The sequence below is a fragment of the Myxocyprinus asiaticus genome, chromosome 24, assembly GCF_019703515.2.
Source record: "Myxocyprinus asiaticus isolate MX2 ecotype Aquarium Trade chromosome 24, UBuf_Myxa_2, whole genome shotgun sequence".
Taxonomy (NCBI): Eukaryota; Metazoa; Chordata; class Actinopteri; order Cypriniformes; family Catostomidae; genus Myxocyprinus; species Myxocyprinus asiaticus.
The window spans coordinates 42,167,009-42,239,097 of record NC_059367.1 but is presented as its reverse complement, the minus strand read 5'-3'; the positions used below and the strand labels follow the sequence as shown (position 1 = coordinate 42,239,097).

General features: G+C 37.3%; 2 protein-coding genes across 3 annotated transcripts in view; one reads left to right on the top strand and one right to left on the bottom strand.

The window, feature by feature from the left end:
* Positions 1 to 43,508: 43,508 nt before the first annotated feature.
* LOC127414684 (transcription factor HES-3-like) lies at positions 43,509 to 54,968 on the top strand. Its single transcript, XM_051652870.1, has 5 exons — positions 43,509 to 43,559; positions 43,666 to 43,761; positions 43,917 to 43,998; positions 44,117 to 44,320; positions 54,916 to 54,968. The coding sequence occupies exons 1-5, from the start codon at positions 43,509 to 43,511 to the stop codon at positions 54,966 to 54,968; spliced, it is 486 nt and encodes a 161-aa protein (XP_051508830.1).
* Positions 54,969 to 71,184: 16,216 nt separating this feature from the next.
* Positions 71,185 to 72,089, bottom strand: part of LOC127415179 (probable G-protein coupled receptor 153) — a 121,846-nt gene continuing 120,941 nt past the window's right edge. For both annotated transcript variants that reach the window (XM_051653802.1, XM_051653803.1), the window contains one exon: positions 71,185 to 72,089. This exon is cut by the window's right edge and continues 1,136 nt beyond it. The gene's annotated coding sequence lies outside the window, so the exon portion shown is untranslated.

The following is a 72,089-nucleotide window of genomic DNA, read 5'->3' as shown; positions in this document are numbered from 1 at the left end:
AATGAAAATGAAAAACATCTTTCATCATTCACCAGTAACATACAAAATACAAAATATATACTTACAAAAATAAACTGTACATGCAACATGCACATTTATAATTCAACAAAGCTGATGTTTTTTCAATGTTTGTACACAAATGTTTTTCAGTAAGCACAAACTGAATAGTGAAAAGTTTGCAGTTGACTATTTATGCTTTCATTTAAATTATATAAAAATAAAAATAAACATTTGGAACACAATGAAGGGTTTGTAAACCTAACTGTTAAACACTAAAGACATTTAATTGCCTTAAACATTCCATTCCCTTTAACAAGAATATAGCTATATTTTCAGAAATAGCTCAATTGTATTCTGAATAAACAGATCTGAAGCTAAAGTTATTGCATTTCAAAAGTTTTGGGTTAAAGTCTCTGAAAAAAAGGACAAAAAAATGCAACACAGGGTCATATCATCGACTTTATTCATACATATTACAATTATATTGCAATTTCTTTAATTGTACCAAAAAGTACATATGAGTAAAATTATATATAAAACATGTACAGTATATATTATGTATAGTTAAGAATAACAACTTAAAAAATAAAACAAACAAAACAAAAACAAAAACAAAAAAACTCTCCTTTGCAGCTCAGACAGCCTTGACATGACTGGACAGCTGAAAAAGAGATACATAACATTAGTTTAGTGTTAATAATGTCCATAATAATATTCTTCCCCTTACAGTTGCACATTCTATTAAAGCTTAAGACATTTAAATAAACATTTCAGGTAAATAATTATGTACCTTTTATTTAATTTTAGGCCTTTGATGAGACAGGGGGTGATAGGGAGAAGAGTGGTAACACAACAAGCTGGATTTGAGCTCCGGTCGCCCACACACAAGCGGTACCATGACAGAGCAGGCTACGTCTCACTTACTTTTATTTATAATGAGAAGAGGACAAATAAACAATCCTTTACATGTGGAATAGCTGGTCACTGTAATATGTAATATGTCAAACTAAGTGTTGTATCTAAACCAGCAGTACAGTACACTAAAACAATACAGGAACACCCCCACTGATTCATTTACAGCTGATCAGTATAACAGTACATTATACAACAGCTAATTACAGTCCTTGAATCTGATTGTGATCCAGTTGAAAGAAACCCCTTAAATTAAGAAAACATTTAGCTATAATTGTAAGGCTTGTCAATAAGTTTTTTCAAGCAACCTGCAAGACTGCTGATATTTAATAAATGAGACACTTCACTGATGGCATCACTTCCCTTGTCTGTGTTTGTGGCATTCCAAATCAGAGTTTGATAGCACTGCAGAGAGTTTGTGGTGGGGATTTTGATTCATCCCATTGACTTAAGTCTATGGATGCAAGATTTGTTAGTATTCATACACTGATACATTTAATGAACATTTCTGTTGATTACATTTATATGCCAGTAGGGGGCAACAAATGACCATATTTTACGAGGACATGGGTCGCCAAATTGGCCTTATTTTAATACAATGTAACACAAAAGTTCTTATATTAAAAATAATGTAATATACCACTTTGGTGTTGATCAGCACTTGAACTATGTTCTTGACTCCACACTTGAATTCTTAGTGCTACAAAAGAAACACTCTGTTATGATCATCTCCCATATAACCATTTAACTTATGTAAGTGATAAAGTACAGTCAGAAAAAGTCAAGTCAAATTTATAGAGCACATTTTAAAAAGTTGAAAGTGCTGTACAATCTAGAAGCAAAGTGATTTTTTTTTTCTCTTTTTTTTTTCAGTTTAGTAAAACATTAGACAATTACAAAAGCTAACGAATAAAACCAGGTCTTTAAACAGTTGGTCATTATTGCTAAATTATGAAAGCCCTGAACCATACAGTGAAAAAAAAATTCAGTAGGTGATTTTTTTTTTTTTAGGTGTCTAATGCCTTCCTGAGCCTACAAGTTTTTTTTTCTCTCTCAAAATGTCTTTTTCTCTCTCTGATTGATTTTCTCTTTCTCTAAAAAATTTTTCTCCCTCTCAATATTTTTTCTCTCTCAATTTTTTTTCTCTACAATTTTTTTCTCTCTCTCTCTCTCTCTCTCTCTCTCTCTCTCCCCAAGAGGCAACACATGAGAAAATTATTTTTTTGCTTGCAAGCTAACAATTTGCATATGGTACCAACCTCGGCCACCAGGTGCCACTATCAGTTAGCATGAAATCTTAGGGGCCGTTTACACGACAACGTTTTCAACTAAAAACGGAAAACTTTTTATAGGTTTTGGCTGTTCGTTTACACGACAACAGCGTTTAGCGGTCTGAAAACACAAACTTTTGAAAACGGGTTTCAAAGTGCAAGTTTTTGAAAACGATGCCGTTATCGTTTCCGTGTAAACATACAAAAACGCGAATTTGTGAAAACGATGACGTCATGCGCACGCGTATTATGTGTTATATAAAGAATGATGGATTGATAGGCATCAATTTGAGATGTATAATTATCAATATGAATACTGGTGTCTGTGCAAATAACAATAATCAACAATCTATTCATTTGGAGTGTTTTGTATGGAGTGTGAACATTGTACAGTAGGCAGAACCTGCAATTTGAAAATCTTGAAATTAATGTATGGATTCAGATGGGAAAAATGTATTTGTATTTTAAAAGTTATTTAAATATTTACTTAATTTTATTTGATGTACCTTTACCCTGCAATTCATTCACCCACCGCTTATGTATATAGCCTATAGACAGAGATGTGATGCCATGTACAGTAATCAATAATATGCTTAGAATATGAAAATGTGAGGCAATGCATGTTAGATCCAGTGTACACAAGACCTCTCTCTCCGTCAGAAGATATCCATATATCAGAGTTCTGTCTGATATCCAAAACCAGTCAACATCAACAGCTTATGTTAACATATTCTCCTGTTAAGTATGTCAGCAGGGGGAATACAGAAGAAGGCAGGAGACGAAGTGATGATACAAATGAGCAGAGTTTATTGAATAATCTTGAGAGTTCAGTCTATAGTCATTCGCGCGAGACATTCAAAACTACAATGGCGGACTACAGGACTGTGTTTGTGCTGCTCAAGATTTTGAGTTTATTGACGCTTCTCCAGCAAAGTAATTGTAGTAATAATAAAGCAACCTCATCGTCCGTCCAGACAAAATTGCTCGATGCTTTCGCCATCTTCATTGTTTGTATTCTGTGGAAGAATGCTTATGTGCGCAGGCGCGTAGTGTTTCTTTACAAAGTGACATCGCCAACTACTGGCCTGACATGCATAATACAGCGTTATTAGTTGTTTTCGCGGATCGTTCTGACAACGTTGTCGTCTGTACGCGAAACTTTTCAAAAACGCAAAGGAAAAACTTTTCCGTTTTTAGTACATCGTTGTCGTGTAAACGTACCCTTTGACCGTTGCGGTTGGTCTCTGTGTTTTCAGTGCTCTGATTAAAGGGATGACTCGTGTTAGCGTTGCCCAAATCAATGAACACTTTGGAGCGACGTGTCACTTTCAACGGTACCACAGCACACTGTTGAGTTCAAGGAAAATGCAAGAGCTGCTTGAGGAAATGGTTTTGGTTTTAGTTTTCAAACAACGTCTGGCTGTCTGATGTATTCTTTTAATTGTAGTATTCCATGTATTAGAAGACTCTCAAACAGTATATATGTTTTTTCATTGATTAAGATTGGCAAAACATTCTAAAAAACATTTGAGAGAGAGAGAGAGAGAGAGAGAGAGAGAGAGAGAGAGAACATTTTTTAGAGAGATTTTTTTTTGTTTGTTTTTGTTTTTTAGAGAGAGAGAAAACAAAGTTTTTGAGAAAGAGAAAACACATTTTAGAAAGAAACAAATTTAGAGAGAGAAATAAATGCAGAAAGAGAAAATAAAATAGTAGTATGATGGCGTTTTAGTGCCATGAGGAAAATTAATTAATTCTAAGATTTTGAGAATAAAGTCGTATCACTATTAGATTAAAGTGGTAATATTTTGAGAATAAAGTCATAGCATTATGAGATTAAAGTCGTAATATTTTGAGAATAAAGTCAAAATGACCAGAAACAGCACGTCATTATCACAATGATAGAATGCAGAGCCAGCAGCTTCATCAATGCAAGAAATGGATGTAGATGATTTAGTTAAATCATACTTTAGTTTAGGATTTAATAACAAATAAATCCTTTGTCATCTTTTGGCACATCAGCATGAAGTTATTATTGGGATCCGGACACGCAGCAGTTATGAACTGAATTTATTCTGGAGAAAGAACCAGAAAGATGTTCGCGCAGCCCTGCTGGACGTGGGTGATGCTTGGGCTGGGTTTCCCGAAGCTCTAAGTTGAACGTTAGTAGCACTTAAATTTTACTTACTACAGCACGTTTCCCAAAAGCATTGTTATCTATTCTAAGCAAGTAAAAACGCTTGTAAATTAACTTGAGCTATGAACTGCTCTTAAGTCCATATATCAGATACAAAGGGACATTTAATAAATTATATTAATATATTTTGATTGGAAATCCACTGTACACGGTTTCAGAGGATAAAAAAGTGTTGAAAAAAATCGCATTGAAATAAATAGGCAGTCTCCGCAGTCTCTGCTCACCACGTGATAGGTGTAAATTAGGACTAAAGATAGATCTAAATTTACATGACACATAATACAGTATAACGTTTTATTGGCCTTCTTTGATAAGTTTAATTGTAATGGCAACAGAAAGATATGTTCTTACAGAACAGATTTGCTTAGAAGACATATGTGAGTAATGTGACCCTGCAGTTTAAAACTTAAATAGGCCAAAATAAATAATTAAAATATGGTTAACAAAGGAGATTAGGATGAGAGTGTGCAATGAGCGATTCATTCTCTCTCTTCCTCCTCTTCTTCCTCCCTCCAGTGGATTATTCAAATAGTCCTAGGCCTTGTTTCCCAATAATGATAGATCTTAGCGGTTAAGCGCGCTTTCTACGAGCGATTTTACGAATGTTCGTTATTTATTACATGCGTTTCCCAAAACTGCACTTAACATGAACGTGCAAGAATGGGCTTTAAGTGCTACTTAAGAGAGACTGTCCATAAACGTGAAGTGCTGAAATGTGACCATATAGTGCTGCTCATCATTGCAACATCAAAATGTTTGTAATTTACCTCCCTGGAAATATATTTAAAAAAAACATTTCTTAAATGTACAACTTAATTCACCACATAATTGCATTTTGTTTTGCAAACATTTTGTGCAGAACGATGTATTTATTTTACATAATCACTGCTTCTTTCATCAGATGTGCATTTTAATATTTCGTTTTTAAAAAATTGCTCTGTGGGTTGAGATTAAAGCTTCCAGGATCAGTGAAGTCAGCGGAGGCCCTGTGTATGGTCCTGCTAATGACAACAAGCATTAATTGAATATAACGAGGTTCACAGTGTTATCACGCAGCGCAAAATAAGGAGATGCATGGAAGCTGCACTTTAGGGACATTTACCTATCAAAGACTGTTCTTTACTCCCAAAAGTGATAACGGTAACAGCAATACTACACAATATGTGCTGTACTATTCAACGTGGGCGAGAGCGCCCTTAGGTGTCAGAGAGGAAGAGCAGACAATGATGAGGAGCCAATATACTGTGCAGAGCAAGTTATTTACTTTTTTCCTTCTCTCTCTGATTGTAATTTTTACAATTACTGTTTTAATTTGCAACAATTATGCCACTTTATTTTTATCAACTTGTCCACTAATAACTTTTATTTGTATACTTATTAATTTATCTGTTCATCCAATATTGACTAAACACTTTATGCATTCATTATTATTATTATTATTATTATTATTATTATTATTATTATCCTTTTCGGTTAAAAAATAAATAAAATAAAACCTATGTATAGCCTACTGATGTTAAATGAGCATAAAGTATAGCTGTAGGGGTTTAAATTGTATCAGGTGTAATTATGCGTTTGTCCTGCAGGTGTCTGCGTAAGTCTGTGTCCTTACGATGTTCTGTACTCCAGAGCACTGGTCAATCTACGAGCCTTTTCAAGTACTACTTAAGTTAAGATGCTTTTGGGAAACGGCTGCAAAACTAAGATGAATCATAAGATGATTTCTACGATCTACTTAGGCTTACGATGCTTTTGGGAAACGAGGCCCTAGGCTGTTTAAATGGCTGTCACAAATTGCATGTTGCATGATGGCAGGAAGGCTACAAGTGCACAGTAGAGCTGGGCGATATGAAAGAAATAAATTCATGATATTTTTTCGAAAAAATATTGCCATATTCGATTACATCGTCAACTCCCCGGCCAGATCGGTGAATCTTATTGGTTGTGTTTACAAATTAAATTTATGTATTGAAACACAAAAAACTTCAACCAAAGATATGTCTAAATTCAAATTACACTTCAAATGAAACGAAAAAGCTTTAAGAATAATGAAGTGGTCAAAAAATCGAATATAAGCACCCTTCATTTTGCCATCACGCAAGTTACTACAACAGGTGGAAAATTACTAATACAAATTAAGATCTGAAGACAATTATAAATGTAAACATAATAATAATAATGAAAATATAAATACATTTTAGGTTCAAGGTGAACTCGTTTAGGTTGTAAACACATCTGCTATATAAAGTGAACCTGCCACTTTACGTGTGTTCCAGGAGATACGCTCCCGCTGCACTCCTCTGAACAAACAGCACTCCAGAGACGCACATCGACGGCTTTTCTGTCGTCTGTTCTTCAAAATATAATAAAGTGTGTTTCTTCAAGCTTGTGTCTTTGTGTCTGTAGTTCAGCCTACTGATGTCCGTCATTTTAATACTGTTTTTTGTGCATCTGTTCAGGTCCCTGCCAAAGAAACAAAACTTTAGGCTACATGAGAGCCCCTTATCAGGTGCATTCATGTTACATGCATTTTTTTTTCCGTCACTTTCATTGATCTCTATGAAGTTGAGAATTACTACATTTGAAACCCTGTCTTACTTAAGCCATCGTTATTTCTGTAATTAAATTCCGTAATAGTTAATACATTTCGGCACCTGACAAGTTTACAAACAACTTCCATATTTGTCAGTATTTCAAAGTTATTTTCATTTTGAGAAGACAAACTCCTGGACATATTTTGACCAAAGTTTTAGCACCTTTGGACTGGACAGTTCCCATAACAAAGGACTTAAGTTCTACTTCACGATGAGGGATCTACGTGCTGGTTTGGGAGAAGATGTTACTTCATCTTAAAATAACAAGCAACATTCGATAAGATGATCGTAAATGCTTAAGTTGCAACGTTACCGGGAAACCCAGCCATTGTCATTCCTTTCTGTTGCAAAATCGCGTTGGGGGGAGGGGGGCGGGGTGTTGACGATTGAGTCCACACAGAATCGGACCGTCTTGTCACTCTGAGGTACCAGAACCACAGCCCAATCGCTGTGTGACTCTTCTATTATGCCCATCTTGAGCATTGCCTCTAATTCTTCCTGAATAACATTTTTGTGTTCAGGAAGACGATATGGGCGGCTACGAACCACCACCCCCGGGGTGGTCTCGATGTGGTGCTCTATGAGGTTTTGCGACCGGGGAGAGGCGAGAACATGTCTGTGAATTCCGCTTACAACTTGGCCACCTCTGTGAGCTGTGACGGTGAGAAGTGTTCTTCACACGGGACCGGGGTGAGCTGATTAGGTTTGAGAGCTCCACCCTCTCTGGGACTAGCGTCGCCAAGGTCACAGGGACTGCCTCCCTCCAAGCTTTTAGGAAATCGAGGTGGTAAACTTGATGTGCCCCACCCCTATCTGTTTGCTTAACCTCATAATCGCCGTGTGACCTCAAAGGGCCCTTTCCACTTGGCGAGTAATTTAGAGCTTGAGGTGGGCAGTAATACTTTATCTCCTGGTGTGAATTCCCACAGTCAAGTTCCCCTGTCAAACAGCCGGCTTTGACGTTCCTGAGCTTCGAGCAAGTTCCCCTGTGTTAATTGACCCAAAGTGTGGAGTTTTGCTCTAAGATCAAGAACATACTGAATTTCATTTTTGTTATTTGAAGGTCCCTCCTCCCAAGCTTCCCATTTGACATCGAGCACGCCGCATGGCCGATGCCCATACAGCAGCTTGAATGGGGAAAACTCTGTGGAGGCTTGTGGGACCTCTTGCACTGCAAATAACAGGGGTTCGAGACATTTATCCCAATTTCTAGCATCCTCATGTACAAACTTACGAATCATATTTTTCAGGGTTTTATTAAATCGTTCCACCAAGCCATCCGTTTGCGGGTTGTAAACACTTGTGCAAATCGACTTAATACCTAATAAATCGTACAGTTTGCATAGTGTTTGTGACATAAATGTAGTGCCTTGATCAGTGAGGATTTATTTTGGACTGTACTTTATACCCCTTATTACATAACTACTTAACAAATAAATATATAAATAAACATGAAATATCTGCAGTATTCGGATGACTGGTGAAATAAGTTTGATCCCAGATGTGCGGTCACCATTCAGAAACTTTTGATCAGTGAATGCCAAGATTGACCAATCAGAATGGAGTATTCCAGAAAGTTCTGTAATGAACAAGGGAATTGAACTTAATTTCAACTTGAGGTTGATGCCTTCCCTTCAAATGTGCCATAATTCTGCATTCTTCGATCTGGACATCCCAAATTGGTGTGATGCAGAAATCTAAAAAGAATATTTTGCTTATATTAATATTGTGTTAAAAAGTTGACAGTTTGAACGTTTGTTTTAACTGTAATGGCTTTCCAATCCAGCTGTTAGAAGGCAAGTAGATGGCTTTCCATCTATGACATAAAGAAACAATTTACATACTGTAAAAAAAAGCATTACTTTTCACATGTTGTGGCATGACTGAATGTTTGTTATATCATAGCTAGTAAATTTATGTTCTTAAAACATTTTCCAAATGTTACATTGTAGTTGTGGGAACATGAAAATGTCCAGTTTTTTGTCCAAGGTAAATAACTGTTACACCCGCAGCGCCTGCCATCTCCCCCGAACGCCGCCAGAGGCCGCCATCACCTGAGTTTTAACGTTTCACAAACTCATTTCCCATAATCCTCCAGTCAGACTGAATACTCTTCCACCTGTATCACATTTAACCCTGTCTATTTAAGTTCCAAATTTCCATGCATTCAACACGAAGTCTTGTTTGTCTAGTCTACAATTTTGAGCGTTATTACTATCATTGATTACCCTGTGTTTGACTCCTGCCTGTTCTCCGAATTCCCCAGCCTTCTTGTGAGTGTTTTGGATTTACTGCCTGTTTATTGGATTACCCCTCTGCCTATCGGACTTTGCTTGCCTTTCTGGACTGCCTATCTGTGTACCGATCCCTTGCCTGCCTTTGTTCTTACTATTTATTTGTCTTATTAAACTGTACATAGATTTGAACACTACTGCCCCGGCGTCTTCGCTACAATAACGTTATATTCCATTAACGTTTTATTTACAACATTTGTTCCAAACCTTTTAATGTTAGCCAAAGTTTGGAACGTTCCCTGTTAGGTGGGCTGTTTGTATAGATGCCAGTGGACAACAAAGCAGCTATGGATCAATGATATAGTAAATTATTGGCCTGCAACCATTTGTCTTTTTTTAATTTGTGTTAAAATGCTTTTCTAAATTATTATTTACACTTACCACAAAATCCTGCGAAAATTCAAGCAGACTCTTTTCTTGAAGAAAAGACCTAAATGTTGTAAAATTGGTTTTTAAATATTTGTTTTGAAAATATTTGATATTTCAGAAAATACTTAAATAATTTGACCAGCTTACCTCAACCTGAGAATTTTAGGCTGTTGAGCAAAGAAAAGATCAACTATCCCAATGATTAATTGCTTTATTGCAACACTAGTAGAATAATTGTTTTTCTTAACCCTAACCTCCTGAGACCCAGCTAATGCAAACTTGTCTTATAGATCACCTTCATTGCATGCCTTCATCAGCTTCTAATGATATAGGCTAATTATTATGCTTCTGCTCTACACCTTCCAGTGGTGTTGTAGTGTCTGAATAGGAGGGCATACTGTGACTATATGAAGGACACCAAAAAATACAAGAGAGATTAAAATAAAAATCTAAATATTCTCAAATCTCCTTGAAATACTGAATATTGGCTGTTGTAATTATAGTCCAACATGAAAATGTATATCCGGGTAAGTTTCTTAATGGCATGATGTACACTACTAAGAACAATGGTATGGTAACTTTGTTAAATATTTACTTAAATTTATAGGTGTCATTAATGTTCCTTTTGTTAGGCTACTATGAAAATTGTTAATACTTTATAATTTCTTTAATAAACTAATACATGCATAATACGCAATAAACTGTTAAGCATTGCAGTATTTTCACAAAGTTTAATTGCATACATTAATTGTATATATTTACGTTTAGCAGGGAAATTTACATTGCAAATTATGGTTACTCCAGGGATGCTTGTGCATCAGCATTAGACACTGGAAATGTCCTGCCCCTTACTGAAATGGATAATATGATTGGTTGGCAAATATCCAATAGTGTCTGAAATGAACTTTTTGATTGGTGCCTCAGCTTCGTCGGATTGTCTGTCATGCCTGTGCCATCAGTTGCGCTCGTGCCTCCCACAGCTCCATGCACGTTTAGAGAGAAGCTCTGTGATTTTATTTAAGAAAAACTCAACCATACTGCATCACACAGTTCCGGGTCAAAAGCCTACTCGTTCTGGCGGCCATACGTATCATTACTTAGTTTAGGTGGGCATACGCAAAATCCTAAGAAAGTTAGGTGGGCGCATGACTGCGTATGCCCTAGACGACACTACCTTCACCTTTTGCTGGTGTGTGTGTTGAGTGTACTGGCGCACTCTGGCTGCCGTCACATCATCCAGGTGGATGCTGCACATTGGTGGTGGGCAAGGAGAGTGCCCTGTTTCAACCCGATCTCATGAAGTCGTACATAATTTACGAGTTGGCTATTTTGTATTGAATTCATCACGCCCAAATTCCCGGATGTCTAATGCGGAAGCAAGCATGAGTTCCGCGCACAAGGTGTTAAGGACATACTTATTAATATTATGCCCTTACCCAAGCCACTTATCTAAACTTAACCAATCAGTAGAGTGTGTAAACATGATAGGAAGCTGTTGTGTGTGACAGAAGCAAGTAATTGCTTTGACCACAAATCCTCCATTAAACAAATAGACAAACTTTTCATATCCAGCGTAATAAAATGTTACAGATCACTATAGTCCAATGACAAAAAATTTGATAATTTAACCTCAAAACTGTTAGGATAGAATAAATCTCAATGTTGATATTCAGATGAAATCTCAAAATTAAGAGGAGCACGGACATTTCAATAAAGGTGTAGAAATGAGAATTTGTGCCATCTATAGTCAGAGTAAGTTGGGTGGGGGGGTAGTCAGTGGTAGTCAACACAACGTAAGCACAACCTTCATCAGTAACTCAATGGTACAATGGCAACATTGTGACAGTGTGACAACCTTCACCACAAAACATAAAATTCCTGACCTTTTGGCCACGTTGTTGCTATGTTGAAAAAAGGTTGGCAACGTAGAGACGACAGTAAACGGACCCAGTATTTTTATTTGCTGTATGGTTTACATGTAGTATAAAAGGATTGTATAGTACATCATGTAAGTGCATATGATCCAAAATATGACACATAAAAGTAACAATATAACAGAATAGTTAAAATGATCATATATATAAATGTCTAGTTGTTTGATCCATTCTAACGCAGATGGTACTGCCTCCGTAAAATCAACCCAACTTTTCTGATAGAATCGGAGGTTACATTCAGTGACGATGTGATGGATTGTTTGGTTTGGTGCGCCACAGTCGCACTGTGGGGAAGGTTTTTTTTTTCCCCCCACTTATGCAGAGATTCTGCACATTTACCATGACAGGTACAGATTCTGTTAAGGGATACCCATAACTTTCGACTGAGTTGGGTACCGGTAATATCCTGGTTGTAATTACAAACCAGTTTGCTAAATGAGGATCTACTTGCAAATTCCATAAACATGTCCACTCCTCTCTAGAATTGTAATTGCTTGCTCTCAAATGTTCACCTTCAAGTATGGGAGGCTTTCTCGATTTAAGTCTCTGGATTCTTAGAGTTGGTATATCTTCGTGAATTGGAAGTTGGGGGTTGTCATGGATTTTGTCATTCACGCAGTAAAGCCTCAGCTCTTCGATACTCGGGGGGGAAGTTGCTTAAAGGAACTAAACAGGTGTTGACTATATTGTTCCTCCTAATTATCTGCACAGAGTTAAGATGGATGTCAATCATGCTTGTATGGCTGCTTATAAGCCACACTGGAGCACGGTATTTCGCCACTGAGAAGACCAAACCGAGTTAAGGTGGGGGGTAATCTTACCGTGGGGGGCATCTTCCCCCTACAATGTCGTACGGTGGTAGAGTACTTGCATCCGCTCCCCAGGTTGTACTGCAGAACTTTTGAATTGTTATTGGGAGTTTTAATTTTGGCTTCTGTATTCTTAAGATGCTTTTTAAAACAGTGTGTCCGGTCTAGAGTAACTCCTAGGTTTTTAGGAAATTTGTTGTGGTGTAAGATGGTATTGCAAAATTGGACTCCAATCTCAGTATTGGCCAATTTATTATTGAGATGAAAAGTTGTTGATACCTCTGTTTTATTTTCACTTTGGAGTGTGATGTTGGAGTCTCCACATTTTAAAGTAGCAATTAAGAATACTAAGATTGTCAGTGAGTTTCTTTAGTTTTACTCCGTAGCTTTTGTCTGGTGGCTATAGCTATGTCGTCTGCATGGCAGAACTTTCTGGAGTTTGTTTTTGGCAGGTCAGATACATATAAATTGAAAAGAGGGGCTAGCACTGATCCTGAATCTGTTATGGTTTTCTGCTGGCTTTTTACCTCGCCCAAGAACTCCTTGAAAGTGGTGTTTAAGTCTTGTAATTGTTCAAGAAATTGTTTTAAGCAAATATATCATACCCTCTCTCCAAACTGTATCATAAGCAGCGGTTAAATCAATGAAAGCCATTGACATTTTGTTTCTCTTGATAAGCCGCTTCTATATATGTTGTAAGCACCAGGACTTGATCACAACAGCTTCTTTTTGATCTGAAGCCTGCTTGTTCCACTGGTATATTCTGCCTGATGGTGTCACTTATTCTGTTATAGACTAATCTCTCCAAGAGCTTGTAAGTGCAGCTAAGAAGAGCAACTGGCCTGTAATTCTGAGGCTGGTCAACTGCTTTGCCAGACTTTACTATGGTAATTATTTTGGTCTTTTTAAATTCTTTTGAGAGAGTACCAGTTACCAGGACATTGGAAAGGAAATGAGCCATCCACATCCTGGCACTTTTAACCATGTTTATAAGGAACTCTGGATGGGTTTGTTTCAGTCCTGGGGCTTTTCCCAGATTTGATGAATTTTAATAAGTTAATTTCGTCATGGAATGTTCTTGAGTACTTAGATTCTTGTGAGGAGTTTGCTTTTAAAGTTTTTAACTTTTATTTTGATTGTGTGACTCATCACGTGTAGATCTAGAAATTCTAATTATTTGATTGGCAATTTGGGTGGGGGAAAGGATTGGCTTCCTTGAGTTTGTTGTGGGCCCTCAAAGCCGCCTCAGCAGACCCCAGGCTTTCCTGCTTGAGTGTTTAAAGTCTACATTTTCAGGAGTCACGTGACGCCATGCAAGGATTGGACGTGTGAACGGTGAGCTCTACACACTTTGTTAGTTTTGACACTTTTAATGATATAAACTGGTGAGATTCAATACACTCTGTTCCATAACTGTTCTAGGAGGACAATGTCAAAGAATTCAAAATCCTCAGGCTCTGGAGACATTAAAAGACACTTACTTGCTCAAGCTGACACCCCCGAGAAGGCCCTGAGCCAGGGAGTCGATTTTGGTCGGAGAGATGAGGGAAATTCAGTGAGAGATGTTGAACATGTCGGCAATGCTGATGAAGGTCGTTGCTGACTTGTAGGATCTTGCTGTAATACGTTGATCGATCACTGCCATGGAGGTGGTTACAAGAGTGGGGTATGTTGAGAAATGGATTGATTACCTCGAGTCGTTGGAGAGGGAATTACCTGCTAATCTGCTAGCAATCAAGGTGGATTTGGAGCATGTCTGGGAGAAGTTGGAGGACATGGAGAACCATAGCCAGCGGAATAACATCCGTATTGTTGGAATTCCTGAGGCCGAAGAGGGTCAGGATACGGTGAAATTCATGGATGGGCTCTTTCTGAATCTGCTTGACATAACAGGCCATAAGCTGGAAATAGAGCGAGCTCACAGGGTTTCTTCTCGGCGAGCTGCGGTAGGAGACAGGCTCCAATCAATTCTGGCCAAATTTCTGAGATCATCCGATAAAGATCTTGTGTTAGGCGAGGAGTAAAGGAAGGCTTTCTTGGGAAAAACCACAGCATTTTCTTGTTACCAGACTTTGCAAAGAAACACGAGAGAAACATGATCGATTCAAGGATTGCAAGAAACTTTTATATCAACGGAAGATCACTTGCACTGATATTCCCAGCCAAATTGAGAATAGATGCTAAGGATGGCCGTGAAACATTCACATTCCCACAGCACGCGATGTCCTTCATAAAGTCAAATGGAGTAAGTTATCTTGTGGTACTCTCATTGCAGCCAAGTGGACCGACTCACTGAACATTCACTTGACTGTTCGAGGAAACTGAGCGCCTTTTTTTTTTGTTTCCTTTTGTTCTAGTTCCACCTAGCGGCTGGAGTTTGTTTTGTGGAGTAACACTCCTTCGGGACAGTTCTGTGGATGAATCTGCATGCACTTTGTGCTTATGCCTCCTATTGGCTGGAGTTTGTTTTGGAGTATTTCTTGCAAGACATTGGAGTGATTAGGTCATTTGTTGCACTCATGTAGCAGCAGAGTGGGCCGGCTCACTGAACATTTGTTTGATGGTTCGAGGAAACTGAAGGCCTTTTTTTGTGCTTGTTCCATCTATTGGCTGGAGTTTGTTTTCTTTTGTTTTGTAATTCTGTCTCAAATTTGTATAGAAACACTGGACTTGAGCAATCCTATGGCAAAGTTGTCACAGGGGCTCTTGTAGGCGTACATGGACTGAGTTTAGAGGGATGGACGCCAGTTGGCGCTGTCATGCATGGGGTTAATGCGCATGTTTATTCTTTTTTTTTTTTTTCTGTTTGTTTGGTTCTGGGGGAAGTTCGGGGTTTGATTGTTGCACTAATGTTGGAATGTGGTCTTAATTTTGTTTTTGACACCCAATATATTTCTTATGTCAAATGTTAATGAGTGGATTGTCTCTCTCCACGTGAAATGGGGTGACCCAACCCAAAAAAGGAAGGTTATTTCTCTTCTTAAAGGTGCAATATGTAACAATTTTCATGTAATTGTTTTTTGTTTGTTTTGTTTTTTTTGCCAATGTGTGAACAGCTTGTTTTGGGGATCAAAACAGACCCTGAATTGGCGTTCTTATTGTACCGGTAAGCTTACATAACTGCAAAGCATGTGAAATATAGTGCCATAAGGTTTGATCTGTGTAATTTTAGCTAACTTGATCTTGCCTGCACAGTAACTGTCATAAACCATGTTGATCTGTAATTTATTCAGCAAGGTAAACTACAATAACACATTAAATTAATGCTAGACAATGTTCAAGATAATGCAAAAAGATCCATTCATTAGTGTAACATAAATTGGTTATACAGAAAATATATACATTTCTATTATAAAACAATAGCACATTGATATATCAAAATGACAGTTGTGATGGAATCACATCAATACTAAATTGTCAACATTTATAATGTACAGTCTATTTTGTAAACAGCTACTGTCATCCACCAAATTTAGCTAACAGCTTTTGATAAAGCTGGCTAGCTAGCTAACGCAGACATAGGCTATTGTATAAATGCAGTCAATGTATTATGCAAAGAAAAGTGATTGCATCAAACTACAGTCTCACATAGACCTATATCCACACTTTGTTTTAGCCCTGTTCCAGCACTGGAGAGTCAGATATAATATACAGTCTCAAAGTTTGTCATAACTATGTAATTATAATTGCATCTGTCAGCATGATGCCGGTGGATCACGTTCAGTCTCTTTGTATGTTATGTCATTGTTTTGGATGCTTGCTCACTCGTGTCCCTATGGAGCATGTGCATGAGCAACAGGTAGCTGGCTGCAGTTCACTTAACGGCCACAGGTGTCATTAATAACAAGGGTTTCTGAATCTTACATACTGCACCTTTAACCATAAGAAATATGATATATTGTTTCTTCAAGAAACGCATCTTTCCCCGCAGGAAGCTGAAAAATTTGGGAAGATATGGGGTGGACATGTTTTCTTTAGTGCTGGCTCAAGCGCATGGGAGTCATTACACTGATAAGTAAACAGCTACAATTCAAATGTCTCAAACAGATTAAAGATCAATTAGAGTCATTGTTTTAGCAGAAATTCAGGGGGAAAGTCTTATTTTGGCTAATATTTACGCACAATGTTGTTGATCAGGGATTTTTCATAGATCTTGAAGGGATATTGCAAGCCGCTGGCACCCCTCATGATATAATATTGGGAGGAGACTTTAATCTTTTGATGGACTCAGTACTTGATCGTAGTGAAGCAAAAGTGTGCAAGCCCCCTAGAGCAATATTTGATGCTTCACAGGATGTGTAAAAATCTTGGTCTTATAGATATTTGGAGACTTTTGAACCCATCTGGCAGGGACTATTTTTTTTTTTTTCAATCAGTCCATAAGATTTACTCCTAGTTTTTTTTTATTTTTATATATATCCAAGTCCCTCATTTCATCTGTTGTTGATTGCTCAATTGGAAACATTTTAATCTTGGATCATGCCCTGGTGTGTTTAGAGGTGTTGCCACATACGGAGAAAAGGAAATCGTAGTTGGCACGTTAATGTATCCCTTTTACAAAATACTGAATTCCAACAAATGTTAAAGGCTGAAATCAGTGTTTATATGGAGACCAACTGGACCTCAGTATCCTCTGTGGGCATGACTTGGGAGCACTTAAGGTGGTTCTTAGGGGCCACATCATATGGTATGCCTCATTCACCAAAAAATCCAAAGCACAAGAACTCGTGGAATTGGAAGACAATATTAAAAGTGTCGAGGCAGAGCTGAAGCAGCGAATGTTGTCTAATGGCCTTAGAAAATTGACCCAATTGAAATTCAGATATAATACTATTTTGTCGCAGAAGGTGGAGTTTATTTTTTTTTTTTATTAACAATTTTATTGATTCCAAAGAAAACAAACACAACACAAAAAACTGAATCAATTATTCACATTATTCCCCCCCACCCCCCCAAAAAAACATGCACTACTGTGGTCACCAACAACTGGATCACCAAAATAAAATACAAAAAAATACATGAAAAGAAAATACATTCAATATACATTCCCTCTCCACAGCCACTCCCCGAGAACCCTCCAAAAAAAACAAATACCCCCACTCCCTGATGAACAAATCCCATTTCCCCAGCCTTCTAAAAAAAAAACATCTCAAAAGCCGCCACCTCGCCCATCTCCCCGGACCATTCCCGACTTCTATCCCCTGAGGATGATGTTGATTTTTTTCTTTTTAAACCAATCATGACTCTGGCTAGGACCCAATTTCCAGAGTCATCCCATCACCCAGGATACAGAGTCTGGGGCTAAATGAAGGATCAGTGTTCAACACAAAGTTCTGAACCCCCAACCAAAATTCTTGGATCATTACACATCCCCAAAATACATGTATTGTGTTCCCGTCTTCTGATTGGCACTGCCAGCAGCTGGGTTTGTCTTTAAGACCCAACCCATACAATCTAGAGGAGGTCTAGTAGAACCAATTCAAAATCTTAAATTGCATCAGATGGACCCTTGCATCTCTAGATGCAGACTTGATGCTTTTTAGGATCCTAGCCCACACTGCCTCCTCCAATACCAGGTTTAAATCCTTCTCCCATAATCTCTTGAGAGAAGACGAAGCTCCATCCCCCAGACTCTGAACTAACAGGGAGTAATACACAGATGCTTCATGACCTTTCCCAAAAGCAGTAATCACCATTTCCAGAGTATCTGCTGCTTTAAGGGGGTGTACACTACTCCCAAAAATAGTACAGAGCAAGTGGGGCAGCTGTAAATGCCTAAAGAACTGGAATCTAGGAATCTTAAAATGTTGAACCAAATTATCAAAAGATCTCAGTACTCCACTCTCATATAGTTCACAGAGTGTAGTAACCCCCCAAGTCCACTCTGACCAACGGAAAGGGGACTTATATGTAATTTAGGGTTCAGCCATATGCTTGAGGCAACATTAAATAAATGTCCGAATTAAACTCTGGACACTTTTGTCCAAACCACATGCAAATGTGAGATAACGGGGTGTGACTTCTCCGGTTAACTTGATCGAAAGGCTTTGCAATGGCGAAATAGGGGCAAGGACTTCTTGTTCAATACGAAACCAGGGAGGGGCTCTCTCAGGTGGGAGCGACCAATGGGCCAAATGTATATGACTGAACACATAATAATAAAACAAAATATTGGGTAGGCCTAGGCCGATTGACAAAGGTGGGCTATGTAACTTATTGAAATGTAATGGGACGCTTACCATTCCAAATAAAGGACTTCACTATGCTATCAAATTGCTTGAAATAAGAGAGGGGAACATCTACAGGGAGAGACTGTAGCAGGTAGTTAAATTTTGGAATACAATTCATTTTAATAACATTAACCTTCCCAATCATAGATAAATGTAATGAAGCCCACCTGACCACATCACTCGAAATGAACTAAATCACATAAATTTGCTGGGAATAAAATACCCAAATACTTGATTCCTGTTTGGGCCATTGAAAGGTTCCCGGCTGAAAAGCCGTTACTGGGCAGTATGCAGTCAGAGCCAAAGCTTCGGATTTTGACCAATTAACTCTGTATCCCGAAAATTTAGAAAAGGAATTGATAATTCTGTGGTGGCAAGGCATAGATCTAGTGGGGTCAGAGACGAATAATAAAATACCATCTGCGTAAAGCAAAAGCTTATGCGCTATACCTCACGCCACCACCCCTGGAAAATCATCTTCCCTTCTTATCGCAGCTGCTAATGGTTCCAGGGCAAGACAGAACAATAATGGGGAAAGAGGGCAACCCTGCTGGGTGCCCCCATCCAGAGTAAAATAATCTGAAATTAATCCATTTGTTTTGGATCCATCTAATAAAGTAACTTAATCCATCCAATAAAAGTATTTCCGAACCCATATATTTGCAAAATCTTAAAGGTAATCCCATTCTACCATATCATACACCTTTTCGGCATCAAGTGAGAATATTAAGAATTCTTTTAAAAGTATTATATATTGATCTCTATATTTCCATGTCTTCAACTACTGATGAGGATATTGGAAACTTTGTGGAACCATTAGAACTTCCTAAACTGACGGCTGAGCAAAATTCTGAGATAACCTTGGAGGAGCTTGATGAGGTAATTAAGGCCTTGCCTACAGGCAAGGCTCCGGGACCACATGGCTTTGCCGCTGAGTTTTTTTAGATCTTATGCTACAGAATTGGCTTTACCTTTGCTAGAAGTTTTCGGAATCATTAAAGAATGGAAAGCTTGACCATGACGCAAGCCCTGATTCTTAAAAAGGACAAAGATCCAAGCAAGTGTAAGAGTTAATCTTCCAGCTAGATGTTAAAATAGTGTCTCATTTTGGCTAACCGATTGTTATGAAATTTCTTATAGATCAGGTGGGGTTTATTAGGGGCCATAGCTCTTCAGATAACATTAGGCGTTTCATCAATATGTGGTCAGTGGCGACTGATCAGACTGCCATCTCACTTGACGCTGAAAAGGCATTTGATATGGTAGAATGGGATTATCTTTTTAAGATTTTGGAAATGTATGGGTTCGGGAATACTTTTATTGTTTGGATTAAGTTACTTTACCAGACACCTGGTAGCAGCGGTACAAATGAATGGATTAATTTCAGATTATTTTACTCTGGATGGGGGCACCCGGCAGGATTGCCCTCTTTCCTCATTGTTCTGTCTTGCCCTGGAAACTTTAGCAGCTGCGATAAGAAGGGAAGATGATTTTCCAGGGGTGGTGGCGGGAGGTGTGGCGCATAAGCTTTTGTTTTACGCAGATGATATTTTATTATTCGTCTCCGACCCTACAAGATCTATGCCTTGCCTCCACAGAATTATTAATTCCTTTTCTAAATTCTCAGGATACAGAGTTAATTGGTCTAAATCTGAAGCTTTGGCTTTGACAGCGTACTGTCCAATAACTGCTTTTCAGCCGGGTGCCATCCAGTGGCCCAAACAGAGCATTAAGTATTTTATTCCCAGAAAATGTGTGATTTAGAGTTAATTTTGTCCCTTTAAGATTTTCGAGCGACGTGGGCTTAATTAAATTTATCTATGATTGGGAAGGTTAATGTTATGAAAATGAATTGTATTCCAAAATTCAACTATCTGCTACAATCTCTCCCTATAGATGTCCCCCTCTCTTATTTTAAGAAATTTGATAGCATGGCGAAGTCCTTCATTTGGAATGGTAAACGTCCCAGATTATATTTCAGTAAACTGCATAGGCTGATTGACAAAGTTGGGCTAGGCCTACCCAAGGTTTTGTTTTATTATGCATTCGGTCTCAGACATTTGGCTCATTGGTTGCATCCACCTGAGAGAGCCCCTCCCTGGTTTTGTATTTTGAAAATACAAGTCTACATCTAGAGATGCAAGGGTGCGTCTTATGCAATTTAAGATTTTACATCGATTCTATTGGACCCCCTCTAGATTTTTAGACCAGGCCTATACAGACACAGCCACCTGCTGGCAATGCCAATCAGAAGATGGAGACACAACCCATGTTTTTTGGTGGTGTTAAGATCCAAGAATTTTGCTTGAAGGTTCAGAGTTTTATGTGTGACATATTGGGCACTGAAATTTCATTTTGCCCCAAACTCTGTATTTTAGGCATTGGGGCGGTCATTAATATAGGGGATAAACACAAAAAATTGGATCCTAACCAGTGTTATTATCGGCAGAGAGATTGTTCTAAGGGGATGGAAGTTGGCTGGAGCGCCCTCATTGCAAGAGTGGTGCACAGAGATGGGGATGGTGGTGGTATTCGAGAAAATGTCATGTAGAAGGCTGGGGAACTTGGATTCATTTGATAGGAAATGGGGTAGCTATTGGAGGGCTCTCGGGGAGGTGCAGTGGAGAAGTATTGTTTTAAATGTGTTTTTTTTTATATGTGTGTGTGTGTGTGTGTGTGTGTGTGTGTGTGGGTTTTTTTTTTTTTTTGTATACTCAATGTGTGACCACAGGGATGTTTGTTGAGGGTCAGGGTGGGGATGGGTAGTGGGGGTTAAATGTTGATTCTGTGAATGTTTTGCTTTTCTTTTGTTAATTGTATGAATCAAAAACTGTTAATCAAAGTCTACATTTTCAACAGTCTCTTCCCAGCACTGTCATCTAGCTGCATAAAGACTGAAGGAAGTCGTCAGCAATTTCTGGATCAACATTTTCAATAAACTCCTCAAAGACTCACTTTCTTGGCTCCATCCTGGTATGCAGGCTTTTCTGAAGCCCCTGGGAATATGCTTTTTAGCCATCGATTACATCCTGCATGAAGCGGGCATAATTACTATGAATCGGGGAATGAAGTGAATAATCGTGTCAAGATCAGCAGCATATTTTGCCCAATGAGCTTTTTGGAAATTCCACCTTGGTCGGGATGGATTTGACTAGTGTGACGAGGAGGAGGGTGGGACCGGGCCATGAGTGCACACGCCTGTTCCCCAATTGGGCTAATCAGCTGAGGAGAGGGATAAAGATGAACCTGATGCGGCAGTTCGGGAGCAAGAGAGCCACATGCAGCTGCCGTGTGTGTTTATATTTGTGTCCAAGTTTTCATTAAATATTACTTTGATGGTTCATCCGGTTCCTGCCGCCTCCTTGCCCATCCTTTATACTGTTATAACTAGTTGATACCAATCTCCAATATAACAGGTCTATGTTGGCTATGGGGAAAATAATCAATTACTTTTCTATGAGCTGGAAGTGGCTCATCATTGCTATTGTGAGTGACAAAACAGAGGTCTGGATTATAATCTCTTCTCCATGCAGCCGAATTAAATGTCCCTGGATCTTTAGCGTCAAATGCTAAATTAGGCTTTGTTGCCCAGTTCACAAGTGCCTCCCACATTCATTGTTTTTAGCATACTTCCACTGTACATGGTGGCTGTTAAAATCACCTGCATAAATACATGGATGGTCCGTCTCTGGTACAGGTTCTTGTGGCCATAAGGTGTTCGGTGGTTTATATATTCACAATAGTGATTTCTCAGATTTTTATCCGAACAGTATGGATATCGTTAGCCATGCAAGAGGAGAGAATTTGGGCTTGCTCGATGAAATTGCAGACATAGGTTGCTATTCCATACACATGGTGGAAAGTAGCTCCAATTATTCATACCCATAGATTTTTTTTTTTTTTTTCCTCTCTCTGTCGCTCCGCCTCTCTCTCCCCTTTTCCTTCCCTCGTCTCTCCCAGGGCTCCAGAAATGTGGAAAAGAGGCATGGCTGGAAGGGCAACTCTTTCTCCCTCCCCCCCCTCCAGGAAGGGAAGGGAGGGGAATGTGTCATGCTGGGGATTTCCCCGGCCTGAGTCCAGCAATGGAGGAGTGTGACAAGGAAGAGGGCTGAATCGGGCTAATCAGCCAGGAGGGGGATAATGATGAGCCGGAGGCACCAGTTCGAGAGAGAAAGAGAGAGACGCACGTGGCCGTGCTGCATGTTTGTCTGTGTTTGTTTTGTTTTATGTTGAGTTTAATAAAAACTTGTTGACTGTTCAGCAGTTCCCGCCGCCTCCTTGCCCATCTCTTACCCGTTACAACTACACAATTTAAAACCAGTGACTTTCTCTGGGCCAGCAAAGCCTTCTCTGGTGTAACATGGCCTAATAAATATTTTTTCATCCTTTCATTCTCATTGACCAAACAAATGGCAAAAAACAAATAAATGTATCAAATCAGAATTTATTCCTTGATGCTTACAAGCAAAGTGTGAACTGTTTCACAAATTGCATGCCCGAAGCCATGCTCCTTAGTTGAAGCAGCGCGTGAGTCTGAGCTCCACCCCGTCAGGCCTTCAGAATTTCCACAGAATCCCTCAATAATGTAAGTGAATAGGCATCTAAAGTCAGATTGTCAGATTCATCAGCCAATCGGATTAATTTTTGTTCTTGTGGGTGTGGTCTTTAGCATATGTCCTAGTCCAGGCCTTCTAGCTGGCCTTGAGTGACGCAATCACGCTTTAATGTACGTTTACGTAATTTGAAAGTGAAGAGCGCGAGATCTTGCTGACGAGTCGGCTGTCATTGCTGTTATTGCCAATGAGAAAGAGATCCTTATGGATTTAAAAACCAAAGATGTTCTACGTGATCATGCGATTAATTAAACAGGAAAGGAGGACTGATTTTCACTAAAACCAAATCGGTAAGTGCTTTTTGCGTTGTTATAGAAACATCATGACTTTTCTAAGTGTAAATTAGGCTGCTTGCGTATTCAGTGTCGGATCAAGTTTTGAAAAGTAACTGTGTACCCTGACAAAACAATTTATTGCAAGCAAAATTTAAATCGCAAATATTATTAGAGCTTTTTCTTGGTATTAGACCTCCTTGGTTCTGGCTTTCGTGCATGGACGTGTTTTTAAATTTTCAATTGGTATTAGTTGACTGCCACAATGTATTATAGGCATACGGCATCTTATTCATTGTGAAACTCTGTTTTCTTAATGGCATGAATCGCACTGAAGTCCTAGACTTAAAATGCACAGGCTGCGGCTGTGTAAACTGAACTTGAAATGTTTGTGTAATGGTAGCCAGCTGGTAGGTAGCTGTGCAGTTTGTAAACCTCACTCCCCTTGCCTCAAGAGGCTCACTAGCGACTGATGCTTGAGGCTGTAGCCGTTAGCTTCCTTGTTAGCGCATCTGCCTCCCATGCTGGAGATGTCATTTCGAATCCCGCTCTGAGTGAGTCGAGCAGGACTGGTTACAGTGGTGCCGTGACCCGGTTTGGGGGGTTGAGTGTAACGGCAGGTAGCTGTGCAGTGTGTAAACCTCACTCCTCTTGCATCAAGAGGCACACTAGTGACTGACTGTAGAGGCTGTAGGCTCGGAGTGGGTAGAGTAGGACCGGTTACCTTTTGCATGCAGCAAAAAAATATAAGGTTAAATAGCAATGGACAAAAAAATTGTCAGTCATTTACACAACATTAATAGTATTCCTATTTATGAATTATATAAACTACATAACTAATACCCAGATTGTCATGATCCTGTTCTGTCTGCCCTTCGTCTCTGTATGTTTTCTGTTTGTCATGTAATTGTCTGTTTCTTTTAGCTGTGGGCTTCCCTGTCCCCGCCTCCTCGTTACCCTTGTCACTCTCCCTCATTTAGTCCTAATGTAAATTGCCTTCACCTGTTCCTCGTGCCTTGCCTATATATTGTGCCCTCTTTCCTCTTATTTGTCAGATCATTTTGTGAGTTTTGTTACTAGTCATTCTGTTCCTGTTCCTGGTCTGTCTTAGTTATTATACTTTTTCTAATTTTGATTTGATTCTAGTTTTTTTCTCTCCCTTGTGAGTTTTGTGTTTTCAGTTGTTTTTAATAAAATTATTTTTTTCACTCATTTGGGTCCTCATTCCCTGACACAGATAGCACATGTATATCTCTGAGATGTCTGCTTTAGATCTTTTCATCTAAAACAGTATTTCATCTAAATCAGTGGGCACAATGTAGGCAATGACGTACATTGGAATCCAGGAGACTGAGTGAAGGCCCTGTCCCAGATGGCACCCTAAGCCCTTGCAGTCCTCCTCTGAGTCCAGACTTTGGTGATATAAGAGAAAGTGCAGACTGATGGGGCACTAGTCAGCAAGTCCATGATAAAAGTGTGCATTTGAAAAGCCATGGCATTGATAGAAAGGGTAAAGGAACACAAATTAAATTTGTTTTTATTAAATAACTCCAAGCAACGCACTGACAGTAAAGCATTAGATAATTTAATCAAGAACAAAGTGCACATATAACAAAGCGTAAGCAGTAGTTCTCGGGGAGGACTCGTGGTAGCATTACGTCATTAAGTTCTGGCTTGTCATCCTATCATGATCTAGCCTATGTCTCATAAGGCCACAGCAGTCTTCCTTTGCTCGTATGATGCGCTGCTTTCACCCACCTCCACACCAACACCACCAGTTTAGGTCCCGTCCTGCTCTTCCCACCGCCTTCGCCTTCCGGCAGGATCTGATGGTTCGAGCGAGAATCCTGACATAGATCCTGACAACCGTAGGACTGGGCTTACACCAAAGATACTATTATCTCTAACTCATGTTATTCCATACTATCGAGTCCTCTGAGAGACTATTAAACATGACTCAGACACCTGGATGGTTGCATGCAGGTGCTTAAAACAGTTAAAAGTATAGAAAGGAGAACATCTCACACACCAGCACAGATCACAAAAAATATTATATTTATACACACAGCCACACTTCTGTATTTATATAGCTGGTAGACCAAACGTTGCTATATCAATAAATATAAGCAATCTTAAAAGCTTCAGCTATATACAGAATACTCTCTCATGCCTTAATATTTTAGAGACTATTAAATCCTATAACCGATAACAAAGGTTTATTTGTTAGATTACTTTTAAAAACATAAAACGTCCTCAAGAAAAACTATTCAATAAAAACTGAAAAGGAGTAATTCCATCTATGGAAAACTGAATAAAACAAAGTTTTGAACCAGTTATACACATCAGACTAAGAAATTATACTTTTTACACAAGTTAAACAAGTGATCTGTCATTTACAATCAGGAAAAACGATTATTGAAATTAATATTTAATCCACAATTTACATTGCCTCGTCCGCCATGTTTTTTCTCTGGCACAGAAACTCCAGTCCACTGTGATTGTTCAAGAGGATCAGCAGTGGGGACTGTTGGGTAGTAGACTTCTGTGGAGTTGGCAATGATGCAGGCCTGAGATCTCCAAATGGGGGGGGGGGAAGAATCTCAGAAAGAGGACGTGGTTAGTCCAGAAGAAGTCTGCGCCAACTCAAAAATGGGGCGTCACTTTACACACACAGTTAGGATAAGGGAATGTATCAGGGATGTACAAAATCGCCTAAACAAACAAAACAACATAAGACTTCTTAGGAACCAAGCCTTTGTAGTTTGAAGTAGTAACGCATTTACAGTAACATAGACAGAGAAATTGTACTGAAGTATAAGGTGAAGTAATAAGCCTTGCAATGTGATTTAATGCATACTCTCACCGCTTTAGTGTAAATGGCTCCACCTTCACTTGGTCTCTCTGAACCAGTAAAAAAAAAAACTGCGTATATGCTTAATAAAGTTTGGTGAAATGTAGAACATTAACACTATTTCCCCAGCTAGCAAATGTATGTTCTTAAAACATTTTCCAAATGTTACATTGTGGATGTAGGGACATGAAAATTTCCAGTTTTCTTAATGTTAGTAGAACATTATTTAAGGTTAATAATGTTATAAAGATTTTCCATTAACTTTTTATTTACAACATTTTTTTTCCAAACCTTTAAATAATGTTAGCCAAAGTTGTTGGAACGTTCCCTGTCAGGTGGGTCATAACGAAACATTGCAAACACACATTTGATGAACAAAGCAGTGATTGTGAAAAAAAAAAGAATAAATCTTACTGCACAAAATTATTACAAAACTATATATTTAATTATGTATTTAATTTTATAATTTAAAAAAAAAACCTTTAAACATTTCCCAGCTAGACAGTTTCAAAGTGTTTATAATGTAAGGCACAAAGCTATAATAAAATTACAATGACGAGCAACAGTCACATTTCAGCACGTCACACACAGACAGCTACTCTTAAGAAAGTGCATCCTTACATGGTTGTGTTACATGCAGTTTTGGGCAATGCATTTGAAAAAGGAAAGAACGTTGGTAGGTGCAGGTAGAACGCTAGAGCTAAAATCCATCGTTATCGGAAACTAGGCCTCAAGCAGTTACTAAGGCTACTTTGAAGGAGCTAAAATATGAATTACTAAATAGTTTTATTTGTTTTAATCACGTCATAATTCACATACTTCCATTTGTGTTAGGCTGTTTTGTTTGATGACATCAAAATATGAAAAGATAATAATAAATAAATAAAAAAAATAGCCTTATTAAGAATGGTTATAGGCCAAACAAGTGTTTTTCTCATCAGAAAAGCTTTGGGAAGTTGTTATGGGAATACATTTTTCAAATTCTACTGCTTAAATTTAGCTTAGTTTCATGTTTTCAAACAACTGATTTGTCAGAGTCCCATATTATATATATATATATATATATATATATATATATATATATATATATATATATATATATATTATTGTTATTTTAGGTTGTCCCACAAAAATCTCCCTGCAATGTTCTGGGAAGGTTAGTTTATGGTTATAGGCTACATATAAAACCTAAAAAATTACCATTAGAGAACGTTCTGTAAAAGTTATCTTTAGGTTGCCCCATAAAACCTCCCAGCAACGTTCTGGGAAGGTTACCCAAATAGCACACACACACATCTACGAGCTGTCTGTTTTAGATCTTTTCATCTGGAAAGCATCACAATCTAATTGACATCTACTAAACATATTGGTCTTATTGACATCCGAGACATACTTATTGACATACGTCTTAAAATTATATTGCAGATGAGCAAATAACTTTTAAAAAAAAAAGAAAGGTCTTTCAGATGTAAACACACACATAAAAAGACGCCTGGGGGAAGTATGTGTGCTATAAAGGTAATTTATGGTTATAAAAATAAAGCTTAAAAATAACCATTAGAGAACGTTCTGTATAGGTTATTTTAAGGTTGTCACACAAAAACCTCACAGCAACGTTCTGGGAACGTTAGTTTATGGTTTTAAAAATATAACCTAAAGAGAACGTTCATAGAACGTTAGGAAACGGGAACCACGTGCTAACGTTAGGGGAATGTTCTGTGTTTGCTGGGTCATTAATGATCCCTCGAGGAAACTTCTGTGATTTCAGTGGAATACCGCCTTGAGGATATGCTCATTAGATAGGTAAATTGCCTCTTTGTTCGTCCATTGAGACCTCTGCTGTGCGAAACCGGAGGATGAACCGTGAAACCAGAGACAAATAGTTTCAATTAGGCAGCCCAGCGTGACATATGGACCTGCTAGCCCAATGCTGACACCAAAAAATTGTAAATTGCATACCAATTTTCAGGGTTATACTCAAGCCACCCACCCACCATGGCATGCGTACAACCCCAGACGTCAAACTGATGTGTTTTTTTACATCTGGAAACATTTTTGTTATGTTGTTCGCTCATCTGCAATATCTACAAGATGTATGTCTCGGATGTCAGTAAGACATTCAGCAGATTTGAGACGTTCGTGATTTTTTTAAAGATGTTTAGCAGATGTTAATTAGATTGTGATGCTTTCCAGATGAAAAGATCTAAAACAGACATTTTGGACATGTACGTTTGCTATCTGGGAAGTAACAACACAACTGTATATGCAAAGCAGCTATTTGGCAATAAAAATAACCATAATACACGTGGTACAGTAATTAGTAAATTATTTTAAATCTACCAACAATAGACTTTCCACAACAAACAAATATATCTTTCTTACTTTTTATGTTATTTTTATTTTATTTTTCTAGTAAGAAGCTGCTCTCTGTCTAAGTCAACTTTAAGCACCAGCGAACCCATTTATTCTTTTAACACGACAATACACATTTTTTTTTTTTTTTTTTTTTTTTGTGCCCCACAAATAGTCTACGAAGCGAAGAAAACCGGGGGACCGCCTACATCTTTTCTGTAACTCGTCCTGATTTTCCACATTTTGTAATTGGAAAGGAAGTACTCTGGGAAACCCACTTTGAACATATTTTAACACATAACCATGCAAATAAATGTTCTCACATTACTGTACAGTAGCCATTGTGACATTCTGAGAATTAAGTTATAAGAACGAGATGATTGAAGACAGTACAGTGGATTCCATAATCCCATATTATTCCATATTATGTTATTCATGGCAAGATTCTTTGACAATAATATCTTATAAATTGTTCCCATGGCTCATTTTGCATTTTAACGAAAGTCAGTGAATAAAAGTCGTTTATTATTATACAAATGTGTCTCAAGTTCTGAGGAGTCGATGACAGATGTTTTGCAATTCAAGGCGCATCAATAGACAGGATTACGTGTTTAACAATGAGGGAGCTCGTCTTTTGTTAAACTCTTGTGTTTCTTATTGAAAAGTTTTACAAAGGATTCATCCTTCATGGACTTTTAAAGTTACTTTCCCCTAGTTCATTTCAGCCCTTGAGAAAACCCAAAGCAATGTTAATGTGCATCTCTTCTCTTTTGAGACCGAGATCTCAGTCCACACAAACACAAGCCATTGTGCACCACAACCAAAGCAAAGCTTTCTGAACAACCTGGAGTCTAGTCCATAGAAATTCATGATAGGAGATGTTTGATCAGCCCAATACAAATAAGAACGACGCGTGACATTTTATACACTGTAAATGTATTAAATAGATCGAATTGTGGGTTGTATGGGCTACTATTTATATCTGAAATCCAGTTGAGTGTTTCGTTTAACTTTGCGGGAAGCCATTTGTTTCATTTTAGTTCGATTTTTACCTCTGAATAGTAGAGGCGGTTCTCCGATTTGTTTCGCTCTTGGTCGACCTGTTGACATTCAGAGAGAAAAAGAAAAGCAGTTCTGAGGCTTGAGAGCCCTTTGATAAACATAGCATTTAACGGGGTTCGAGGGTGTCGACAAACTTGTGCAAATTATAGGCTACCTGCCTTTATTTATTTTTTTAGCTGTTGTTACTTTTCTTTTCTTTGCCAGAAGTGCTTCGAGCGTAGGTGAGGAGAAAAGAAAATCGCTTTTCCTCAGAATGTTGGGCTAACATTGTGCAACATGTTAAATTTAAGCGTGAAAATGGCGTGATAAACTGCATAGACGAAGCACAAAGGAGTGGAGACATCCACGAAGCGCAGAACCGCTGTGCCCCAATTTCATACTGATTTCGCGCCACTTTGTACGACAGCACTGCATCGTCTTGCGCCAGTTATTCGGCGCATTACACGCAGTTTAATCTTAGATTTACATTCTGAAGTAATTGCCAATAGTTACATAAACGATAGACACAAACAAACCAGTGTAGGCTACTATAGTTTCAGTCAATTTAGGAAATGAATAAAAGTCTAGAAGTATAGAAAATAGAAATCTATAAAAAAATTAAATTAAATAAAAAACTGTTAAACTGTTTTTTATGAAACTGGGAGTCGTTCGGATTGAGTGCACAGGTGTAGGTCCCAAATCTCTGTTTCTGTCTGTGGTTTTAAAAAATGCGTTCCCAAAACGCTCTTTTTTTAATTTGAAATGTGCAGTAGTACGGTTTAATCGCTTCAGCAGACATACATAAAAGCTACAATAATTTCGATGCCTGCTAAAACCTTTTAACTGAGGGTGCTTGAAAAAGTAGTGCGTCTGGCCGTAGTCTATCCGTGTCATTTGTGCCCTGGATTAGAAATACTTCTTTTGTATGGTAAGTGTTCTAAAGCCTAAATCCTCCAATGGCCATTTTATTTGTCGCGTGTCATGCGTTTGAAGTCAACGTCAAATTCTTTCCTTATTTTCTCTCACTGCTCAAAAGCAGGACGTTATCAAATAGGCCCAGAAGCCTGTTTTTGTCCAGAGATGTTTGGGTTTGAAAACAGACACATGAATCATAAAGAAGTGCATAATTAATTACCTTCCACAATGCCTGAAGAGTTTACCGAATTTTGAGAGTCAGCTAAAGAGAAATTTAGACCAGTAACCTACATTGCGCAATTATAGGCCTGTGAGCGGCTTTGATTTCTGGTTTTGTGGAATCTCAAAAGTCATGTGTTTGCCACAGTGTATGCTACGTCAACCCAGAGAGACTTTCCCAAGGACTAGATCAATTGACATGGAAGTGTGGAAAATCAGACAGATAGGGTCCTCGGACAGGAGGCGTTCCTTTAATTCTCCTCGCTCTGCGGTTTGAATAAAGCGTCTGTGAGAATTCTACTTCAGTTTCAGACAATGATCAAACCTAAACCCACAACTTTTCTTTTAGGTATAACTTTTCGGATTCTAAGACAGATTCTAAAACCTCTAAAAAAAGCAATCATTTAGTTAGAAATGTGTGTTAACTCTTAATTGCTACCTTGAGAAGACACCTTCGTAATGTAAACTCCGCTACCTCTGAGACAATGGTGTATAAAATGCAGAGAAATTATGAATTAATTGGACCCATGCAATTTCACATGCCTCTGTATGCAATACATAGGGCTGAATACACACTCTTAAACTGTATTTTTTTTTTTTATATGAAAGGGGCCCAGACCAATATACAGTCAGGGAGCCCAGAATTCTATATGGCCCTGCAATACATCATGTAGATATTATAGTCTAATAAACTGCTCTTTAAACAATCTATGTTTGATTAATGCCCAAGGAATTGCAAAGTATTATCTTAATATTAAAGTAAAATATATATTATTACGTTTATTAGGAATTATAAATTGCTCTTGCTTGTATTGCTTGTAACATTTTAGAATTATTAATCAATAAATAAAAGAAAACCAATAAATCTTAATACACTATTCCCATAGATTGTGAACCATCAAGAGTCAGCTTTATATACATATATATAGTACTCTTAGGCACATAAGATGTTTCACAAAAACATTTGTCTTAAGATGGTTATTTATATCTTTAGCGTGTCAATAGGAAATATAAATGTTAGACTCCCAAACATTACTTTGCAAATAGAAAAGATTAGAAAAAGAAGAACAGGGAGCCCTGCAACAGATGTCATGGCCCCCACAAAGCCCCCCACTGAACATCCTGTCAGTCTGAGATTACATAAAGAGACAGAAGCAATTGAGACAGCCTAAATAGATAGAAGAACTGTGGTGAATTCTCCAAGAAGTTTGGAACATCCTATCTGCCAACAACCAAGAAGAACTGTGTCCAGGTGTACCTAGGAGAATTGGTGCTGTTTTAAGGGCAAAGGTGGTCACATCAAATATTGATTTAGCTTTTTGATGTTTACTGGACTTTGTATGACATTAAGTGATAAATGAAAACTATTTATGGCATTATTTTTAAAGACATCCTCACTATGCAACAAGTGCCTAAAACTTTAGCACAGTACTGTATGTAAAATATATATATATATATATATATATATATATATATATATATATATATATATATATATATATATATATATATATATTAGCATGAAAATTGTGAATTGATGATCTGATTTATCTGTAACAGACTATTTGCACTCAGATGTAAATAGCACCTGCCATATTGGGCTGTTATATACTCTCTCCAGTCTAAATATTTCCTTTAAAACTACTTCTGATCATTAAAAATGAACATAAAGGTAGATTTCCTCACAGTGTCGACGATCTGCGGGTTCAGAGAAGGGTTTGAGCCAGGTAAGGGTCAGTCGCATGTGTTTTTTTTTTTTGTTTTTTTTTTGTGAGTGTGGCAGAAACCATGGTTTTGATAAATGCAGTTAGCCATGGTTGTATTATAGTAATACTGTAGTATCCATATAATATAGTCATTTTACACTAGTACTACTGTAGTAACAATGACTGTAATAATTACTTTACATTTTTTGGTTGCTATGGTTTTACACTTTTCATAGGTTATGTTTAGGGGTGGGTGGGACTCCAAATACAATGGGGTCTATGAACCATTATTTGCACCAGGGTTGGGTACAAATAATATCTGCTACTATTTGCACCGGGGTCAAGTCAGGTCAAGTCAAGTAATTTTTATTTGTATAGCACTTTTCACAACACACAGAGTTTCAAAGCAGCTTTACAGAAAAGTATGCTGTAACAGAAAATTATGCTGTAAAGTCTGTAATGTCCTAAAGTCCTCATTTAGCAGTTTAAATAAAAAACGTGATTAAAAATCATGCTTTAAAAATTATTTGTCTTTAGGCCCCCAGTGAGCAAGCCATAGGCGACTGATGTGGCATGGAACCTAATGGAGAACAAAACCTTGGGAGGTTTCCCCAGTTCCCCTCTGACTATACAGCATACGTAAATAGAATGCCAGTTTTAGTGTAGTAGGATACAACAAGGATAAAGGCACACACCTTAAGGAAAATATGTTTATTTCTGTTCACAAAGGGTATTAAGATTTAAAAAATAAATTTCTTTTTATTAATTAATGATGGAGCAACATAATTTGTTTAAAAATAATGGAAGGTTGTTTTGATTATTTTATTTTTATTTTTAAGATGGCCCCACTTCTGGGGTAATGTCCCCCTCACTTGGTGTAAAAGGTCCCCAGGGGGGTTATAGTGATATTGTGTAGATATAGGGACAAAGGGTTAACATTTCTGTTAATTTCAATCACATTTGGCATTTCATAACATCAAGTATTCTATAATCAACAGTGTGATTAGATCAGTCAATCTGAGCCCACATTGAACATTCTTCATAACAAATAAAAATGAAAAAAACTATGCGTTTTATGGGGGCCTTTAGCCTTAATGCTATCCATTCATTTATTGGACAGTTATTCAATAATGTTTGATTTAATCACCTTGAGCAAAGATGAAAATGACAAATAAGTATTTTGGCTCAAAATAAATGTTGTAACTTCAGTTATTTTCATTAGCTCCTTAGTTCTGTTGTACCCTACAAATCATGTATTACCATCTACCATTATTTGCACCAGGGTGAAAATAGCATCTGCCTTATTGGTCAATTATATACACAATTTAATATATAGGTTATACATTTTCGAAATCATTGATGGAGATGGGCATGTATCAATAAATGTTTGGATCAGTTACTCTTAAAAAAAAGTTTATGAAGTTGAAATGTAAGTTGCATTACATAAAATCGCTTCATTGTGTAACGATGCTGGCACTGGCAATGATGATGAAGGCGATGACGATGACGAAGTGTAGAGAACCCAAGTGCAGTTTATTTACCAATTGCAATAATCCAAACCCCTAACTATAAACGTGAAACATGAACTTGACATAAACATGACATGGCTTGACTAGGAGCAAAAAAAAAAACATCCACATACATTCACATTCAGTACTTGACAACGGCAAACATGAGGGCTTAAATACAAGACATGGGAGAACATAAACCAATGAACAAACAGAACTGATAACAAGATAATTAAACAATAAACCAATGAAAACATGACATATGAACATGGAGGGAAGACATGAAAATCACATGATAAGGGAACAGGAACTAAACTTTTCAAAATAAAAGACATGAATCAACAAAATACACATGACATATCTCTACCCCCCCCCCCCAACTAAGGGGCGGCTCCCGACGCCCCAACACATAAACAAAACACGTAAAACACCACATAAATTCAAAGTTCTGTAGGGAGCTGGGGGGGGGGGGGGTGACCAGGACAGAGTCCGTGGGGGGTGGAGCCATGAGAGGCTCGAGGGGCGAAGCCATGGAACTTGGTGCCCGGAGAGTAGCCGAAGACTTGAAGGGCCAGGGTGGAGCCGATGGCAGGGAGGACCAAAGCGGAGCTGGGGGATTGGAAGACTGGGGTGGAGCTGGTGGGACTGAGGACCAAGGTGGAGCCGTAGGGAAGGAGGTCCCCGGTGGAGCTGACAGATCGGAGGGACGAGGCGCAGCCAGAGGATCGGAGAGCCAGAGCAGAGCCAGGTGACCGACAGACCAAGGAGGAGCCGGAGGGACGAGGGACCCCGGCAAAGCCGACAGGCTGAAGGACCGCAGTGGAGCCGAGGGAATGCAGAGCTGAGGCAATGTCGAGGGACCGACAGGCCAAGGCGAAGTCCAGGGCTCGGAGGGTCCAGGCGGGGTTGGACATGACGTGGAGCAGGCTGAGGCGTTACTGTGACATGGCATGGGGCAAAAGATGGCGCTAACTCAGCGACCATGGCGTGGAACTTCGGCTCGGCCGTGGCCATGGCGAGGAACTCTGGCTCGGCATCCGCCTCCGCCACAGTGAACGTGGAACCAATGATCTATAGGGCGAGGTTGATATATTGAGCCAGGCTGAGGGAACTGCGACCGCCAGGCATCAAGGAGGAGATCGGCTCACTCAGACCAAAGCAAAAGATTTCTTTGAGGACGACCTCATTAAAGTTCACCTGGCTGGCCAAATCGCAGAACTCCTCAACATAATCCTCCAGGGGACGATTCCCCTGACGTAGCCATATGAGTCGAACTGCTGGGTTCATAATCGGTCAAGTATTCTGTAACGATGCTGGCACTGGCAATGTTGATGAAGGCGATGACAATGTCAAAGTGTAGATAACCCAAGTGCAGTTTATTTACAAAGTGCAGTAATCCAAAACCCTAACTATAAACGTGAAACATGGTCTTGACTTGACTTGACTTGACTTGGAGCAAAACACATCCACATACATTCAATACTTGACAACTAAACAATGGCAAACATGAGGGCTTAAATACAGGACATGGGAGAACATAAACCAATGAACAAACAGAACTCTAACAAGATAATTAAACAATAAACCATGAAAACATGACAAATGAACATGGAGGGAAAACATGAAATCACATGACAAAGGAACTTTTCAAAATAAAAGACATGAATCAACAAAATACACATGACACATTGTTTCAATACTATATTTTGAATGTGACACATTTGCATTATTATGATCTGTATGCAAAAATAAAACTGAAAGGTTTGTATGATGGATAATCTAATTTAACTTGACATAAAATATGACAAATATTTTCAATAAATACAAATAACTTACAATTTATCATGTCAATTAAATAATAATCTATTATTTGCCACATTCATATTCATTCTGAAACTGCTGACTGCCAAGCAGATTATAGAAGTTGTCGTTCTGGTGTTGTTCTGTGTCTGAAAATGTCTAATAATGATCTAATAATGTGGGACACAATATGCTGACTCATCTTTCAAGAAGTCACTCTTGCTCAAAGGTACCTGCTTTCAGCACCATGGACAGTGTCAACACAAGGCATATTGTGCTGACAAGTAGGGTACAATAGGGCTAAAGGGGGTAAAAGTCACTTTTGATTTTATTTTCTCTCAAAATACTAAATAGCAACAAAAACTTCCACAGCACTTTCCTTAACAACTGTTTGTCACTATGCACTGCAAATTTTTCTGGATCCATGAGGTCATTGCATGCAATGTCTAAAGGTAGATTTTGAGGCAATAACTTTTAAAATGTTGAAAATGTATGTAGCTACTGATAATCCTGAAATTATCACTATATTATATTTATATAATATATTTATACTATATATTATATTTCACTATATTTATTTTGAGCCCAAATACCTGTTTTTCCTTTTCAGTTTTGTTCAAGGTTATTAAATCAAAAAAGTTAAATAGCTGTTCACAAAGCCCCCTTGTTGCAGGGGCCAAAGCCAAGTGTGTACTGTGCAGTGCCATTTAATCCAGGGAAGATTTTTAGGATTATTGCTAGATTTTCTTTTCCTCAGTTAATTTCAATTCAATTCCAACAGGTTGTTGTCAAACAGCAACCCCACACTTTATAATGAGGTTAAATCCTGGCTCCAGAAAAGAGTTGGAGCACCCTTGCACCCTTGTTTCATGCATGCATTAACATCTAAATACACTGGTTTTAAAGGGATAGTTCACCCAAAAATAAAAATGATCTCATCATTTACTCACCCTCATACCATCCCAGATGTGTATGACTTTCTTTCTTCTGCAGAACACAAATGAAGATTTTTAGAAGAATATCTCAGCTATATTGGTCCTTTCAATGCAAGTGAATGGTGGCCAGAAATCTGAAGGTCAAAAAGCAGATAAAAGCAGCATAAAAGTAACCCATATAAGACTTGAGTGGTTAAAGCAATATCTTCAAAAGCAAAATGTTAGGCGTGGGTAAGAAAAAGTTCAATATTTAAGTCCTTTTTTTACAATAAATCTCCACGTTCACTTTCAGATGAACAGGGTCCACATGTGACTTTAGGATGTGAAAGTAAAAGAGAAAGTGGAGATTTAAAGTGAACTATCCCTTTGTCATTACTAAATCAAACTAAATATTAGGTTACACCAAGAAATATATATATTTTGATGAATTGTATATTTATATATATATAGGGGTTAAATCAAGTAGAAATAGATCTTTAAGATAAAAATTGCAAGTTACTAATTTGTAGTTTTTATTTTTTTTTCCCTTATGGTTAAAAATTAATTAATTTAGATTATTCATAGCAACTGCTGGGTTGAAACAGAAACTATTTCGACTTTGGTTGAAATAACCTGGGTCTCATTTCCCAAAAGCATCGTAAGCCTAAATAGATCGTAGAATCCAACTTATGATTCATCTTAGTTTTGCAGCCCTTTTCCCAAAATCATCGTAAGTTAAGTAGTACTTGAAAATGCTCGTAGATTTACGAGTGCTCTGGAATAATCGTACAGCGCTAAGAGCTTCGAAAGGTCATAGACTTATGCAGACACCCGCAGGATAAGCGCAAAATTACACTTTATACAATTTAAATACCAATAGCTACACTTTATGCTGAGACTTTAATATCAGGATATATGTTTTATTTATTTTTATTTTAACAGACAATTCTAAATAATAATAATAATAATTATGATTATGAATATGATGATTATTATTATAATGAAATACACCAAATAGTTAGTCTAAATGGATGAATAGATTAATTAGTAAGCAAATAAAGTTATTTCTGTGGACAAGTTGGAAACAACAAAGCTGTGGCATGATTGATGCAGACAACTGTATAAATGAATATTAGAAAAGAAGAAAAAAGTAATGAACTTGCTGCCATGCATGAAAATCATCTGTATATATTGTCTCATCATCCTACATTTACTAATTTGCCAGACGCTTTTATCTCGCCAGCACTACAAGTTGTGTAGCACCGCACATGCAGCATTACTGTCACCGTTATCACTTTTAGGAGTAAAGAGCAGACCTCCGCTGTACTGGTGAATGTCCCTAAAGCGCATCTTCCAAACGTCTCCTAATTTTACGCTCTGCGATAACACGTAATACTCAATTAATGCTTGTAATACGCAGGATCATACACAGGGCCTCCTTTGTCTTCACTAGTCCTGGAAGATTTTATATCGAGAGAAAATTGTGAAAAAGAAATATTACAAATGTACACCTGATAATGGAAGCAGACTGTGGAAAAGAAATAGATTGTCCTGCACAAAATTATTGTAAAAACAATATGTAAATATGTTGTAAATTAGGTCGAATATTTAAGAAAATATTTTTAAGCAAATTTTAGCGAGGTAAATTACAAATAATTGTAAAGTTACGCACAAATATAATGAAGTTACAATGACGAACAGCACTATACAGTCACATTTCAGCACTGTCTCACGGACAGCGACTCTCTTAAGTAGAACTTAAAGTGCGTCCTCGCACGTTCGTGTTGAGTGCAGTTTTGGGAAACGCACGTAAAAAAATAACGAACGTTCGAACAACGAAGTTGCTTGTAGAAAACATTCTTAACCGCTAAGTTCGATCGTTATTGGGAAACGCAGTCCTGGTTGTGATAATTCCATTTCATGATTTAAAAACAAATAATAAATTAAACGATGAAGTTTGAAGTGCAGCGCTGTTTTTCATGTAGGTCATATGGAACATTTTGCAAATCATCTTACATTGTAAATGCTCATGTTTTTCTAAGAGTTGAAATATACGCATATGAGGCAGTATGAAGACGCACGAGAACAACCGCAGTGGGATACCCAACCCGATCTAAAGTCGTACCCTAAGGATACCAGCCACCTTACGGATATGGTTATTAGAGAGGTAAATTGTCACTTTGTCCACCCATTGAGACCTCTGCTGTGCGGAACCGGTGGATGAACCGTGAAACCAGAGACAATAGTTTCAATAGTGCGACCCAGCGTGGCATATGTTGCTGCCAGCTAACCGAACGCTGACACCAACAAATTGCAAATTTCATACTATTTTTTCTTAGCAGCACACTCATGCCACCCACGCAGTGCGCCTCTGGTCACATTGGTAACACATTTTATTAGGTTGGAATGATCAGACTCGATGCACGTTTAGCATAAATAGTGAATTTAGCGTTGGAATCTATTGACAGTTACACCACGAATATAGAGACATTCATTTAAAAAAAAAGAAGAAAATAAAAGATATTTGTGACGAATGTAAAATTAAATGGCAAAAATATGTCAAAATATGATAATGTTCTTTTGTGTCTGAATGACGATTACCGCAAATTTGGAAAATATATTGAACTAAGTATAGCCTATACTGATAGTTAAACAAAAGTGTAGTTTTAAACGCTGTATGCATATTGTCCACAAGTCGTTCGTTCTTATACAAATGCGTTGCAAGTTCTGTGAGTTAAATGGTAGTAGATGCCAATTGCAACTCAAAGAGCATCAGTACACAAGATTTGGTGCTTAACAATGAGAGGGGCCCTTTGCTTTGTATTTCTGACTGAAAACCTTCACAAAGCTTCCATCCTTCACCGAGTTTTAAAGTTACTCCCCACTAATTCATTTCAGTCCCTAAGAATGCCCAAAGCAATGATGTGCCCTTTTGTTTTTTATGTGTGTGTGTGTTTTTTTTTTTTTTTGTTTTTTTTTCAGTAACCTTAGTGCATACAGCCAAACACAAACCACTGCGCGCCTAAACCAAAGTAAAGACTTCTCAATGACTTGCAATATAGTCTATAGAAATTCAAGATATACCATGTTTGATCAGATCAACGAAATAGTGTTGGCGCGTGGCTTTTTTGCGTTGTAATTTGTTTAATGAAAAACAGATGTAGGCAACAATATCACATTTTAGAACATAGAAACAAATGGTAGCCTATCATCTTTTTACAACAGACTGTGGAACTCAGTTTGTTATTGTTGCTGTTTGATTTTGCCTTGCTCCCAGATCACGTTGAGGACATTGCAAGTGTTACCTAGTTTTTCATTGTAACACTAAAACAAACCATCTTTCAGAAAAACTCTCGTCAGACCGAAGGTTTTATCATTCATATTTTGTACATCATCGTACATTATTTTGGGTAGCCTATTTTGTGCACACACAAAAATCAGCAAAAATAATGCACCAAATCAAATGTTTTATTTATTTATTTATTTATTTATTTATTTATTTTATTTGCCAAACATTTGGCATCACAGTAAGTTCACCAGGACTTCAAACAGTGGCATGTGCTCTCGGAGAACTTAAAAAACAAAAAACAAAAAAAATGTCCAGAAGGTAAAGATGAATTGTTGTCTCTTAAGGATATAGCAAGCAGCTAAGTTGTGGTCTTTTTTTGTTTTATTGTTGATAACGTTGTCATTTTGTTAGCTCAAGAACATCAGTTGATTCTCTTTTACCGCCACGTTTTTTGTATTTACATGTTAACGACGAATGGTAGCCCTTTGGAAAGAGAAACGTTTATTGCGGTAATTGTATAATTACTTTACTAATTGTTGTTAACAAGTCATAGAATACTTTAGTCACTACAGGATCCTCTAACTGAGCCTGCATGATAAAAGGCTGTTAGGGTTAATCAGTTACAGATGGAGAAAAGAGAAAGCACTTCCAAGCTTTTGATAAACATGCACCTAACCTTTATCGCAGGCTGTTATTATGCCAAACGCGGGCACAAGTTGTTCCTGTCTCATTGTTTCTGACAAGGACCTTTGGTGGGGCAAAGGCTGAAATTGCTTACATGTAATATGGCAAAAAAAAAAATTTTTTTTTTCCAATTATTATTATTTTTCATTTGCATCTAAAAACTATAGATTTTGCATAATACCGTTTACTTAGCTTGAATTTAACTTGATTGAAAATAAACGGGTGGTGTAAAGGAGCCGGGTTAGAATGATGTAACATGTTGCTTTTGAGCGTGAAACTGATGTGCAAATCAGTGTCAATGAAGCACAAAGACTGGAACCATTCTCTAGGCACGGAGCTGCCTTGCTCTAATTTCATAGTGATTTTTCGCCATTTTACGCTATTAAAGTGAAACACTTCAGCATTTTGCACCAATTTTTGGTTATTACAAACAACTGAATCTCGGATACCCAGGTCTCCCAGGCAAGCTTTTTGTTAGCCGAACATCGTTAAGTAAAAGTTTTGATAGTTAAAATACGAAGTAACAGAATCGCCATTTAAAATCGTAAAAGATTAAATGTGATGTTACATAAAAAAAAAAAGAAATAAAACTACGTTTTTCTACTTGATTCACATCGGCCCAATGACACTACACCCTGTTTTGCACTAGTGTATTGTTCCATACATGTTATCGAAATTTCTTCGTGTGTGTGTGTGTATATATATATATATATATATATATATGTTTTTCAAAATGATTGATAAGGTTGTGTATACACTGTTTATGTAGTGAAAGAGAAAGGAAAGCATATTAATACAATTTCTGATGGTTACACCACACTACATTTTTAAAGTTATGAAATATTTTTTTTATTATTTATTTATTTTTTGACAGAAAATGCTACGTTATAAGAAAATTTGTGACACCAGAAAAACGAACTTTTTAAACTAGAAAAAAACAAAAAAACAAAAACAAAAAAAAAAAAGAAAAAAAAACTCGGGACAACCTTATTTGGCATATATATATTAAATTCCTTTTCAAAGCATTGTCCCCACTGTTTTTGCAAAGTTTGGTGCAATATTATCCCCTCGCAACAAAAAACAAAGAATTCTCTGAAAGAGTATGCCTACCCATTTTAGACCTGAAAAAAATATCAGTCGCTTCTTTATGCATATATAAACAGCAGTCTTTTCACTGGCTTCGAAAGACTCTTGACTGAAGCTGCTGGAATGGTGTGCATCCATCCTGGTATCACTCTGTATAAATACTGCTATTGTATGGTGAGGCCCGTCTCAAGTGGAAAAAAGCAAGTCTTAAAGCTTTCAATGGCCATTCATTCACCTTGTCGCGTGTCATGAGTATAAAGTCGTTCCCCTTTTCACTTTCTGCGCATGTGCAAGTCAATACCAGTTCGATCCAAGACTCCAACAGAAAGAAATAAGAAAAATGTCCTTCATAATTCTTCAATTTTGTCGGAAAACGAAATAAAGTTCGCTTTTAAAAGGTAGCCAGGTATCCATATTCAAATCTGAATTGTGATATGACCGCTACATGGCATGAGAACTGTATTGTTTCTCAGTGTTTGAAAACTGTTTGTACTTAATTTTTTTTTTTTTTTTCCTTGTGTGGGTACTAAAGAGGTTTCACTTAATAGGCTTCACTGAAACAGCCCCTGGTTTCTATTAAACTTTGTGAAGTGGGGGCACCGCGTGTGCGCTCTATGGGATATTCCCAAGGACTGGATCTTTTGATGAGGAAGTGTGGAAAATCAGGCGGATAGTGTCCTCGGTCAGGAGGCGTTCCTCTGATTCTCTTCGCTCTGCTTTTTGAAGGGAACATCTGTGAGAATTCTGCTTCTCTTTAAGACTATGTATGTTATCAAAACTAAAACTTATACCTCTCTGCTTGTTGAATGACCATCATCATCAGCAAAGAAACTCATCGGGTAGTTTTAGAAAAAGACGCTTTGGTTTGTGGAATCTTGACATTTTAATTCAGTAAAGACGATTCTGTTTCCTTATTGGCAGAAAATTGCCACGTTGTGAAGACACGGAAAAGATTTCCACGGTGCTGCCTGCTCCGACATGGCGTGAAACCTGAAGAGAAAGGGATGAATGGATAGAGCTAATTCATCCACATCTCGACTGGTTATTTGTAACATTATTCGGTGTTTCTATATAACTCTCTGCACATTTTTACCGCACACGATGACGTCTTGGACCAACGTGTAGTCTATTTGTTCCTTTTCATGTAAAGCAAATAAGGGTTGAGCAATATAACAGGCCTAAATGCTTTGTCGAAATAATATGATTATAAGCGTTTGCCCAACAAAGAATCCTAGTGTGCAGTTACATATAAACCAAGCAGCTATGCAGGATAAGGTAAAGACTTGTTATACCATCTATCAGACTAACATTGCCAAGAAATAGAATACTGACAATACACAGTATATTTCATATTAATTGATGTTATTTTCCTTTTTTTATATACAGTAAAAATTCCATGACTTATAAAACAGAATTTTCGGGGTTTTGTACCTTTTTGAGGTATAGACAGTTTACCAAGGCACAGCTAGGAAAGCAGCTTTATGCTGATTGGCTGCTCTTTTTGCGCACAAATGATATGCGCAGTGCATTGAGATGTTAAGTGAGTCTCTCTTTATAAAGCACAATACAAGGGCGAATGCCTTCACTCTAACACTAGGACGTCTGATAATTCATCAGGGCATCTGAAAGAATTGACCATTTGTACAGGACAATGGCAGCATCGGACAGTGTGGCAACGGCAAAAACTCAATGTGTTAAAAAGGTGATTAGAGCGTTGCATGTACTTTTAATCAATCTAAACTTAGAACTTCTTAATCCGTGTGTGTTTATTTTTTCTGTGATTAAAGAAAACCATTTTGTCCTTTTAGGTTTCCAAACCACTGATGGAGAAGAAAAGAAGGGCACGTATCAACAAATGTTTGAATCAATTGAAAAGTCTCCTGGAAAGTGTCTATTCCAACAATGTAAGGATTTCAAATAGTTTGTATCTGCTACAATTAGCCATTTCGATCTAGGCTTATTATTCAAATTCTAACACTAGTTTAATTTCTTAAATCTCTGTCAACATTTACTAAATGTAACTGATTTGTTTTTATTTACGTGTTATTTTATTATTTAGATCGGCAAACGAAAATTAGAAAAGGCAGACATTTTGGAGCTGACGGTGAAACATCTGAGACATCTGCAAAATACCGAGAGAGGTTTGTGTGCTCATCGCATTTTTCAAAAAATTATTCGTTACGTTTCTGACATCCTCTGTTATACGTGAATTAATGGAAAATGCATAGGCCAACTAAATCTCGATTTCTGTTAATACAGGAAACTCCATAATGTTTGACTCTGCTGAATACCAAGCTGGCTACATAAGTTGTCTTGCAGGTGTCAGTCATTATCTTTTCACGTCGGACACAGACAGGAATTCCCGCTCCATCATGCTGGCACATCTTACAAGTGGTCTTTCCCGCGCCAAAGTTCCTGATTTCAGCACCGCGGATAGCGACGCCGCAAGGACCATTGCACCAAGTAGTACACTTTGCCAATCACTAGCACCTTCACTTAAAAGAGATGCTCCCAACTTGCAGCAAGTTGTGGACAGATATCATCACTCCTTGCCGAAGAGAACTGAAATTTGTGATATGGACAGAATATCCTTCAACGCACAGTTTGGAACTCCTGGATCCAAGAAGCTCATAACCAGACACCACAGTCTTAAAAATGCAAATGCTGATCAGTGCTTTATTTTTTCTGGGGCCTGGCAAACGAATTATTGGCGGCCTTGGTAAAATAGAAACATTTTTAAATGTCAATATGTTTTAAGAATTTAGAAAAAGCTCTCATTTCTCTTTCTCGTGCACTGTATTTGTAGATCTTAGTTTTCATGTATGGTTCTGGGACAAATGTTTATTTTTTAATAAATAATAATAATAATTGAATTGAATTTGCCCATTTGTGAACATCTTTCAATGCACTATACCCCCGCCAAACTCTCAGTTTATGACTGTCAAGTCTCTTTTTAATCTACTGCATGTTTACCTAAAGCATCCCAGATAGCAAGAACATTTGGGCCAAATGTGGAAGATAGCTCAGTGTTGCCCAACCACTGTGCCGCGGCACACTAGTATGCTGTGAAAGATTGTCAGGTGTGCCGTGGAAAATTATCAAATTCCACAAAATAAATAAATGCATGAAAATAATAATAATAATAATAATAATAATAATAATAATAATAATAATAATTTCAAGGATCCAAACTCTTCACCTTTCGGAGAAATTCGCCGTTTTGAAACCATAATCGGTCACTTTTGTGATTGTGAAGAGCAATGATTAATGTGCAAAAGTGACTGATACACGTTAAGGGTCTTTCACATGACTCGCGTCAGCGCTGTAGAATACATTGAAGTCTATGAAGTGACGTCACTTTACACCAAAATGTTTTTCACACGCATGTTTTTGCTTCACGAATAATGTCTTTGAGAGTACTAAGCAATAAGAAATATTTAAAAACTGTCCAAATTTGTGGAGACATTGAATGTCTCATAATTTATGTCTCATAAAACGATTTCCTTATCGTTTACGAATATCAGAGACCCCAGTTATTGAACTAATTTAAATTCACCAAGAAAACGCTTAGACCTAAACATAAACGAGTCATTTTATTACTTTCTGCTATCAAAGCAACTGCAAGCTTTTTTTCTCTCTTCCAAATACGTTTTCAATGTTTATTGTGCACACCTCCCGCTTTTTTACGTGGCAAACTCGTAAAATCGCCCCTCTGTGACGCTTTCTGCAATGCTTGTCATGTGGAGGGCAATGTTGCGCTTGACGCTGGCGTTGAACGGAGCGTTGACGCCTCGACTCAACTCATGTGAAATGCGCTTTACAATGACGAAAGAATGTTATTGAAACTCAAAATGATTATTATTTGTCTATTATTGTGGTCTTTTCTGATAAAAGTCATGCTCAGCAGTTTAAATAGGCTACTGTAGGAAAATGATACCGTAGATCTGCTTTGTGTTTATAATTCTTACACTGAAGTCAGGAGATTTGTAGCCATGCAAGTTTTAATAAAGGAGAAGATAAGGACGTTATTGAAACTCACTATTATTAGACTATTATTGTTGTCTTTTTGGATGAAAAATAATGCTCAGGCTGAAGACTGTAGATCTTTGTTCTTTTAATGCTTAAATACTATAAAAATCTCTTGGTAGATTTCGGTCATGAACGACTCAAAATGATTCACTGACTCACTCATAGCACATAAGACACTCATTTGTCGCCACCTAATAACATTTCCAGAAGGGGTCACTGAACTAATCAGTTAATAAAATTGAACAAATTTGTGAAACAGAAGCAAGCCTCACCAAAATACTCTTTATTTTGCAGCTAATTCTGCACAATTGTAAACTTGAATAAACTTGAATCACTAAAATAGCTGGAATTGGTGATTTTAGCTTATTCTTTTAAAAAAATATCCCCAGAAAAAATGTTCACGGACCAGTGATTGTCTTATCTTTTTCGCCCCTCATGAGTTTGCATCCCTGTAATTTGTTGTGGCATTGCATGAACAAATCTACAAATTTGAAAAGAATCAAATTTGTTGTTTTTTCATTACCCATTTAGCACTCTTGCCACCTGTGACCTCACACAAGGTAGCCTACCTATGTGACTTATTTTTATTTTTTTATTTTTTTATTTTTTGCATAGTCAAATTTCAAACATTACAAGTAAACATGCTACTAAGATGGACAGAAAACATGGACAAGTTCTTGAAAAGGAAAAGTATTGACAATGGTTAACCTATGTGGGATAGTGGTGTGCCGTATAATTTTTTAGTCAAAAAAGTGTGCCGTGGCAGAAAAAAGGTTGGGAAACACTGAGTTAGCTGTCACATCTGGCCTAGATCTGGCATGGCTAAACACATGTGGGCCAAACTTTCACCATATATGTTTTTCGAAAGCTTTAGAATTGGAGGGAATTTTCTATTGGGTCACAACTGACAATGAGGTATATGGCCATAACAACACCTAGCTGAGAGCCATTTGTGGCTTGGCTATGGCAAGCCATGGAAAACGTTAACTTGTGGTTAACATTTGGTTTATACTTGGACAAAACACATGTAGGCAGGTGTAGTACCTCAGCCTGTTTAACAATGCCATTGATTGGTCTCATGGTTGTAGCATCTTTTTTCAATTCCTATTGGTTGAGAAATGAAACTGTCACTGCAGCAGCAACTTAAATACTGGACAGTGGCCATTTTCCCACTCTTTTCTCTCCTAACAGCTGCAGTATCCTGACACACCCTTAAGTAGCTTCATGTAAGTAAAGTTTTGGCATTTTAAAATATATTCAGAAAATTAAAATTTTAATTAAAATTACTTAGTTTACTCATTTTAAACCATGACTTGCACTGCACATAAATAACTAATATTGGCATTATATTCATGATGTTAGCCAGAGGGGAACTGGCCCCCACAGTGATCCTGGTTTCTCCCAAGGTTATTTTTCTCCATTAACAAACATCTTATGGAGTTTTGTGTTCCTTGCCACAGTCGTCATCGGCTTGCTCACTGGGGTTCTAAATACAATTACTATTTAATTATTGATTTTGATACACAATTTACAATCACATTTAATCAAATTACACAATAATGACTCTAAGACTTTATAGATATTACAGTTTTCATTTTCTGTTAATATATGATCTTCTGTAAAGCTGCTTTGAAACGATGCGCAGTACAAATAAAAATGAATTGACATGACTCAACCGGCAGGTCATTTCAGTGAGTCCTAAGTCCAAGGTTTAGGCAGTGACATATGAAGTATCCCATGTCTTATGGTTGGAGTTGGCATCAGTTTATCACCTGAAGTCCATCGTAAAAGACTGAAGTGATGTCTGGCTGGCATCGGTTGCATTTAATCATCATCACTCAGAGACACGTAGCAGTGGAGTCCGACACTAAGCAGGAACGAAGCTGGATCTGGCTGGCACTGGTAACCTCGAGATATGAATCCCTAGGTTGAGACAGGGAAACAAATAGAATAATATTAGCATAGATGCCATTAAATTTTTTGCAGATTTATAGATCATGATAAATGTTTCTGGTTCAGGCAGACCTAACTAAAGCAGCCTAATTGTGAGTTGATGGATAAATTAGGTGTATGTCTTGTTAAATAGATGAGTCTTTAGTCTAGACTTAAACTGAGTGAGTGTGTCTGCGTCCCGAACAGTGTTAGGGAGAGTATTCCATAGTTTAGGAGCCAAATAGGAAAAGGATCTACCTCCTTTTGTGAAATTTGATATTCTTGGAATTATTAACAGACCAGAACTTTGTGAAGTTAATGAACGTGATGGAATATAGTGTGGTAGAAGGTCACTTAAGTACTGTGGAGGTAGACCATTCAAAGCTTTGTATGTAGTAAACAAAATTTTAAAATTAATACGAAATTTAACAGGTAGCCAATGTAACGAGGATAAAATGGGGCTAATATGATCATATTTCTAAGTTCTAGTCAGCACTCTGGCAGCTGCATTTTGAACCAATTGAAGTTTATTTATTGATCTTGCTGGACATCCTCCCAGTAATGCATTACAATAATCTAGTCTTGAGGTCATGAACGCATTAATTAGTTTTTCGGCATCAGCAACAAAGAGCATGTGTCATAACTTAGGTGGAAGAATGCTGTTCTACAAACATTGGAAATTTGATTTTCAATGGACAGATTGGTGACAAATATAACACCTAAGTTCTTCGCCATAGAAGACGATGTAACAGTACATCCATCAAGAGTCAAATTATATTTTAGCGGCTTATTTTTAGAGGTTTTTAGTCTAATAATTAGTAACTCTGTTTTGTCTGAATTGAGTAGAAGGAAATTTCTGGCCATCCAATCTTTAATTTCATTGATACACTCTGCTAATTTGGAGAATTGTGAAATTTAGTCGGTTTTCAAAGAAATATAAAGTTGGGTATCGTCGGCATAACAGTGGAAATTTATTCTACGATTCCTGATCATATCTCCCAGGGGAAGCATATGTATATAAGGAGAAAAGCAGAGGCCCTAAAACTGATCCCTGTAGCACTCCATACTTAACTTTTATTTGATCTGACAATTCCTTGTTTACACAGACAAAGTGGTAGCGGTCTGATAAATAGGACCTAAACCAAGCTAATGCAAATCCACAAATGCCAACATAATTCTCAAGCATATTCAAGAGAATGTCGTGATCTATGGTGTTGAAGGCAGCACTTAGATATAAAAGCACTAGAAGTGAAATGCAGCAGCGATCAGATGATAAGAGCAAGTCATTTGTAACTCTGTTAAGTACAGTCTCTGTACTGTGATGAGGCCTAAATCCTGACTGAAACTGTTCATATATACTATTTCTCTGTAGAAATGAACATAGTTGGGAGGCCAATACCTTTTCTAGTATTTTTGACATAAACAGGAGATTTGAAATCAGTCTATAATTAGCCAAGTCTCCAGGATCAAGCTGTGACTTCTTAATAGGCGGTTTGATAAATGCCATTTAAAAGTTTCTGTCCCATTTTGTCTGACTCCAAGAGTTGAGAATACCGATAAATGCTAATCCCAGTGTGTCATTTTCATTATCTATGTGAATGTTGAAGTCACCAAAAATTAAAGCTCTATCCACAGTAACTACTAGATCTGATAGAAAATTAGCAAATTCACCAAGGAAATCAGAATATAGGCCGTGTGATCTATATACTGTAGCAAGTGCAAAATTAGTGCTTTGGTACAAAGAGATCTAATGTTTAGTAGCCCTACCTTTATATGACGTTTATCTTCAATTGTTTTGTTATTTTCAAGTTTTACCTTTTTATTTTCTAATTTTTTCGAAATAATTTAGCGAGAATTTTGTGTTTTGTAGTTCCCGACAGACACAGTCTCTATATGATATCTAGCTGATACCGTCTCTATGTGTTGTAGTTTATGTGACCTGTGTGGCGTCTCAAGGCAGCTAGCAGACATTCAGATTATCCAGTTTATCTGCTTCCTGACCTGGGCCCCAGCTAGTCAAATACTGTCATTATTAAGACTATGAGCCAAATTATTAGAGGAGAGTGGCACCTTCCCTGGAGGGATGAAATCCATCTCTCTTTAGCAGGTCAGGTCTATCCCAAAAACTCTTCCAATTGTCTATAAATCCTATGCTATTCTCCAGACACCACTCAGACATCCAACCATTCAGTGACACTAATCTACTATAAACCTCATCACCATGACAAGTAGGGAGAGGGCCCGAGTATATTACAGTGTCTGACATCGTTTTTGCAAGTTCACACACCTCTTTAACATTATCTTATACATGGGCCATACATGTGTGGGCCATACATGGGCCTTATAAGCTTTACTAATTTGGTTTTCTGCTGGTGGAGTTATGGCACTGTTTTGGTTCAGTTCTGGTAAAACATATCTGTACCAGATCTGGGCCGTCAATCATTTTCTGAGTTGGGCCACATTTCAGCTGTTTATTTGGGCCAAAGCTGTGCCAAAGGAAATTATCTATATCTAAGTAATAACACTGTTAAAAAACCCCCCAAAACAACACTTAAGCTAGTTGTCTTTTTGCTTTGACTCAGTCAAGTTGTATTTAATTAGAATATATTAAGTATTTTCAACTTGACAAGAAATATTGACATAATTAAATTATTAATTGACTCAACCTCTTATTTTAAGTTATGTGGACTTATCAATCTTAGTTGAAATATAATGTATATTATTATTATTTTTTCAAGTTTTCAGTACCAAAGTTCATGTTCATTTAATTGAAAGGAATATTCTGGGTTCAATACAGGTTAAGCTCAGTTGACAGCATTTGTGGCACAATGTTGATTACCAGAAAAAATTATATAGACTTATTTCTCTATTTAAAAAAAGGCAAGAATTGAGGTTACAGTGAGTCACTTACAATGGAAGTGAATGGGGCCAATTTTTGGAGAGTTTAAACATAAATGTGAAGCTTAGAATTTTATAAAAGCACTTACATTAATTCTTCTGTTAAAACTCATGTGTTATATGAGCTGATGTTTAAATTGTCATTTGAGGGTTTACAGTGTTAGTCGTCAGAGTTTTATAAACATAGTTATAAAATTGGATATAACTTTACACAGAAAAGGTTAGCAAGCAATTTTATCACACTGAAATCATATTAACACACATATTGTTTACATTTTGTAGCAATACTTTTGAAACAGTGAGTGTTTTAATGTTTACAGATTGACCCCATTCACTTCCATTGTAAATGCCTCACTGTAACTCAGATGTGTTTTTTTTTTTTTTTTTCAGTGTTATGGCCCATCTAGGTCTCAACAGAAAAAAGCTGTGACACCAAAGTATAAAAAAGTAAGGTGTAATTTATTTTGGTTTAAAGACTTTGACTTCAGGGGGGTATTCCAGAAAGCAGGTTAAGCGATTTACCCAGGTAAATTTAGTAAGCGGATAATCTCAACTTTCGGTTAAAAAAACTGAGGTAATTTTCAGGGTATGTTAGTAGCCATAGCAACTTACTCTCTGAACATAACGGTTATGTTTCAGAGTTAAGTTTATTTCAGGTAGATGCCATTAAGTTTCAGAAGTTGTTAGCACATGCGTGCCCTTTTGATATCGTGGAAACTTAGATTATGCACAATATTATCCTTTTAAAGCATTATTGTGATATTCAGCAATCTGTATTTTACCTCACAAATCTTCTCCCTGGCATTTCCAGTTTCACACACCACTGATTTGCATTCAAAAGTGTACAAATTGTGTACGTTGTGCTTTTTCTTTTAATGGGAAGTTTTTAATTCTGTAATATTTTAACTTACAACACAAAGGCCTTCACACACTATAAAGAGAGGTCTTTGTGTATTTATATTTAGCCCTTCTAATGATTCATTTTATTTCATGCTATTAATATTATTAACATATCTATAAATATCATAGAAAGAAATAATAGAACCCACAGTCTTTTTACAGTTCCTTCAGTCAATGAATGTTAATATGTTAATTATAAAATTACATTCCATAGTATCAATATGCAGGTAATGTCTGCCAGTTCAAAGTTTAAGCAATACAATTCTTCACTCTTTATTCTTCACTAAGTAAATAATATGTGATCATTTCATGGACCACAGATATAGCATAGAGGTTACAGATTTGATATCTCATCACTTTAATTAATAAGAAATTCACAAATTTCCAGACTTGTTCATTGTACTCTCTTTATTATCTGAAAATATAAATGAGACATGCTGTCATTTAGAGTAACCAACAGTGTCCTCCGTAAAAAGATGTCTTTCTGATGCTCAGCCTTCTCTACTCAATTACATAACATTTTTAATCTGCCTTTCAATATGGACCTTTTAAAGTTTCTTTTACAAACAGGAAGAGATGAGATTTACTTTTCCCTAATGTTGAGATAATAAACAACCATAATGTATAATCAGACACATGATCTTCAATTAAAACAACATAATTTTATTCAGTACCAAGTTGCTGGAGGCAGATGGACCCTACACAAGATTGCCCAGCAATGTCCTTTTAGGAGACAAACAAAAAGCCACACCAAATAAGAAAAGGACATAAAGGACATACAACTCTTTGGGCCTCCCATCATTCTCCACCTCTTTTACAGCAGATCTTCATTTTATAATCCATATGAATAATCACGTGTGGCCTAATGATCAGGGGTGTAAAAAGTACTCAGAAATTATACTTAAGTGAAAGTATGGATACTGAGTAAACCTTTTACTCAATTAAAAGTCCAAGTATCTAGCCAAAAACATACTTGAGTATAAGTAAAAAGTATTCACATTAGATTGTACTTAAGTACTTAACTTTTTCCTAGCTAGAATGAAATCAAGAGAGGAGATTATGTGAGAGATGATGTTGTTAAATTCGATTTGTTTGTTTTAAAAATAATGGGTAATCAAGAGTAATGTGTTGCTATTGCATCAGGAATAAATAAATGTAGCTGGAACGTCGTCTCGCAGTTGCTGAAAGTTGCGCAACAATGTTGTCACAGCCTTCTCATGTCTTACATTTACGTTGTCACAACGTGGAGAACACGTCACGAACAATGTTGCAAAGTAAAAATGGTACGTGGCAGCAACGTCGCCACAAAGTAAATGTGCTTGCTGGGTTACCATGTCCAACCTGATATTACACATTTTGTCGTCAGAAATGTTTTTTACCATGTTATCTTCCAAATCAAAGAGTTTACTAACAACAAACAGTACTAGTGAGAGAATAAGATCAAATATGGGACTGAAGAGGTGTCTTTTTATATAACGTCATAATGTTTTGCAGACTTCAAATTGTTTTACTTACTTTACATTTATTTACTCATTGTATTTATTCACAACATATAGAAAAGAAAATTTGCCTAAACACTTGTGCACTGATGTAGGAGAGACCAGGGCTAGTTGTCCTATGGGGAAGTTGTCACAAGGGCTAGATCTCAATAATATAAGATACTGTAAGATTTATAGTCAAAAATCCAATTGCATGTTTTCTCCAACGAACCTTATTTAACTTATTTAATGAACAGTATATTTTTGCCTGGGCATTAATTGTGAAAATGTTCAAAGGCTTTTCTTTTTCATAGCCAAGACTTTATGGTATGTGGCTATTCAGAAAATGATTTGAGGAATTATTCACTGGAGTAAAAAGTGTGACAACTAGACCCAGTCTCCCCTATAATAGGAAATAAACTAGACAAACTAATCTCAAAGTTACATACTTAACATAATAAGCACTTTAAAAGAAATTGTGGATAAATTTTTTCATTTCACTGCATTTAACATCCACTTCTAAAATAAGGCATGTTCCTTACTCTTGCAGTATTTGGGTGTTCATGTCCCTGAGTAATATTTGCATAGAGTTGAGAGCATTAGTTTCATCCACCTTGAAGAATCAGCAAGATGTTTATCATTAAAACAAAAAATAGGGCTCATAAAAACATGAATTTCAATTTTAATTAAAGGAATAGTTCACCCAAAAATGAAAATTCTCTCATCATTTACTCACCCTCATGGCATCTAAGATGTGTATGACTTACTTTCTTCTGCTGAGCACAACTGAAAATTTTTAGAAAAATATTTCAGCTCTGTAGGTCCATACAATGCAAGTGAATGGTGATCAGGCCTTTGAAGCTCAAAAAAGGAGATAAAGTCAACATAAAAGTAATCCATAGGACTCCAGTGGTTTCATCAATGTCTTCTGAAGCGATCCAGTTGGTTTTGGGTGAGAACAGACCAAAATATAACTCCTTTTTTACTGTATATCTTGCCATTGCAGTCTCTAGGTATGAACATGATTTCAAGCTCGATTGCCCTAGGAAGTGTAATCGAGCTTGAAATCATGATCGCCAAGAAGACTGCTGTCAAGATGTACAGTGAAAAAGGAGTTACATTTTGGTCTGTTCTCACCCAAAACCAACTGGATCGCTTCAGAAGACATGGATTAAACCACTGGAGTCTGATGGATTAATTTTATGCTGCTTTATCTGCTTTTTGGAGCTTCAAAGACCTGATCACCATTCACTTCTTTTGAACTGAAGTGCCATTTTATTAAAGAAATGGTTAAAGAGATTTCTGCTTACAAGGAAATGGTTTTATTTTTTCAGTTTATTTTGAGTGATTTAATATATGTATTTCAATGTATTTGTTTTTAGATTTTTATTTATTTAGTTTTTTCTGTTTAAGATATTTCATTCATTAATTGTAATGTAATTTATATAGTTTCAAAATAACAAACTTATTACAAACTAAGACAGAAGATTTTTATTATTTTTTTATTTTTATTTTTTTACAAACATTGAATTGTTAACTTTTAATTATACAAAGAGTTCACTGCAAAGACTTGAAGTGCTAGATGTTTGAAAAAAAGATTTGATATGTCCTTCACATTTTTTACTTTGTAAAGGAAAGAAAATCAATAATAAAATTTTTATAGGGAAGATGTGTTTTAATAATTTTTATATTTGCTATTTCATGTTGTTTGTTTTGTTTTAACAGATTTCTTTAGCATTTCAATATGGTGATAATGAAGAACATTTTATTTATTTGGTTGAACTTGCTAATGTAAGATGTTTTCTGGTTGTGTGTCTGCAGGCGGATGTGTCATGGACAACAGCGGCACCAGAGACGCCAATTCAGAAATGTGACGTGGCCTTGTGTGATTGGTGCAGCCTTTAAAAACCCGCCAATCTACTGTGCTTCAGATCATTGTCTCAGTTTGTGTTAACTATTGTTACTCTTGTGAAATTTGCGGTTCGTGTGTTTTGACCCTTCTGCTAACACAGTTTACAATTTTGGGTTTTGATTGGATTTGTTTGATTGGTACTTTGATGTGTTCAAACGATGAATATTCGTACACACGTTTTGGTTTGGAAGTAGGGAGTTGGATGACATTTTCTTTGTGTACACAGTTGTCTTTGTTTTGGAAGCTGCCCCAGATGGGTAAGTTTGGGTACTGTTTATTATTTTGGCCTGGTGGGCTCCTGGGGAGTATTTCAGAAAGCAGGGGTGCCCACAGGATTCTGACCCATTGTACGCAAAAGACAATTTTTTTTTAATCAGTACTCGTATTTGAATCCCAACTGCAGTTATTTGTTTACATTATGCTTTCTTAATTCAAACGTTTTAACTTAATTTATATATTTTAAGTCTTAAATTTCAATTTTTTTTATGATAAACTTACATTTAAACCTCTTAAATTGAGAGTTAATTTGCACAATAATTTGCATGCGCAAAATCTGTCAATTGTCCTGTCATTACAATATACATTATTAATAAAGCAATAGTCTTACATTTCTGATTAATGTAAGAAACCAATGCCTATCTTACAGTGAAATGTTCAGCCTCCTGATCCCTGGCGTGTCAATTTCATTCAGAGCTCGCTTTTTTTTTTAATTATTATTATTATTCCAAAGTCTTTGTGAATGTTCATTAGTGCCAAGCCTGTGAGGCGCGTCTCCATCTTGCAGTTCTTTAAGTATGTATATTTATGTGCGCAAAAAAGTTCAGATACGAATTTTTAAATTGCGCATAAGAAATCCTGAATGGAAACACTTGATATGTGAATAAACTCTCAAAATTCGCTTTGAATTTAATGCGCTAGGCAAAGGTGGATTTTCTAGTTTCGCATTAGTTAAAATGCGCATTAAGGCGATGGAAACAGTTTATTCGCAAAACGATGACGTGTTTTGACCATTTGTGCGCGTGTTATGAGTGTGCGATAGCTTGATGTGACTGGCCCAACGACAGGTCCGACCATGTGCTCACAATACTTTTAATAAAGTCCTTGTATGATGTCAAATCATGGACATAAATACGCAAGCGCAGAAACACAGCACGCAAGAAAAATGTAGGGTGAGCACAGTAACAAAGCTTACAAGCAAAATGTAAAGCTGCAGAAATCGCAAATCCCAAACTCGAGAGGAAAAAATATTATTGTGCACATCAATCAACACGCTGCAAGGAGACGTAACTAAAACGCACATCTGGCAGGTCCCTCGCATGCATAACTGAACATACGCACACGAGATTCACACGTATGGTAAGACAAAAGTGTCAGAATTATGCACAGTTTTAACGTGTTTACATACATAACGGCATAGTGCCGTGAAATACGCCGCAGAAATTGCAAACGCCATAAAAACGCGTGGAAAATCGTTAAAAATGCCGTATTTGACGCCGTTTCTGTGTTTTTTGAAAAGCGCCACTTTTTACCCTGTTTGGCTTTCCATGTGACACCGTAAAATATAACATTTTGATTGAACAAAAGCAGCGCTTTATCTGTAGTAGAATGAGCCCCGCCTGCTGATTATCATAGCCAGTAAAGTGAACTGTTCTCACCCAATCAATGATGAACTGGCTCAGACAGACCAGATTGATCGATCCATCCATTAAGTTAAAGGTGCTATATGTAATATTTTTACTGTACTAAATCATAATGTCCATAATATGTTATTAGAGAATTAGGAAACATGCTAAGTTGAAATACTGGCTTCTCCGATAACAATGCTACAGCCAGTATATTCTACTTTTGAAGTTTCCATTCTGGGCTGGAATTTCTGTTTATGTTTTGGCCTGTGTGATCCCGCCCACTGCCCACTCACCAATAGTATATCAACACCACCGGGTCGCCAGATTTAAACAAGTGTGCAGGGAAAGGAACTAGATCAGAGATTCCACCCGATCTAAAAAGCCTCGCCATCCGTCTAAAAACCACCATGACCAGAGGTGTAGTAAAACAAGGATAAATATTGGAGATGCCTTTGGAAGATGGAGACAGCTTAAAGCCCAGAAATGCTTTAAAACAGATGCTGTGTTGGCTAATTTGCATGTCAAAATTCTGGCAACCCGCATGAGTCTCGAGTCTGGGGCTGGGCAGACAACTCTCCAATATTTTGAATTTGGACTGCAGTACCCATTTCAAACACTTGTTGTCAGTCTTACATACAGCATCTTTAATTAGTTCTAGATAATGCAAGAACAATGAATGATTCTGCCCTAAAACAGCTGGGGCTGTATGCAGCTGGATATACCAGTATGACTGAGTAAAAAAATAAAAGTGGGTTACTGTGTGTCCTCATTGGGCATCCTTTCATTTGTAAGTTGACATTGTGCAATTTTATTTATTTATTTATTTATTTTTATATAAAGGCACAAGAATCAACTAAAATTTGTGACATTGTAGAATGGCAAAAAGGAATAACAGATTCAGGAGACGATTAAGTGATATTAGAGACGGAATGACTGCCCAATTTAACCGCCATTAATGAAGACGCCCCAGAAGAGGAAGAGACAGCTCTCTTGGACAGGTAGTTATACATATTAAGATTTTTGAACATTGTATCAGTTAACTGGTAATCTTAACAAATCATAATATTAGAGTGCTATAATTCTACATTAATTTAACGTTTTTACTAAAGATCAAACTTTCCACTAATCAAGTATGCTTGCACAATATTAATGTAAATTTTAATATATATTAGACAAAGTATGCCTGCTACTCTTTGAGCTGAGTGCAACCCTTCAATTGTTATTGCAATTAATTGTATTTTATATTGTAATAAGGGGTACATTTTCTCAATCAGAGAGTTCTTGTGCAAAGTGTTCCACATTGTTTAACGCAAATCATTGGGTTTTAAATGTTTGGTCTGTTGAGGTGATTTGATACAAGATTGTTAGATTGCATTTGGTTATATGCTTTAATGATTTTAATTTTTAAGTGTGCATTTGTTCTGTCTAGTAAACACAATGATCATGCATATACAGGTGCATCTCAATAAATTAGAATGTCGTGGAAAAGTTCATTTATTTCAGTAATTCAACTCAAATTGTGAAACTCGTGTATTAAATAAATTCAATGCACACAGACTGAAGTAGTTTAAGTCTTTGGTTCTTTTAATTGTGATGATTTTGGCTCACATTTAACAAAAACCCACCAATTCACTATCTCAAAAAATTAGAATACATCATAAGACCAATAAAAAAAACATTTTTAGTGAATTGTTGGCCTTCTGGAAAGTATGTTCATATACTGTATATGTACTCAATACTTGGTAGGGGCTCCTTTTGCTTTAATTACTGCCTCAATTCGGCGTGGCATGGAGGTGATCAGTTTGTGGCACTGCTGAGGTGGTATGGAAGCCCAGGTTTCTTTGACAGTGGCCTTCAGCTCATCTGCATTTTTTGGTCTCTTGTTTCTCATTTTCCTCTTGACAATACCCCATAGATTCTCTATGGGGTTCAGGTCTGGTGAGTTTGCTGGCCAGTCAAGCACACCAACACCATGGTCATTTAACCAACTTTTGGTGCTTTTGGCAGTGTGGGCAGGTGCCAAATCCTGCTGGAAAATGAAATCAGCATCTTTAAAAAGCTGGTCAGCAGAAGGAAGCATGAAGTGCTCCAAAATTTCTTGGTAAACGGGTGCAGTGACTTTGGTTTTCAAAAAACACAATGGACCAACACCAGCAGATGACATTGCACCCCAAATCATCACAGACTGTGGAAACTTAACACTGGACTTCAAGCAACTTGGGCTATGAGCTTCTCCACCCTTCCTCCAGACTCTAGGACCTTGGTTTCCAAATGAAATACAAAACTTGCTCTCATCTGAAAAGAGGACTTTGGACCACTGGGCAACAGTCCAGTTCTTCTTCTCCTTAGCCCAGGTAAGATGCCTCTGACGTTGTCTGTGGTTCAGGAGTGGCTTAACAAGAGGAATACGACAACTGTAGCCAAATTTCTTGACACATCTGTGTGTGGTGGCTCTTGATGCCTTGACCCCAGCCTCAGTCCATTCCTTGTGAAGTTCACCCAAATTCTTGAATCGATTTTGCTTGACAATCATAAGGCTGCGGTTCTCTCGGTTGGTTGTGCATCTTTTTCTTCCACACTTTTCCCTTCCACTCAACTTTCTGTTAACATGCTTGGATACAGCACTCTGTGAACAGCCAGCTTCTTTGGCAATGAATGTTTGTGGCTTACCCTCCTTGTGAAGGGTGTCAATGATTGTCTTCTGGACAACTGTCAGATCAGCAGATTGTGTAGCCTAGTGAACCAAACTGAGAGACCATTTTGAAGGCTCAGGAAACCTTTGCAGGTATTTTGAGTTGATTAGCTGATTGGCATGTCACCATATTCTAATTTTTTGAGATAGTGAATTGGTGGGTTTTTGTTAAATGTGAGCCAAAATCATCACAATTAAAAGAACCAAAGACTTAAACTACTTCAGTCTGTGTGCACTGAATTTATTTAATACACGAGTTTCACAATCTGAGTTGAATTACTGAAATAAATGAACTTTTCCACGACATTCTAATTTATTGAGATGCACCTGTACATTTCTTTAATAAAGGTGTGAAATGTTCCAAAATTCAAATGGTGGTGGACCAATCCGTCAACGTAGGTGCCATCCAGCCCATGGAAACTACGAGGCAGGTTTTGAACAATGTCATCCAGCCCACTGAACCTACATCCCAGGCTGACTACACCAATACCATCCACCCCACAAGAACTACACGGCAAGTTGATCACAGTAATGTCATTCAGCCCACGACAACAAGACAGAATGATGCCATCCACCAGTTCCATCCAGTGCAATCCAGCAATGAGAATATCTGGGCCAGGTTGATCATTATGTTTTATGTCTTATTGAAATTTTAAAGATGCATATATAATATATATCTATCTCTCTCTTCAGCTTCACAGAGAGTTTGCAGAGGTTCTAATGGACTTCCGTGAGGACAATCTAGATGACTTCAGCAATATTACTGTCATCGCAAGGTGTAAACACACTCAACAGAGCATGTATTTCCTTGTCAAGAAGTTACTTTGACTGGCATAAAAAAACAACAACACTGAATTTGTGGGTGAAATGGCGGCGGACTATGGAGGTCAAAGGAGAGAATTTTTCGGGTAAATTCTAAATTAAATGGCCACCAAAAGTTTGTACACACCATAGGCATAGTGGTGTTTTGGACAATATCAGCATAAAACTTTATGCATAAATGCATTAAAGTAACTTGCAATTCTCATGGTATAACAAAGATTTTGAACAGTAATGTTTTCTTTTTACATAACAATGGAAACATATACATGTCACGATCAGATTCTCTCAGACTTAAAGTGCTTTGGCAGCTGGGATGCTTGATTACTGCATTAAAAATGAATGTTTGATCAACTAGTTTCATACGGTATGCAGCTAGCTGAGCAAATTTACTTTTTTGAAGACTTGTTATTTTTGAGACATGTTTGAGCTATTAAAAGAATTATAATTCAGGAAACACTTTGGAGAGGGAAATTGAGTAAAGGTAAAACAGCTGTAGAACTAGTTGGAAAATAATTAGTTGAAGTCCCTAGAAATTGTTTTCAGTGTTTGCAGTGTTATTTAGGATTATTGCTCACCTTTATAGCTTTACTGATTCACTGCCAATTGAAGTTATTTCACAACAGGCCAATTAGAACATAGTTAAGGTCAGAGTTGGATTTGAGTATTTTTCTATTCATTTAAGTATTTCATAGTTTGTGGTGTCTCTTGTCAATTCAAATCCAAACCCCACTTTGCTTAGGATGTTTCCAGACCTTTTTATTTTTTATATATGAGAATTGACATTATGCTGCATAATTTTAAATTAATTATCTTCCTTTTCTTAGACTCCTCATGATTGAGCTCCAAAGCTTGTTAGGAATTTTTGAGGGCAAATCTGGACAGTTGCTCTTCAGCTATAATTGACAGGCTCTAGCTGAAAATAAATTATACACAGCAGGAAAACTGATGGCGTGGTCCATTATTCACAGTGGACCAGGCATCAGATGCATAAACAATGAGCTTTTCATGATGATGTGTGGCCAGAAACCAGACCTCACCACATTTGATCTGAATAATTTTCTGGATAAAGAACTTGAAGAAAAACTGACAAAGGTAACTAAATATGTTTTACATGACACACTGGGCAATTTTATGCCACACCAGTGTTTTCAGTGATGTCATAGATCATATTCTTCAAGCCTACATTTTGTTTTATGGATTTAGGTGGTCAAGTGCAGCACTTCAGAGGAGTTGAGAGCTCTTAAAATCTCCTTGTGGGACTGGATTTCTGACTGTGGTGTACCAAACATTTTCACAGCCACAGTGAGTCATCTGTCCACAATTTATGAACAGTTGCTAACCCAGTGCATCTGCCACAGTTAATCAAATGGGTACATTTACTGCACCTTCCATTTCCAGTGGTGTCAAATCGCTGCCATCCCCTAATACTGTACAATATACTATATTGGGTGTCTACCATTTTTAAGAAGCGTTTGAATTGTCAGTGAACACCTGCACAGACTCTGGCTCCAAATGATGTCATCAGCGCCCATTTTCGGGATATTTTGGCTTAATTTTTGTACAGTGGGAAGAAGTAGAGAAGCGCCGTCCATCTTTATATACAGTTTATGGCTGGAAGACATTTTGAAATTAGCTTTCAAGTCATAGAAAAGTCAAAGACATTCATTGGTTGAAAAGAGTGGGAACCCTGATGCTGATTCCTGTTGGCAGTTCATTTATACATTATGAAATAAACTTTACAAACAGAACAAAACATGATGTATTAATATACCATGAATAAAACCAAAAAGCTGGTACATATGTTTTGTTACAAAGCTATTACTAAAATCAGCATACCGGTAATCATTATTTTTCAAAGCAAGCTACGATTAATATACATGGAATGTACATATGTGATGAACTTGTTTCTGCAACAGCTCCACAGCCCTCTCTGTATGTGTCGCTCGCTCTTTTTCATTCACTCTTTGTTAATATAGTGCAATTACTTGTATACCATATTTTTGGGAATAGTGAACGAGATAAGGGGCCACTTTTGGACACGACATTGGTCTTTTTGTAGAAAATGTAAGTTTATTTTTACTGTATGAAACAGTTGTTGTTTCTGTAACCAAGCATTTATATCACATTAGCATATGACCATTGTGATAAGTCACCACAAATTAAAACACTTTAAATGTTATAAAAAGAATGTGCATGTTTAGACCCCTTTTTTTTTTTTTTTAAGAAAATGTTTGCTGTTGAATGTCTATGAAAGCTGGTTTCCACTAGTTAAAACAATCTTTTGAAAATTTTGAAAATAAAGAGAATGTTTCATTATTATGAGATGAGTAATGCATTATTAAGAGACAGTTTTGAAATATTACATTAATCTACTTATATATAATTCAAAAAAAAAAAATTTTTAACAACTGTGGCTCAAATCAGCCTCCATTCATACATGTCTGACTTATGGAAGTGAAAATATATTTATTTAACTCTTTGCATCTGTTCAGAGTGGGCAAGTATGATTCAACAATTCATTGCAGGAATTAATTCCTGTGGCCGGTTGTGGGAGGTGGTAGTGAATAACTGGACAGTCTTTCTGTTGTTTACCAACACGAGGAAAACTATCATGAAATGAGCTCGAGACCTTTTTACCAGGGAGCAACAGGTGAGACCGTGAGGAGAAGACTGTCTTCCAGTGGGAGTGCTGGTTAATGTTGATTTAAGGTAAGTGTTTTTTTAACTCCGATTTGTTCACTCTAGTGGTTTTTAATTCAAATTGTTTTTGCATGTAATACTTTTGCCTGTTACATGTTCTATTTTGGTGACTTCAACAGAAAATGATGTGGACATATCATTCGAGGATGTTCTGGTTTTTGTAACTGGAGCAGATTCAGTCCCTCCGCTGGGGTTTCAACAGGAATGCTAAATCGATTTTTATGACTAAGAGCAGAGATACTGCAAAATTGAATACACATCTACCTGTGACCTCAGTCTCTTCCTACCTAGAAGTGTGTTAGAGGAAGTGGAATTCAATTAATTAATGTTCCTTGCCCTTAAAGGGTCTTTTGGGTTTGGGAAGGTGTAAGTGTCCGCTTCTAAACCTTCATTTTTTTCTTCTATGTAGTTCACTTAAATTAGCAGTTTTAAGTAGCCTTTACTTGGCCTCTGCACCTGTTCAAGCTTTTGCAGTTTTCCTGCTAGTTGACTGTTATATAAAGTAATTGTTAATGCTGGCATTATGGTGTGTTTGTGTTGCCAAACCGTAATTAAATATGGATCTGTTTGTATTCATATAAACAATAGTCCTGTACTATTTTTTGCAAACACTGGTATTGTTAAGTGGTTGTCATTTATGTTTTATAATGTTTGTTCTGGTAAAATTTTTTGGGGGGAACTATCCAGATTGATGGTTAAAGACTAGGTAGATGGAACACACTTTTGGTTTTCAAAATAGGGAATTGTTACTGTTATGGAACTGTTATGAATCATTACTTGAACATCTCATCACTGACCCTCAACATTGGAGCCCCACAGGGCTGTGTTCTCAGCCCACTCCTGTATTCCCTGTCCACACATGACTGTGTGGCAACACACAGCTCCAATGCCATCATTAAGTTTGCTGATGATACGACGGTGGTAGGTCCGATCACTGACAATGATGAAACAGCCTACAGAGAGGAGGTGTACACTCTGACATGCTGGTGTCAGGAGCACAACCTCTCCCTCAACATCAGCAAGACCAAGGAGCTTGTGGTGGACTTCAGGAGAAAAGACAGAGAACACAGCCCCATCACCATCAATGGAGCACCAGTGGAGAGAGTCTGCAGCTTCAAGCTCCTCGGTGTCCACATCACAGAGGAGCTCACATGGTCCGTCCACACTGAGGCCGTTGTGAAGAAGGCTCATCAGCGCCTCTTCTTCATGAGACGGATGAGGAAGTTTGGAATGAACCACCACATCCTCACACGGTTCTACACCTGCACTGTAGAGAGCATCCTGACTGACTGCATCACTGCCTGGTACGACAATAGCACCGCCCACAACCGCAAAGCCCTGCAAAGGGTGGTGTGAACTGCCAGACACGTCATCGGAGGTGAGCTTCCCTCCAGGACATATATACCTCAGGCAGGCGGTATCGCAGCATCAGGACCCGCACCAGCCGACTCCATGACAGCTTCTTCCCCCAAGCAATCAGACTTTTGAACTCTTGATCTCTCACGATCAGTATACATCAGCACTGCACTATATTAATCTCATTATCTCACCCTGGACTGTCATAAATTATATTCTCTCTTAACAACACTGGCAACTGACTATCAACCGACAGACTGAATGTCAATACAGTTCAATACAACCTACTGTATATTTTATATATATACTATTTTTATTGTATATGTATTCTGTATTGTGTATTCTATATTGTGTATTGTATACTGTGCATTGTATATTATTATTGTGTTGTATAATTGTGTATATTAGATATGTAAATTGTGTTGTGTAAATGTGGTGTTTATTGTAAATTGGTATATGTCTCATCACTGTCATGACTGCTATGTTGCTCGGAACTGCACCCAAGACTTTCACCCACTTGTGCATATGGTTGTGTGACAATAAAAGTGATTTGATTTGAATAGCAGTTCTCCATCTAAAACATAAGAGACCATTGTTAATATTGACAAAAGAAAAAAGAGAGAAATTAAAGATTTAAGACGGTAAAGAATTTAAGAACCAGTATGATGAGTTTGCCCATTTTTTTTCTTAACACATACATGTGTGTGTAGTGTGTGTGTGTGTAAGTACGGAAAGTTAATTAGCTGATAATAATCAAATAATCGTAATGCCTCCAATATGCCTCAAATGTCTAACAACAAATATAGCAACATAGAATAATACTGTATTTTCTGGTAAAAAAAAAAAAAAAGAAAATTAGAAAAAGACAGAAGTTGACACCACGGCTCCAGGGCTGGTTTGAGCCCATCAGTAACTGCAGATCTCCTGGGATTTTCACACACAACAGTCTCTAGAATTTACTTGGAATGGTGGCAAAAAAAAAAAAAAAAACATCCAGTGAGTGGCAAATCTATGGTCGGAACCACCTTTTTAATGAGAATGACCAGAATGGTTCGAACTGACAAAGTCTACAGTAACTCAGATAACTGCTCTGTACAACTGGGGTGAGAACAGGCTAATAGTCTCAATGCTGTTCTGGCGCTGTTTTGGTGGCACGAGGGGGACCAATACAATATTAGGCAGGTGGTTTTATTTTTTAGGCTGATCAGTGCATGTGTTTGTGTGTGTAGTTAAGACATATTCCCATTGCCCATATTTCTGTAATAAATTTGTCATTACAAATAATTTTCATTAAAAAAGTAGTTGTTTTATGTAGAATAAGCTTCTACATTTTTTTTCTTTTTTTGACCCACATATGCCTTTTAGTGGGGTGTGCATGCATTTTACAGTTGAATAAATGTTACAAGTATACACATAAACCTGGCTGTGTAACCTGTGTTTATCTACCTTATCAATTTGTGGTTGCCATCAAGGTGCCACAGGGAGTTTGGTCCAGCAACACTGTAAAATCTTCTATGTGGTCTTTGTGTCATTGCTCATAGTGCAGCCACACTTGGGTTGATTCAAATCAAACTCGTTCGCACTCTGCGTCTCTGCACGCAGACTCCATCTGCCCAGTGGTGTGCCCTGAGAGCTTCAGATTCAAGTTGGTCATTCCCAGCCACAATGTCCATGATCATTTCATCAAGGGCAGCATCAGTTATGTCAGAATATGACACAGATTGAGACAAATTGAACTGCCTGTGAAAACAAACATGCAAATATTTAAATCTGTTTGATAGTTAAGATAATATTTAACAATGGCTCAAGGTTCACTCTTAAAATCAATGCATTTTTCACTTTAGAAAAGAAATAAGTATTTTTCAATCCAATTAGCCTACATCCTAATGCAACTTCATGCGTCGTTTGACTGTAAACAGAGACACTTGTAGAACCTCAGCTGTTGGTGGAAATGTAAAAGCACATGACTTGAGAAAAGACAGTTGCTCTCAAGTGATACTGTAATGGGGTGCACCTTTACCTCCACTCCAAGCGAGTGGAGCCCGATAACTGGAACTACCTGCAAAAATAATACATTTATGTAAATTATAATAATAAATTAGTGTGTCCCTTAATTTTCCAGTCGGACATCACAATGGGTAATTTATGTAGAAACATGTTGGAAAAAACTTTTAACCCAACCCTAACTTCTATAATAAAGCTTCTCTGCACCGAATATTTGCATTCTGTGTGGGTAAAAAATCCCCTATAAAAATGTATCATGGTGTTAGACTGTAGAAGTACAACTGCAGTAATCATGTTTTTGGCAGATTGATTATTTTCATTACCAATTTTACACAAATTAGTTTTGCTCATGTTTCATGAATAAGACCCTTTGAACAACCATCAAGTCTCATTTTACAAAATGCAAGACTTTATGTTGGACCTACTATGTTGTCCATGCTGCGTATATGTGTGAACTTCTTCAATATATTCAGCTACTATGTCATAGAGTAGCTGATCTGCTGCTGGTACATTGATCAGCCTCCCTCTTGCCCATTCAAAGCTCCTCTGCAATGTTTCCAGTCTAAAAGCAAAGTAAAATCATAATAAATAGTTTTGAAAGCACAACATGTCATGTATTATTTTTTTGGACTTGTTGAACCATAATGTTTAGGCCTATTGTTTTTCCAGAGACAGAATGTATATACAATATTAAGTGCCAGAAACTGTGGTTTGTAATTTGAAATTATATATTTTAGACAGTGCCTCCCATGGTTAACCATAAAAAGAAAAATATAATGCATGGCAAGGACTTGAGATGCAAATTTGCAAATGCTATAATCTCTGTGTAAAATGCATCTTTTTGTCTTTTAACTAGAATTGTCTTTTTTTGTACTGTACCTACAAATATACCCACTCCATAACAATTGCCTACAAAGAAAATGACACACTGATCTCCATCTATCAGTGCTTGCCAAATCAGAAGCATTGGGCTATAATAAAAACAACGCAAGAAATACCAGTGTTTTCATGTTCAAATGAACAGAGATTACCCTGTAAACTTTCCGTTTTGAAGCCAGACATGATTTATCTATTAGTCTGACTATAAAGCCACCCTTACCTCACTAAAGTTGACTGAAGCATACATGGTCCAGCATCATCTATAAGTTGTCGAGTGCAGTCGTTCATTGTCCGCTTGCAACGCCAAACGAAGTTTGTTTTTGCCATCTTGGTTTGTTCTAAGTGAGACATATACAGGTGCATCTCAATAAATTAGAATGTCGTGGAAAAGTTCATTTATTTCAGTAATTCAACTCAAATTGTGAAACTTGTGTATTAAATAAATTCAATGCACACAGACTGAAGTAGTTTAAGTCTTTGGTTCTTTTAATTGTGATGATTTTGGCTCACATTTAACAAAAACCCACCAATTCACTATCTCAAAAAATTAGAATACATCATAAGACCAATAAAAAAAACATTTTTAGTGAATTGTTGGCCTTCTGGAAAGTATGTTCTTTTACTGTATATGTACTCAATACTTGGTAGGGGCTCCTTTTGCTTTAATTACTGCCTCAATTCGGCGTGGCATGGAGGTGATCAGTTTGTGGCACTGCTGAGGTGGTATGGAAGCCCAGGTTTCTTTGACAGTGGCCTTCAGCTCATCTGCATTTTTTGGTCTCTTGTTTCTCATTTTCCTCTTGACAATACCCCATAGATTCTCTATGGGGTTCAGGTCTGGTGAGTTTGCTGGCCAGTCAAGCACACCAACACCATGGTCATTTAACCAACTTTTGGTGCTTTTGGCAGTGTGGGCAGGTGCCAAATCCTGCTGGAAAATGAAATCAGTATCTTTAAAAAGCTGGTCAGCAGAAGGAAGCATGAAGTGCTCCAAAATTTCTTGGTAAACGGGTGCAGTGACTTTGGTTTTCAAAACACACAATGGACCAACACCAGCAGATGACATTGCACCCCAGATCATCACAGACTGTGGAAACTTAACACTGGACTTCAAGCAGCTTGGGCTATGAGCTTCTCCACCCTTCCTCCAGACTCTAGGACCTTGGTTTCCAAATGAAATACAAAACTTGCTCTCATCTGAAAAGAGGACTTTGGAACACTGGGCAACAGTCCAGTTCTTCTTCTCCTTAGCCCAGGTAAGACACCTCAGACATTGTCTGTGGTTCAGGAGTGGCTTAACAAGAGGAATACGACAACTGTAGCCAAATTCCTTGACATGTCTGTGTGTGGTGGCTCTTGATGCCTTGACCCCAGCCTTAGTTCATTCCTTGTGAAGTTCACCCAAATTCTTGAATCGATTTTGCTTGACAATCATAAGGCTGCGGTTCTCTCGGTTGGTTGTGCATCTTTTTCTTCCACACTTTTTCCTTCCACTCAACTTTCTGTTAACATGCTTGGATACAGCACTCTGTGAACAGCCAGCTTCTTTGGCAATGAATGTTTGTGGCTTACCCTCCTTGTGAAGGGTGTCAATGATTGTCTTCTGGACAACTGTCAGATCAGCAGATTGTGTAGCCTAGTGAACCAAACTGAGAGACCATTTTGAAGGCTCAGGAAACCTTTGCAGGTGTTTTGAGTTGATTAGCTGATTGGCATGTCACCATATTCTAATTTTTTGAGATAGTGAATTGGTGGGTTTTTGTTAAATGTGAGCCAAAATATCACAATTAAAAGAACCAAAGACTTAAACTACTTCAGTCTGTGTGCATTGAATTTATTTAATACACGAGTTTCACAATTTGAGTTGAATTACTGAAATAAATGAACTTTTCCACGACATTCTAATTTATTGAGATGCACCTGTATCTCCCGTGAATTCAGCAGCACATTGTGGCAGAAATAATCATCATTGGTTGAGGGAGAACAGTTCAAACTTTACTGGCTATGAAAATCAGCAGGAGGGGCTCATTCTACTACAGGTAAAGGTCTGGCACAGAGTAAAAAATGGCGCTTTTCACAAAAACAGAAACGGCCTCAAATACGGCATTTTTAACGATTTTCCGCGGTTTTTTATTTATTTATTTATTTTTACGACGTTTGCAATTTCTGCGGCGCATTTGTATGTAAACACGTTAAAACTATGCGTAATTATGACACTTTTGGCTTGCCATATAAAAATGCAGCTCTCCTGTGAGAGATGCTAAAGACAGTGAAACTTGACGCAGTTGTCAAAAGACATCCATCTAGCGAATGTTTACATGGAAAACGATTGAAAAACAGCGCGAGCGGACGCAAAAACACGTTCTGTTTGAACAGCCCCTTGTTCGCATGCACAGCACTAGCTGAAGTTTCTCAAAGTTACCTCTCAAAAAGACAGCCTTTTGTTTCAGTTGATTGTAGGTAAGTTTCCACTGTATTCAGCGCTGTTTGTTCTCTGTATTCGTAAATATCCCGATACTGTTTTACTGCATGAGAAACCGCTCCAAATGATTCAGTGAGAGAGCTCTGAACGAATTGTGTTGAATCACGAATCGATTCAGACCATTGCAAGCCCGTTTGGCCAATTCACTGAAAAGAACCGACTCAAAAGAATTATTCATTCGCAAATTGGGCATTGTTGGTTCTTTTAAACAGCCAACAGAAATACTGGACACATTTCATGATTGGTGAAATATTCCGAGAGTAAATATTTCTTATGTCAGTCGGAGCGCTTATGGCACATACAGTGCGTACAGCCGTACAGCTGCAGGCGCCACTGACTAATGTTAACAAAAGGAACTTTATTGTAAAGTGTTACCACTACATTTAATTATGTAGTTAATAAGGTTGAGTATTTAAGAAAATACTTGTAATCATTTCCCTGGAATGGTAAATAATATGTATTTATAAAGTAATGCAAAAATGTAATGAAGTTACATTGACCAGCAACACAACACTCTCATATTTCAGCACCTCAAATATGGACATTTGTAGTGTCCTGTTAAGTGCAGCTTTGGGAAACCAGTTGGCTAAATCGTATGAAATCGTATGTGTTCCTACGAATTCTAGATGTGCAAATACCCAGATGTGTAATGCGGAAGTGAAAATTCAGCATGTCAGACATTGTGTACATGCTAATTAATTTATGCCCAAACCCCATATCTAAACCTAACCATAGAGCCTGTAATATGATTTTAAGCATAAAGAGTATGTTTTATATGACGGAAGAAAGTAATTGTGGCATTTTAGAAGGAGACGTGGGAAAGTGACATGATTCGCTGTTTCAAAAGTCATATGAATTCGTACCACCCAATGATTAAGCCATCTCGTACGAATCTGGACGAATTCTCCGTGAGAAAGTGCTGAATATAACTAATGTTCGTACAGTTGCTTGTAGAATAAGCTCTTAACAACTAAGATCAATAGTTTTTGGGAAACAGGGCCCTGCATTGTATTATCTTCTGTTTTTAATGTCAGAGAGTAAAAAGACAGAGTCAGAACCAGAGAGAGTGAGACAGACAGAGTGAGAGAGAAACTATTTGAGCAACAAATCATCAGTTACCTAATCAGACAAACTGCTCCGTAGGCAGATAAATAAAAGGTATAAACAATTAAGAGAATTTCCGATTAAACAATAAAACACTCAATCCATTGCAACCTCGTTAGCTCAGAAGTAGTTTTACAGCTTCAATAAATTCGTATTTTTTCAGTATAGCATAAGCTTCAGTGAAACCGAAAAAGGTTTGGGTGCATTAATATTCAAGACTGTTCAAAATACTCACCGAGCTACTGCACTGGTGATCATATTCACCATGAAGGTGACCATTTCAAATTTGTGTATCAAAATGCCTTATATTAGATTTTACTGCTACATATCATTCTAGATATTTGCGAGAAAAAAAAAAAATGTGATTACCCCATAGGTTTTTCCAATGTGAAGCTGCTTAGGTATGAAGCACCATCCGGTATTTCAACACTAATATCTGGCTGTACGAAATGTACAAAAGTGCATGCTGCCAGCAAGCGATAGATGTTTTACATTAATGAACAAAAACAAATAATTAGACAACCTAAAATGTATTGGGATAAGCATAGAAGACATGGTCATACACAGTAAATAATACACCAAATATCCGATTCTGATTCAATGGTTACGTCTATATATATTTAGAAATCAAATCAGATTATACCAGTTTTCAACTGAAAGCTCTTTTTCTCCTTATGACAAAAGAATATGCCACTTCTTTTGTAAAAAGTTCATGTAGACTGCAGGCTATAGGTGTTTGTAAATGATGTAGCTTCTCATACTCTCATATAGTTACAGGATACCAGACAAATAGGCTGTATCATGAATAACATTGCATCAGATACACATTTTCAATCATCACAGAGCACTTAACACAAACTGATTTAAAAAAAAAAAAAGAAAAAATGGTGAAATAATGCAGTTTTTTTTTTTTTTTTTTTTAAATACTTTTGACAAGAATGTCTGGATCTACAAAGAGAACACTGTGTTTCAAAAATATGAAAATTTCAAATTCAAACAATATAACAAAATATCTTTTTCGTTTAGTAAAAAAAAACAAAAAAACAAAAAAATGTGAAAAACACGCTACACCACCAGAAACATCAAAAACACAGCAAAAGTGTCTACAAAAGCCACTCTGTGAGTGGTTATGTGCTGTAAACAAACGCTATATAGCTTACTGCTTAAGTTCAGAACCTTTCCACAACCAAGCTGGTCTTTGAGATTACATAAAATGAATCAGAAATCTACAAATCAAACCGTTTACTGAAATGTCAATATCAAAGAAAGCAATACAGTACTATATCAGTAACACAACGTAATTATGTAATATGTCTTTATGGACCTTAGTCAGGGAAGACGCCATATTCAGTTTGACAAGATTGAAAACAAGGCTGTGAGGAATAGAAGTGCTATAGTCCGTTCAATGGGTTGTAGCCT

Bases quoted from the DNA above. Each gene is read 5' to 3' on its own strand.
- LOC127414684 (XM_051652870.1), top strand. From the start codon at position 43,509: ATGGCAGCATCGGACAGTGTGGCAACGGCAAAAACTCAATGTGTTAAA. The intron at 43,999-44,116 runs GTTTGTGTGCTC...CTGTTAATACAG, and splicing joins TCTGCAAAATACCGAGAGAG to GAAACTCCATAATGTTTGAC. The intron at 44,321-54,915 runs GTAGTACACTTT...GTGTGTCTGCAG, and splicing joins CGCAAGGACCATTGCACCAA to GCGGATGTGTCATGGACAAC.